This window comes from Pinus tabuliformis, chromosome 9 (assembly GCF_031772625.1).
Source record: "Pinus tabuliformis cultivar Carrire ecotype Pingquan chromosome 9, CPIR1, whole genome shotgun sequence".
NCBI lineage: Eukaryota > Viridiplantae > Streptophyta > Pinopsida > Pinales > Pinaceae > Pinus > Pinus tabuliformis.
Genome location: NC_142307.1, coordinates 267,680,358 through 267,752,446, shown reverse-complemented (window position 1 = coordinate 267,752,446; position 72,089 = coordinate 267,680,358).

Genomic DNA, 72,089 nt, shown 5'->3' with positions numbered 1-72,089 from the left:
TCCAAAGAAACATTTGGAGCTTTTTGCATATAATTGTTTCTCCTCCAATAGTTGTAGCACCCTGTCAACATGTTCAACATGATCCTTCCAAGACTTGCTGTAGATTAGTATATCATCAAAAATACTAGCACAAATTTTCTAAGGAAGGGTTTGAAAATGGAATTCATCAAACCTTGAAATGTAGAAGGTGCATTGGTAAGGCCAAAAGGCATGACCAAAAATTCATAATGACCCTCATCAGTTCTAAATGTTGTTTTTGGAATGTCTTCAGTCTTCATTCTAATTTGATGATATCCTAAACAAAGATCCAACTTGGTGAAGTAAATTGATCCATGTGATTCATCCAATAATTCATCAATGACAGGAATGGGAAATTTATCTTTAATAGTGAGCTTGTTGAGCTCCCAATAATCCGGACACATGCGCCATGATCCATCCTTCTTGTGCACCAATACTACTAAAGCAGAGAAAGAACTTTGACTAGGTTGAATTATACCAGCCTCTAGCATTTCTACAACCATACGTTCAATTTCACTCTTTTGCGCATAGGGATATCTGTACAGCCTGATGCTTGGAGGAACACTTCCTGGAATCAAATGAATAGCATGATCTTGATCACAAATAGGTGGGAGACCTTTGGAAGTCTCAAATACCTTGGAATTATTGTTCAAGACTTTTTGGAGATCTTGAAAAATAGGTGATTTCGATATGGAAACATCTAGCGAACATAATTGTGCAATTACACCTCGTTGTTCCTTTTTTAGAAGCTTTTTCATACCGTTAGAGCTGATTATCCTTCCTGGTTTCCCTGCAATACCCCTTAATTCAACTTTCTTTCCTTCCATAGAAAATTTCATGAAAAGTTCTTGAAAATTAAAAGCTATTATACCCAAGGATTGTAGCCATTGGACTCCTAGTACAACATCAACACCTCCCATTGGAATGGAAAGCATTGGGCTATTCAGTACATATTCTCCCATGGATAGCTTGATATTTTGGCACTTTCCAGGGAAATTTATGGTTCCTCCACTTGCAACCATCACTTGACACTCTGGTGCTGGATATAGGAAGAAATTAAATTCTTTTTGCTATCTTACAATGAATAAAATTGTGGGTACTTCCTGAATCAATCAACACTATTACCTTTTTCTTCTTGATATGTCCTTCTATCTTGATAGTTTGAGGAGTAGTAATTCCAGCCAATGCATTACAAGATATGGTTGAATTCATTTCTTCTTTATCTATGGTTTGTTTCTAGAGTATATCCTTTTATTTTGACATTTCTTGTTCCTTTTCTTCCTTCTCTTCACAATCTATGTAGAATAATTTCTTCTCAGCACACTTATGAACTTTAGTGTATTTGTTATCACAATTGTAACAAATACCTTTTACTCTTTTTTCTTCCAATTGTTGTTGTGTCAACCTTATAGGTTGTGGAAGGCTAGGGGCAACAACACTTCCATCTTTATAGTTGTGAATGGTAGGCTTCCTGGTTGCCATAATTTTTCTTTCCATTTTTCTTGATAACCTGAATCCCTTCTCCAATGAATCAGTTTCCCAAAGGTGAACCTCATGTTCAATATTATCCTTTAAAGTCCCTATGAACACATCAATCCTATGCTCCTCTGGAATATCTTTTACCCTTATGTTCAATTTTTGGAAGTCCTCAATGTGCTCCATCATTGAACCCTTTTGTTTGAGGCTTATCAATTGGCTAAAAAAAGTGTTTCTTTTTGTATCCTCATAATGTGCTATCATTTATTTCGTAAAAATTTCCCAAGTTACAATTTGTTTATGAGAGCAAAGCCATTGATACCATACAAACTGATTTGGTTGCAAATATAAAGTTGCAATACGTACATTTTATGTGTTTTTCACATTATGTAGATCGAAAAATTGCTCTATTTGTAGTATCCAAGTTGCAGGATCCTTGCCATCAAACTTCCTCATATCGATTTTTGGAATATGGTGGGTCTTCAATCCAAAATTAGAGTCTATGAAATCATTATTAACATTTATTTTGTTCTCATCATGTGTTTCCTTTACTACCCTTTCACCATTACTGACCATTTCTTGTAGCAACTTATTCAAATTTATCTTCAATTCTTCCATCTTATCGTACATGTCATTCATCTTAGCTTCCATCTTAGCATCCATGCCATTCATCTTAGCTTCCATGTCATTCATCTTAGCTTCCACGCCATTCATCTTGGCTTCATTTACTTTTAGTGAGAGTGAAATTTGTTGTACTTGATCTTGTAATTTTGATATATCATTTTGCATTTCTTCCTCTTCTTCACGAGTCATGCTAGAGCTTTCAGGTTGCTTGCTAGGTGTTTCCATTTTCTTTCTTCGCAGAATTAAATAATGCTAATAATTCTTCACTATTACCTTTGAATTCCTTCAAACTAATTTTCAAACCAATCTTATGCAAAATTTAAAAAATTACACACCATTTTTTTACTTTGTAGGAGCTCGATATTGAATCTGATGTATCTCTGTAATTTCAGATCATCCAATTCTGAAATTGCGACTTGCAGTAGCCCTCTGTGTCCTCTTTCCAATGCCACTAGTCTGATCAAATTTAGATTCTCCAAGAAATCGCTATGCACAATCTCCCAAGATGACCTGATTATATACCTTTTCAGAAGAGCAAACTTGTATGAAGTGCCTCGTGTCACTGTTTTAAATTTCGGGTCTAAAAACTATAGAAAAAAAACTACGGTCCGTCCTCGTTCTGTACTTCTTACGAAATTTCAATATGATTTTCAAAACAAAATTTATGACTATTTTCCCCAAGTCACCTGTTTGGAATGTAATTTGGGAGTCTGTAAAAATGCCAACTTACTTAGATCATATCTTCGCACATATAGCATTAAAAGCTCTGAATTTTGGATCCGAGTTTCAAAATGATTTCAACCCAAATGGGCTTTTGTTTTAGCATCTAAAACATCGCAGAAAAAAAGTTATAGCACAAATTCCACGATGACCTATTTGGAGCAGCGAAACCATAGAATCCAAAGCTTTGATACCAAATGTTATGAAACCAGCTCACAAAAAGATAGAAAAGATATATCAACATCTTAAAATTCAGCCTCTTTGAGGGGGAAACCTCCTTTACATTACACAAATGAACAATTCTTGGATGATTCAAATGACAAAACCTCCTTTCTATATATATGAGTCTAAGGGGTCACAACATAACCAAGCCGACCAAACAATAATAATATAAAGGCACCAAAATAACAATAGAGGGATTCTATGGGGCACAATAATAACAATATGGGGACAAAAGGGGCACAAAAATATTAATAAGGGATACAACTACAATAGTAATGGGGGAATCACTAGTATTATAGGGACCCAACAGTCAACTGCTTTTCGTTATATGTCTCAACAAGTTTTCACTTCACCTGCTATGCAAAGAAGACATATCAAAATTCTGTAAATGAGTGAGAGATGATGCATTTGTAATTTTCGGAGAGTTCCCATTGAAGTGGCATGAAGTGGCAGGGGTCTATTGGCTAACGATTTAATGAATTGAATGTGCAATGGGTATAGCGCAGGAATGGAGGTGATAGGTGGATGGGACAGAGTGGTGTCGTGCAGCAGCGGGAGTGGTGAACGGTCATGAAAAATGGTTGGTTTTTTTGAGAGGGTGCATTTAGACTTGCAGGCCCTTTTTCATTTTTTTTTTCTATTTCTAACCTAATATATCACTTATCTCTCCTATTGGTTCATATTGAACAGTTGAACCAATTTCATTTTTACTGAGCTACTGATTTTCCAAGCTTAAACTATTTGGAAGATCTTTATTTTCTACCCTATCAATAGAAAATGAAATTTGTTCAATCATGCTTAGACTCTATGAATTGAACAATATTTGGTTTTTTTTCTTTTCGTTTTCTTTTCTCCTTTGTTCTTTTCATTTCTTTCTTTTTTTTAAATACCCTCTTTTCTTTTCATTTTTTGGAAATCAATTGAATATTGAAATCTATGAACAATATGAAATCTGAAAAATGTGAGATACTCAATCACCTTGAGATCCTATAAATTATAGGACCCTAACAGTGGCTCTATCCGGGGATGGCACTTCTCAGTGTGAAGTGTCAAGAACATAAGATCATTAGCCTTGAGTTCTCCATATCTGCATTGTCTTCAATCTGATTTCCTTTTGTAGTAACTTCATCAAAGCAGGCTTATGGCCTTCTCTGAGGGCTTCAACCTTTTGTCAAATGAGTTACCCAATCGAAAATATAAAATAATATGATATTTACAATGGAGTGAGGGAAATATGTGTGCTTATGAGAAGTAATGCTTCATCATCCTCCCATTGACAGGACCTCCTCGCATCTCTGTTCCATCAAACTCTTTGAGAAAAAATGCATTTTTTCCTCTAGAAGCAGAAATGATATATGGACCTTTCCAAAGATTTTCAAAGTTACCATGCTTCCCTTTATCTTCTCTTCTTGAGTCCCATTTTAGCACTTTTTCTCCTAGGCTGAAATCATCAGCTTCGGTTCTTTTGTCAAAAAAAATTCTTTATGTTTTCCTGGACAACCTGAGTTCTATTGTATATCTCTTCTCTGGACTGCTGCAATTGAATTGTTTGATTTATCCTTCTTTGTATATCATTTGGTTCAGTTTTTATTTCTTGAATAATTTTCATGATTGGCACTCCCATGGAAGAAGGAAAAACTGCATCCATTCCATAAACCAGTTGGTACGAGGACATGCCAATTGATTTCTTTGTAGTTAATATATCAGCCCATAATGCATTGATTAATTTGTTGTGCCATGAATTCTTATTGTCCTCCAGTATCTTCTTAATGATGTTTACCAAAATTTTGTTTGAGGATTCAGCCAACCCATTACCTTGAGGGTAATAAGTTGTTGAATGACCCAAAGAGATATGGTACTTGTGACAAAAATCCACCATCTTCTTTGATTTGAAAGTTGTAGCATTGTCAGTGATAAGTTTCCTAGGACAGGCAAATATGGAAAGGATATTGGTTTCAAGGAATTTTATAATAATAGAATCAGTAGCAGCTCTAGAGGCATGGCTTCTATCCATTTGGTAAAGTAGTCTATAGTAGTCAGGATCCATTTGTGTTGGGCAAAGGATGGAGGATGAATTTCACCAATGAAATCCAATCCCCACTATTGGAAAGGACTTTCAACAAAGATAGGTTTCAGGGGAAAGGGTTATCATTTTCTCTTTCCTTCAAATATTTTGCATTTATGGTAATCATTTAACATCTTATGGATGTATGGAAAAAGTGTAGGCCAATAGAAACCAACTCTAAGGATTTTATTAGCAGTTTCTTTCCAATAAATATGGCCTCCACAATCACCTTCATGGAATTCCTGCATAACTCTATCAGAATCATCTTTTAACAAACATTTGAGTAAGATACGTCCAACATATTTCCAATATAATGTATTTTCAATAACGAAAAACTTGACTGCTTTTAGTTTTAGAAATATAGCTTTTGTTTTTTATAATCTAGGAGGAGCATTCAAATTGAATAGAACATACAAAATTTTTGCATACCAAGGGGAATTTAGGAATGCCTCATCTATTGGTTGAGTTGCCAGTTCCTCTCGATCATCTAAGGAAAATACCATGTTGATATCTAGTGCATTAAAATTTGATTCAGCCACCAATTTGGCTAATCCTTGTCCTGTGATCAACTTGGTGGGCTTGATTTCTATATCATATTCCAGAATAACAACTATCCATTTTCCTCTCTTCCCATCGGGTCCATTTTGCATTAGAATATATATCACAACCACATTAGGCACATAAGCAATGATATGCAAATGTGAAATATAAACCCTAAAATCTGCTTTGACTAAAGAAAATGCTTGTTTTTCCACATCTCTCAGAGCTTTGCTAAAGAATGCTATTGTCTATTCATATCCTTCATTGTTTTTGTGTAATAGTACAACAACAATAGTATGTTCAGATGCAAAATAAAAGATAATAAAATATTTGGTGAAATCTGGGCTGATTAAAACTGGAGCTTTTGTTAATGCATGTTTGACCAGATCAAAATATTGTTTAGCTTCAACATTCCATTTAATTTTTGTATCTTTCTTGAGTATGTTTGTTATATTTCTAAGCAGTTCAACAAGATTCGGTATGAATCTTCTTAAAAAAAATATTTTTTTCCAATAAAATATTGAAGTTCCTTTTTGTTCCTTGGATGATTGATTTTAAGGATACCTTCAATCCTACTGGGGTCAATTCTGATTCCATCTTTGGAAATGATATGGCCTATAAGTTTTCCTTCTTCAAGCCCAAACAATGTTTTCTTTGGATTCAACGAGATACCAAATTTTCTCCATTTTTCGAATGCTCTTCTCAAATGTGCTAGGTGTTCTTCATCATTCTTTGAGAAAAGTGTGATGTCATCAAGACAAATCACAATAAAATGTCCAATTTCATCTGCAAAAGCAATGTCCATTCCTGTTTGGAAAGTGGAACCAACATTCATTAATCCAAAGGGCATTTTCACATACATGAAAGTTCCCCATGGAGTAGAAAAAATTGTTTTATCTTGATCATCAGGATACACTAAAACTTGATTATACCTTGAGAAACCATCTAGCAAGGAGATCCTACTAGAACCCACTACCCTTTGTAATATGTGATCCATTTTTGGTAAGGGGTAGTTGTCCTTAAGGGACACCTTGTTTAGATTTCTAAATTCAATGCACAATCTTATTTCACCTATCTTCTTTCTTGTAGGGACAATATTGGATACCCATTTGGAATATCTGATTGGGACTATGATTTTAGACTCATACATTTTCTTGAATTCTTTTTCAACCAAGGGCATTAGGACAAGATTTATCCTACACAACTTCTCCTTAAACGATTTCTGGTCTTCCTTGATTGGAAGTTTGTGTTGTATAATGCTAGTATCATAATCTTTCAAATCCTCATAGCTCCCAGCAAATACATCTATGAATTCTTTAAACAGAGCTATATACCTTCGATTTTCCATGATAGGCAGTGATTTTGATAGTTTTATGATTTTGTGGTTTTTCTCACTGCCTATGTTGCATTCCTCAATGTTTGTTCCTGTTGGTTCCACTTTTGGCTTTTTGGCAACGTCATTGAAGTCAAGCAGTTCTTCTAAAGGAGAAATCCCTCTAGGAAAAGCATTATCCTTGAGTTGAAGTACTCTGAATTCCTCTTTTCCTGGGTCTTTATGTATTTCAGTTTTATATACAATTTTATTTGCTGAAATATTTACAGAAGAAATAACAAGTTGCTCTATACTAATATTTACATCAGTTTGACTGTCTAGTCAATCCTCCATATCTATGCTTCTATTCTCAAATTCATCTTTTGATTGTAAAAAACTCTCAATTTGTTTATCACTTCTGAACACTTTCCAGTATCTCATGTTATCAGGCACTGCAGGATAATGTTTTACCTCAATTGTGTATTGTTTGTTTGGGTGGGGTAATTGGCAGGTGCTGGCTGAAAATGCTAAACAATTTTCCATGACATTCTAGATCCTTGGGATGACAACAAGGTCATACTCTTCAAATGTTTTTAGGAAATCAATCACAACATTTCTCTACTCTCTCAATCTAGGATGCTTTGCAAAATATTGTCCTTTAATTTGTTTTATGATCAATTCAAAATCTCCTTGGACTGAAATTCTTTTAGCACCTAATTTTTTAAGAAATTTCAAGCCTAATAGTAATGCCTCATATTCTACTATATTGTTTGTACATAGAAAATTCAATTTGTAAGAATGACCTTCACCCTGATTAGTCTTTGAATTGTACAGCCAGACTCCAGCCCCTGAACCTGTTTTACCACATGAGCCATCAAAAGTCATATTCCAAATAGGCTCTGTTTCAGGGATTTGTTGTAAAATTGGTATTTGTGGGTCATGTTTTTCATTAAAATCATTTTTTGAACGAGTGCCTTGTGTATCTATAGTCCCATCATTGTACAAAATGAAGGAATCAAGATCAGTATGGACAGAATAGAGGGGATAATTGTCTTGCTTTCCTTGGCTACTCACCATATATTTCATTAAGGTTTCTCTATGCAATCTTCTTGATTGACCAAATACTGGTATTATGGCATATGTAATATCCATTTGAAGTACTCCTTGTAACTTAGCTGCCCAAAAGCGTGACAATAACATGCCATACTTAGGTCGTATGTCTGCTACCACTTTGTCCATCACTAAAAATTTTGCTGGTATCTAGGCTAATGTGACATAGAGGTCCTTGATAAGACCTAGACACCTAACCTTGCTAGAGTCAAATGAGTATAAATCTTTGTATGGTCTAGTGATTTCAAGTCCAAGTTTTTGCATAGCAGTCTTTAGCATAAGATTATGCAATGCACCTGAATCCAACATGACATTATGAAGAATTTTGTCATGAATATTAAGGATGACATAAAATGGGGGAAAACCTACTTCCTTAATCTTGCCATCAACTTCTAGTCCAAACAGAAGCTCACGCTATTCATCATTCAAGTTCACTATATTATTGATTTATCCTATGTTGAGTACCTTTAGGACCTGAGATCTATACACATTTTTGTTTATCAATTTAGTGAGAGGAATAGAAATTTTGAATTTAGCAAGTTCATTCTTGATATTGAATGGTACTTGAATTTTAAGCAGATTTGAGAAATCATCTCTTTCAACCACTGCTTTTGTGACAAGTTCAGTTTGTTGACTTGTGCTAGGAATATCAGTTTGGACAATATTAGTAGAAACATCAATTGTTTTCCTAGTAACATTTTTTGTGTTCTTCTTTTCTGAACTGTTTACATTTTTCTTAGAGATTTTAGTCGTTTTCTTGAGATCAGGCTCAACAGTATTCTTGGCATGGTGATCAAAATTCTTTTTTTTTGAGTTGTCACTGTTTTATTACTCCTAGGATTATACTATTTGTTGACTTCTAATATGGCATTCTCAAATCCATGTTTATAGTCGTCAGATTCTTTGGATTCCAACTCTGTTTGAGCTAACAAAAATAGTTCTTATTCCTCTTGTCTAAGAAAAGAAAAACTATCGTCATTCATTCCCATTAAATTAATTTCATTTTCCTCAACTTCTTCAACCACACCTACATCTTCATGAGCATAATTTTCTTGAAATGGGGGCCTAATTTGTTGATCTGGGCCTCTTTGTTCTCTTTGTTTGATTTTTGGAGTGTTTCTTCCGAGATTTGGATTTCGGTTCTGGGGAATAGGTTGGCTTTCCCTAGGGAAACTTCTCTCATTCAAACTTATTATCTCCATCATTCTTTCCATGGTCCTCACTAAGGAATCAATCTTAGCATCTATTGCAAAAGTTGAAGTTTCTTCTCTTATCATCACTCTTCTTTTAGTTTTCATCCTCCTAGCTCTTTTTGCTTGTAAATTAGCCTCTACACTCACAACATCTCCTTGCATCCATTCTAATGTTCGAGAATTACTTTCCCTAAGTTGGTAGGACATACCTTTGATGAGCCTAGGTATTGAAAAAAGAATGTTGCAACTCCCAGGGCTACCAGCTTTACTTATCAACTTGGGGTTTGTACAAACTTAGAGGTAACAGTGCTATATGCACAAGTAAAAGTGAAGGTTCTACCTATTGTCACTACTCATCTGGCAAGAGACTCTAGGGGTTCCAAACTAGAATTCTATAGGGTCAGAAGAAGCTTAATTCTTTGATAGAAGAAGAGAAAATCTATTCTAAGAGAGAGCTACTCTACTGCAGTAATGAAGAAAACAACATGTAATGCTAAACCACACCATAACCTAACTAACCCTCTAAACAACTATGCTAAAAAGAATTTCTAAATCAACACTAACATACTACTACTATCTAAGTTGTAGAGGTACAAAGCATTAAACTATACTAAGGTGTAAGCAAGGGAACTAAACCAAATCTGTTTTCAAGTAGAAGAGCAGTTGGAGATCGAAATTGGTGAAAGGAGGACGTAAGGATGCAATAGTGCATAGGGATCGTTGGATCGATCAACAAACAAAAGATGGACGGTGGAGATCTTATTGCAAGGGCTTAAGTGAATAGATGGATGAACATGGTAACAAATCAGATGAACGACAGAGATCTTATCGCGAGGAATTAAGTGAATGGATGGATGAACAGGGTAACGAAGCAGATGAAAGGCATAGATCTTATCGCGAAGAAGTAAGTGAATGGATGGACGAATAGGGTAATGAAGCAGATGAATGGCGAAGATCTTATTATGAGTAATTAAATGAATGGATGGATGAACAGGATTAATTAGTAGATGAACAACGGAGATCATATCGTGGGAGGAAAGCATGCAGAAATGATGGAACAGGTTTCGAAGGTGGTAAGAAGTTTCTCGCATGCCCTCAAAGCTGTAAGTTGTATTTCTAAATTTCACGCGATTAGCCTAACTGAGCGACATGTAGCACGACAAAACCACTTTTCTCACATGCTCTCCGGTGGATAACGGTCATGCAAGAATCTACGCGAGATTTTGCAATAACCGTTGGATCAGGCTAGATAGATCGACGATGGAAATTGGGGTGCATAAAGTATTGAGGTCATGCGATAGTCATTGGATCAAGAGATAGATTGATGGTGGAGATTAGAGCATATAAAGTAGGTGGAAGACTTCACGCGCGATGGCTGTTGGATCAGCTAATGAATCAGACAGTGATTGGTCAGGTTCGTTGTGGATCAGATGGTGAGGAAACAATGCATGAAGAACATGTTGAAGGAGGTTTCAAATGAAAACGATAGAAAAACTAGCGAGGTTGCAGGTGGAACGAGATTGAGGGAAAATGATGATAACGAAATGAAATGAGTAACTGCATCAAAAAACAAAATCCAAAGCTCATGCGAGAACTAGAAACCTATGTTTTTGGGTTTGTTGAAGGGTCTCTTCCTCAAGTCATGGCCCTAGAGGGAGGAGGTGAGGCCGAGATACCTGTGGACAACCTTATGGCAATATTTTTCTCCTAGCTAACCTACAAGTTGAAAGAAGGCACAAATGGAAGTGAACTAAAGCACAATCGATCTACTCTACGCTATTGTAATGGGAATGCAACTACTTAATCAAATGAATAGAAAACCAGGAAGCTATGCTATACTGTTGTAATGGAAATGAAGATACTTAAGAAAATGAGCAGGATGATAAATCTATGCTAGCATACATGTACAATAAAGAGGAGTTTTGGCTGCTCAAGTTGGTCCCTAACCGAAGAGCTTCAGCCCTTTGAGTTAACTTAGTGATGGCTCAAAACAAAACTCATCAATATTATAAAAACCATGGATTACATAACAAACTGTCACAAGTCTTGCAGTTCAGAAATAAAGTAGAGTTTTACAATAAGAATATGAATCCTACTGAGGTCCTAAGCCTCTCCACTTATACAACTGAAGGCTCCAACGACTTCCTTCCCATTAGGGAGGCTTGGCTCCCCACTCAAGATAAACTGGTTTCTGTCACTTTCACTTGCTCGGCTCTCTTTTAGTCCTCATGATTTGGTTGTTTGCACTCTGAGCTGATGGAGGAATATTTGAATGGAGGGGTACTAAATGAGGAGGATTCACCTCCTATAATTCCTCTCCCTATCCCATTCAAGTTTTGACCAAGGTCTTTGCCACAGTTCCTTTCTTTTATCCTTTATTTCTACATTACATGCACAATAGACCATAAAGAAAAATATCCAACTCTAAGTCATCTCATAAACAAAATATAATCAAAAGTATGCAATAAGTTGTGAGAATAGTTGGTTTGACTAAGCTAGGAGGTGAATTAAGGCCAATTAAGGCCCATATAATTACCCAATGATGAGGCTCATCATCACCCCATACTAAAAGTGTTTCTCATCCTCTCAGCAACTTAGTCAATGTACATGTCGTTCATGGCTCTAGTAGCCTCTCTGACATCCCATGCTTCTGTTATGGTCTCTTCTTCTTGTTTATAGAAGCCTACTTTCCATTCTACTTCTTCCCATTAAATATTTTTCTCTTCTTATTTTCTCCCTTCTAGCATCTCTAGGAGTAGCTGTGTACTTTGTTTTAGGCCTATCCAATTGAACTTCAACCTTTGCATTGATTGCTTATACATAGCTGTCCTATTGAGTGCCCCTCTCTACCTTTGAGGGGAGTGATATTCTCTGATCTTCAATCTGTGTGGCAGTTTTTTCCATCTCCTTTAGCAGGCATGTATATTATCATCTCTTAGCAACCTAAACATATCCTCAAAATGTGAAATTGCTTGCTCTTGGGAGGCAAGATATCTAGGTGCCAGCTGAGGATCATTTGAAATTAGATTATGGGTGCTGATTAGGGCCATGGGATTTGATTGTTCAGCTCTGATGAAAAGAGGTTCATTTTTCTCTCTGGCCAATATTCTTTTCATCTCTATAGCCCTTGACTTCTCATGGTTCATCTATGATGCCAAATCCATTAATTATAGATCTCCTAGCTGTGCATTAGGATCCCAAATATTCATGTATGTGAGGGCCATGTTGTGCAAGTAAAACTCAGCCATTTTGGCCCTATCCTCTAGTGCACTTTGATCACAAAGATCAATAAACTGCCTGTAGTCCTGAAATGGCATGGTGCCCCTTTGTGCTAGTGTTTTAATATGAAATTATGGCCATTGTTCTCTAAGGTAAAGAGCATAGGATTTAGCTGGCATCCTACACTGGATGGCCTCCAAGGAGAGGTTGGCCATATATGCTAGTTGATTTTCCTTTTCCTACACATGTCCTCTCAGCCATGTATTTCCCCCTCAAGTTGATCTCTCATTATTTCTACTTTGTCCCTTGGTGTAGGGGAATCTTCCATCTCAATAGGGATTTTTGTTGATATTTGTGGCTTCCCTTATTTAATTCTTGTGCTCTTTCTTATTCTGAAATATAGAGGGGTTTTCCTCCTTCTTTCCCTTTTTCTTGACTGGTGTGCTGAGAGCAATGATGGTAGCTGCTGCCTCCTCCTGAGGGACCTCTAGAGACACCCTAGGTGACTCCTCCATTTGTTCTTCCCATTTTGTTTCAATGTCTTTTTCCTCTGTGTTTTTCTTATATTCTTCATTTTGTTGTTGTTTCTCATCTCCATCAGTTTCTTCCTTCATTTTCTCCTCTGTTTCAGCATCATCCTCCTTGTGTTCTCTTTCATCATGTTCCTCTATATTAGTTTCTTCTTCATCCATCTCATCCCCATCTAGCTCTGTATCTTCTTTTTCTTGTTTTGCCTCCTCCTCACTGACAGAAGGACTAACATCATGGGTGAGGGTTTTGATGTCATCCTTTGCTGGTAAGTTTCTGAAGACTGACCATGTTATAGGGATCCTGAGGGTTTGGAGGGCATCCTTAATGAGGATCCTGATCAACCCATGGTGAGCCAAATTTTGGGAATTCCCTTCCTTTACTTTGTTGTTGGAGTCTATGGGTGATTGCATTAAGAAATAGGGTATGTTGAGTCTTTGGTGATGTTGGCTTATATGGGCCTGACCCAAGTTTGGAAGAATTATTTAGCGAATAAAATCCCACAGCTACCGACCCTTTCGGCAACATCCCGTGAAGCACAGACTGAGGTCTCACCCGAGGTAGCAAGAGAGGGTGCTAGAACCAGGTTTCCGCACCCTTGGGATGTCTAGATGTGGTCTGAGAGGTTCACACGTTGTCCTGCAGCCTCGCACTATGCTAGATCTACATAGATCCAGATAACCTTAGCTTTCTCTTACCATGCTGATTACAGATCTAATTTATTTGATTAAGTATTATAACCCAGATCTACTTAGAGAGGTCTTTAAGCAAACATTTATCATAGTTATCTAGTTCGCAGGTTAAGATCAAACCTAGATTCACAAGTATTCAATAATGCGCATAAATCAAAATAGTTATATTAACATACAAAAGAAGATTCGCGATACTTCAGATTTGCCACAGAAATTCAGATGAAAATTATCTTTATTTCCAATTTACCACCACTACATCTAGATCTGCCCTGCGCACTCAGCTGTAGGGGTCTGTAGACATAGCTGCCGACTCTTTCAAGAATCTGCACACGTAGCTTTAGAGCCTCTTTCCTCTACCCAAACCCTTGACTCAGACTTATAGACACTTTCAGACTGCTTCCCTTAATCACCCATTACATCTTAGATTCCAAAATCATACTCAAAATTGAACTGCCTTTCCCCCCATAGATCCGCGCTCTATTTATACCTATCTATGGTCCGCGGACTGACTTACCTAAAATTATTTTACATTATTTCTTGGGCGGACAACCCTTTGACTTGACCTTTTACATTTCGCGCTCCGCATACTTCAGAGTTTTTACAATAATATAATCCTAATTTCTAGGCTTTCTGTCCCAAAACCGTTACGCGGGACCTCCGCTACCCAATAGTCCCCCAACACAATCATCGTGACTCATCCAGAGTCACTCGTGGCTCAACGAGACGATCTGCCTTAGCTTCGTAGTTCGCTTCCCTTTGAGTGATGCTCATCGTCCTGCTGCTCCTTTGTTGTCTCCTGCAACGCTTCATCTGGCTCCGGCTTTATTGTTCCTCCCATTTCCTGCAACCAATAATGCTCATTCTGATCTACTCGTTTAACACAGAAGATGCCCTTATAGGATTTTAGCGTGAGCAGGGAAGCCACATATAGGACCCCTTGGTACCACCGCAGTTACTGCCAACCTTTGTATCTTCTCTTCGCACTATCTACTGCAGCCTGTGTTGCAATTTTGCATGACCCTTGCTATTTTCTATAAGATCCCAATTTTGAAGAGACAGTAGACCTGAATTATTATCTTCATATATACTTGTGGTCTCCATCTATCGATCCTTTTGCTTTTCTATTGTAGTTCGTCAGCCAACCCTCGGGTAGGGCAACAGCATCTGGACCAATTTTGCTTCGTGTCTCCCCTTTTCTAGTACATCCCCTACCATTGATGCTGCCATTTACGGGATGCCCGTAGCTATCAACACCATACTCCTTAGAGAGTCTTGCTTCTTCAGCAGCCATATCACCACCCTCGGGCGTACTCCTTGTGCAGAGAGAATGAACAACCCCATATTGATATCCAATATATGTTTTCCAGGAGTGCATGTCACCCATGGATGCCCCTTGGTGATTTATAAGCCATGTGAATTTCAAATTCACTGATTCTCGCCTATTCTAGCATCTTCGTGTAAAATCTATGGTGGCTCATGCCATATCTGACTCATACTTTTGTTCTTAATTGCCCGCCGCCCACTCCCTTTTGCCATAATGCAAACATCGTGTCATGAATAGTGACAGAAACAGTCACCTTTCTTCGTAGCCATGCAGCGGTGCACTTCTAATCATGCGACCACAAACTTATCGCTGATCTCGCTTGACGTGTAGCCTGATACTCACGCCTTCCTCCAGACTACTTTACCATCCCAGCTCTCTTTCAACTGGTTGGAGTGGTGGGACTGTTCCTCGAACGGTTAGTCAGGTGGCCAACTCACCCGTGTAGTGCTTCAGGCAACTACCATTCACTCGGCCTGGGAAGGGGTCTCCATTAAGTTTAGCCAGCTGAATCACACCCCCATCGATAACTTTCTTGACCACATAGGGTCCCAACCAATGCATTCAGAATTTGCCGGGGAATTTTCCAAATTTACTATCATATAGCAGCACTAAATCATTCTCCTTGAACGTGCGCACTTTGATATGGCGATCATGCCATGCTTTCTCGCACTGTTTCTATACTTGCTGATGGAACCCAGCCAAAAACTATTCCTATTCCAGTTCCTCTAGCTGCGCGAGTTGTTCCTCCAAAGCCCTACTGTCTGCCATACCTGTGATTGTCGCGATCTGCAGACTAGGCACAATATATTCCATAGGCATAATGGCCTCTTTGTCATAGACTAACCAAAATGGTGTCTGGCCCGTCAATTTCTTGCACATAGTTCGGTATGCCCATAGCACAGTAGGGATGCGCAAGTCCCAGTCATTGTGATGCGCATTATAGACCTTAGTCAATGCAGTCTTTGAGATTTTATTGAATGCTTCCATGGTCCCATTTGCTTGCAGGTGGTATGGCATACTCTATTGGTGATAAATCTGGAATTCCTCTGTGAGCACGCCAATTGTTTCATTCAGGAAATGTGTTCCCTGGTCACTCACGAGAATTTTGGGACATCCAAACCTTGTGAGTACATTTTCAAACAAAAACTTTGCAGCTGTCACAGTTGTCTAGTCCTTAACCAGTTGTGCCTCCGCCCATCGGGTCAAATATTCGGTCACAGTGATGATATACTACGCACCTATCTTCCCTCATGGTTCGATGGGTCCCACGAATTCGATTGCTCACTTCTCAAATGGATGTAGCATCATCTGTGGCTGGAGCAGCATTTCATCCCTCCCTGATGGTTTCCCCATCCGTTGACATACGTTGCAGTCCTGACAATGAGCTTTCAAATCCTAATGCAAAGTCGGCCACCACAATCCTGCACAAAGAACCTTCTGGGTTGTGGTGCAACCCGCATAATGTCTGCTAGTAACCCCTGCATGTGCTTCTGCCAGGATCTGTCCTCGCTCGAACTCTGGGACATACCAACGCAATATCTCATCATTTCCCATTTTGTAGAGATGTCCTACAATCACAATGAAGTTTGTGGTGCATATCAATAATTCTTTCTTTTACTGAAAAAAATATCCCTATGGCATGGTTCCTTTAGTTAAGAAAGGGATGATATCCTCAAAATGGCCATCCGCAACATGTATCACATATATTTGTGCATCTGGGAGTCCGTCCTATAGATTTGTGGGTTCTTCACTGGTCTCAATTCAGGATAGGTGATATGGGCTTGCATTGAGGCATTTAGCTTTACGACAACCTCAAAGTCATATTCCTGAAATAAGAGAAACCATCGACAAATGCGCCCCCCCAAAACAGGCTTGTTCACTAGGTATTTTAATGTTGAGTGATCGGTATACTTCTTAAAGTGGCCTCCAAGCAAATAGTGGCAGAATTTTTGAAGCGCGTATACCATTGCTAATCCCTCACGCTGAGTGGTGGAGTAATGCTTTTCAGCTTTTGATAATCGACGACTTGCGAATGCAATTGGATGGTCCAGTCCCTCCACTCCTAGTTGAGTAAGTACTGCCCCTAGTGTGATACATGATGCATCAACATGCACATGAAACTCAATGTCCCATTTCGGAAAGTCCAATATAGGGGCTGAAGCCATCTTCTCCTTAAGCGTCTCTAGGCTTTTGCTGCATTCCTCATTCCAGCAATAAGTAGCATCCTTCTCCAACAAGTGCTCCATCAGAGCCATGATCTAGGCGTAACATTTGATGAACTTTTGATAGTAGCCCGTGTGACCCAGAGTGGCACGTAATTGTTTGACACTCCACGATGCTTGCAAATTTAGTATGACAGTGATCTTTGCCGAATCCACCATCAAGCCTTTCTTACAAACCACATGGCCCAGCAGGTTTCCAAACGGGACAAGGAAAGTACACTTCTTGAGATTCAGCGCAATCTGGTGTTGGCGACAAGTATCCAGCATTAACTATAAGCTCTCTACATGCTTCTTGACTAATCCAAACACGGTCCAATCATCCAGATAGACCACTAAGAAGTTATGTATAAATTCTTTGAATGCTACTACCACTATTCATGAAAATATCGTTGGCGTGTTCTTCAGACCAAAGGGCATCACCGTGTACTGAAAACAACCCCATTCGGTGGTGAATGTTGTTTTACTCCTATCTTCTGGTGCGATCTTAATCTGGTGGTATCCTGAGAACCCATCTGTGAATGAGTAGACTTCCTGCCCCCCCACATTTTCCAGTACCTCATCTGTAAACGGTGTTGGAAATGGGTCGTTAACGTAGGCATCATTGAGCTTCCTGAGATCCACGCAGATCCAAATTTCTCCCTTCTATTTCTTTTCCTGCACAACCATTGGACTTACCCAATCGGAATCCTCGACAAGTTCAATGATTCCTGCTACCAGCATCTTGTCCGGTCCTTTGCAGACATTTGCTTTATATTTTGGATTCAATCGTAGGGTCGCTGCTTAACTAGTTTTGCATCTGGCTTCAATTTTATCTTCATCACTCCCAAGTCCCCTAGGATCCCTTTTAGCTTCATGATCTTTGTTGGAGACAAGTCTCGATATTCGTGGAGCAATTCAATGACCTTTTCTATTGTAGCATCATCCCAATAGTCCTCGAGCATTACATACTTCGGCTCTTCTTCAGTTCCTATATTGACTTGTTTTGTTTTTAATGACACCATAATATCAAGATCTTCGATTTCGGGTCCACACACCTCACGGCTTCCCTCTGATTCCAAAATATTAACATTTCATGGATCATCCTCATCATCTTCTACCTGTACATTATAGCATTCAAGGGCCTAGCTCAGTTGTCGTGACTAGTCGGGCTACATAGGTTCTTCTGGTTCTATTAGCGTCTTGAAAATGGCAGCCTTTACCAGCTGGAGTGCTTCATCTACAGGGTCCATCCATTGATCTTCAAATAGGAATGTCACTAAGAACCCTTCGCACAAGATATCCCACTCACTTTTGTTGTGCTGAAGCTCTGCTTCAGTATACCAGTTTCTAGGAATGACATCCAGGGTGTGATAGAATAAGTGCACCCATTCTAGATGAGGTTCCTCTCTGTAGGATTTGGTCCATCTGGTAGGGTGCATGCATGGGTTATCACATCCATCGCATTTCTCTATTATGCGTACTTCTGGCTTCCAAAATCTAATCTTCATCATATGCCTGCAGGCACACCATTCCTCGAAAGTCCCTTCATGTGTTCCCCACCATCGCGTAGGCGTTGCACGCAATGCCCACCTCATTGTATCAAACCATTGGTGTTTTGGTACTATGATTTCAAACTTGGTCAGGAATTCATCTATCATTTTCAGCCCATCATATGTCAACAATTCTCGATCCTAGGCTTTTATGCAATACAGAGATTTCATCATCATGTTACAATGCAGTGTGGTTACTCTGCTCAACCTAGTGTGCCACTGCTCGTCTTCCTCATCTGAATCGGAAGTGTAGGATACTTCATAGCCTCATGGGGTTCTACTGTCCTCCATTGCATTGACCCATGCTCGCCTTTGTGCAGTCATTCTGTAGCTACACTCTGCGTCATCATTGCTTTTGTTCTCGCGCACAGGTTCCTAATAGCGGGGTCCTTTAGTTGAATCTAATGGAATGACTAGCGGAGCGACTTTGTTTCAAATACCATTTTCTGCTTCTTTAGGTTAATAACCCCATTCATGTCAGTATCCCAATATATTCCTAACAATGCCGAATAGGGTGTACTTTCATCCATGAGCTCAATAACTTCAAAATCCGTCTGAGTACTTGCGTCTTCAAGGTCTATTGTAACTCCTTGCAACCTTCCCATAGGTAGCACCTTTTGCTGAGTTTCCACCTGTAGTTGGATGGGGGACCATTATAGTGTAAGCTTACCCATGTGCTCCTAAGTCTGTTTAGGCAGTATGTTGGCATCTGAGCCTAGATCTAGAATGACCTGATCCATCTCATAATCACTGATCTGCACAGTTAGTTGCAATTCCCTCCCAATTCGTGACACATGTCTTCCCAGCTTTCGAACTATGCAAGGCTCACTCCATCCTGTGCATCTATTTATCAGTTCTTGTAAACCCCCTAACTGTCTTGTTATCGTGAAGCAATTTTATACATGTCTCTAAAAAGTAGTTATCATCGAGGGATCCTTGACCGGTTCAGGTTGATCCTTACTACCTGGAGTAGAGACTTCCGCGAAGCTCTCCCGAGCTTCCAAATATGTCTCCTTACCCACCCTTGTGTCGTCCGTACTCAAGCCCCTCTTATCCGTTCTTGTAGTTGTGCCACTTCTACATACCATGTTGATTTTGGGATCTCCTCATAGGTTTCAGACCTCACCATTTGCACATTCTGGGTCGTTGTTGGTTGCACTGCCCTCTTTTCCCAAATCTGTGCTATTAGTGAAGGACAGTCTAGCAGCTCATGATCGAATTGCTCACAATAGCTGCATGAAATTCTGGTTGTGTTGGTACAATCTCATGCGTAATGTCCTGGTCTCCACAGTTGTAACAGATTAGTTTCCCGCGACCCCTTCCTAGTCCTATTCCTCCCCGTCCTCGACGCACCCTTCGAACCCACTGCATGCAATTGCCACGGCTGGATCCTGACTTCACACCTCCATTTTCATTCTATAGGCAGATGACTGATCTATTAGCATTTGATGGCTATGACAATCCCTTTCTTCATGGCCCACTGATCTACAAATGTTGCAAAACCTCTGCTGGGGGGTCTGGTTGTATTTTGGTAATAGATGACAGTTATCAATGTTGTACTTTCCTCCCACCTGATAGATTTCACACCAGAGCGGGGTGGTTGTGCTCGGCCCTGCCTATGCCTCTGGTCGCAATGGTGTTGGTCCCCCTGTTACAACAAAATTCATTGAGACCAGATAGTGATCTTTATCGTGTCCCTGGCTCTTACACCTTAGACACCATACTTCCTCTCAAACGTTTGAGCACAATGTCTATTCTTGTTTTAACTTCTGCATTTCCAAGCATAAATTTTGGACTTGCGCTTGAATTTACTGAACTCCCAACCCTGGGTCTAGTATTGGGGTTTCGTGCAGCCGCATTTCTACCTCCAACACTTCATCTTGGGTTGAGGTCTTTTGTTGTAACAGAGTTGACTTCAGATATGGTGTTAATGATGCGATGAACCAAGTGCAGTGCTTCTCTTCTATCAGTTTCATGTTGGCCTCGTGGATATCACTTTTCAAACTCTGATCCAAATCCCATGGAGTTTCACTCGGCATCATTGCAATCTCTTTGAACCCTACAACCAAATGTTTTCCTAACTTCGGCCAGCTAAATTCCTTTTTTAATTCCATCTGGATTTCCGCTACCCCCACTGTTGGGTTACTGCTTGAATAATTCATGTACCATGTCAGTGCTCAGTCTTGTAGTGCGCTGACTAAGGTAGGTTTACTGATATTATCATCAGTGATTTGCTACGCGTTCCATACTGATGTTAGCACAAACCAGAATTGCTCCAGGTCTTCGCCTCCTGCTCCCTTGAATACTGGCATCTGAATCGCGCTTGCCATAGTTACCCTTGATCTATTACCATCCCTGATCCATTCGATCCTTCAATGTTTTCCTCTTCGCATTCCACACCAGACACCCCTTAGGCAGATCCCAGTCCTGGCAATGAAACCATTTGTTGGCTTATATGGGCCTCACCCAGGTTCGGAAGAATTATTTAGCCAAGCAAATCCTGTAGCTACCGACCCTTTCAGCAATAGCCTACGAAGTGCGGACTGAGGTCTCACCCAATGTAGTAGGGGAGGGTGTTGGAACCAGGTTTCTGCACCCTTGGGATGTCTAGATGTGGTCTGAGAGGTTCGCGTACCGTCCTGCAGCCTCACATTGCGCTAGATCTGCGCAGATCCAGATAACATTAGCTTTCTCTTACCACGATGATTAAAGCTCTAATTTATTTGATTAAGTATTATAAACCAGATCTACTTAGAGAGGTCTTTAAGAAAACATTTATCACAGTTATCTAGTTCACAGGTTAAGATCAAACCTAGATTCACAAGTATTCGGTAATGCACATAAATAAAAATAGTTGTATTAACCATACAAAAGTACATTCGCGATAATTCATATTTGCCACAGAAATTCAGAAGAAACTTATCTTTATTTCCAATTTACCACCACTACATCCAGATCTACCCTGTGCACTCAGCTGCAGGGGTCTACGCACATAGCTGCAGACTCTTTCAGGCCTCTGTGCACATAGCTGCAGAGCCTCTTTCCTCTACCCAAACCCTCGACTCGGACTTACAGACGCTTTTAGACTGCTTCCCTCAATCACCCATTACATCTCAGATTCCAAAATCATACTCAAAACTAAACTACCTTTCCCCCCATAGAGCCACGCTCTATTTATACCTATCTATGGTCCGCGGAATGACTTACCTCCTATTATTTTACATTATTTCTTGGGTAGACAACCCTTTGACTCGACCTTTTACATTTTGTGCTTCGCATACTTCTGAGTTTTTACAATAACTTAATCCTAATTTCTAGGCTTTCTGTCCCAAAACTGTTACACGGGACCTTCGCTACCTAAGATGTGAATTGGTGTTTCTACCCCAAAGCTTACTTATTCAAGCATCCTAAAATGGTATCCATAAACAATTTTGTATCTATGGAATGGTAGATGAGGTGGCAGGGTATGGTGAATGAGGTGGATGGTAATGAATGAGGGTGGTGGATGACGTGGAGGAGATGATATGGAGTGGAGAGATGGTGGTGGCCCACTGCGGTGGTAGGGAGTGTACAGGATGGTCATCAGGATTGAACCCCTGCAGCAATATCAGGCCGTAGATCTCGGTCAAACACTACGATGTCATGGTTAACTATAGGGGGGGTTGAGCCTGAGTTATAACCTGTGCTCATCGCTCCCCCGCAGAGCAATTTATCTGCCTCTTGAACCCACATTTACTTAAATATTGTTCTATCGCTCGAACTTTAATATGGGTCAGGGCCCCACCTTACATCATTGTTTTCAGACTCTTGCATTCTCTTTTGAATTATTAAATAATTTCCTTTTTACCACCTTTTCACTTATAAACCAACTACCTTGTAACCTTTACAACTTTTGATCAAATGATGTATATGAGTGAGTGAGCAGGATACTTACCTATGGTCCCGATGTGACACTACAGTTGTCAAAGATCAGAGGTGCTGTTGATGGTCATTCTTATTCCTCCTCTGCTGTCTGTTGATGGTTTATTGACTTTTGCAAGTGTTTGTGACTAAAGATCTGATGCTACTGCTACTATTGTGGAGCTCTCGGATCATCCTAGTGAAGACTTGTAGCTGATGATTGATATTTTGTGGGATAAGATGCCACAAGATTTCCTATAGGATGTCCTGTAGCTGATGTCCTGTTGTTGGCTAGGGTTGTGAGGATGCTAAAATGAATGGACAAAGGGAGTAGGAGTGTGTGTGGATGCAGGGATGATGGTAATGGATGAGGTGAGGGGTTAGATCATGTCTAGAATGAATTTTTGGGACCTAACCAATCTACCATTCAGGGGATCTTGTAGGAATATAGGGGATCCTGTAGAAAACACAATCTTCACCTTAAATTGAAGTAATGAAGTTAAAAAACAATGGAATGGATGGAGCGATGCATGGTAAGGAGTGGAGGAGATGAATATATGTAAGGAAGGGTTCCCTTTGGATCTTCTCTTTGCTCCTTGATTGTCTTTCTCACCCACCTGCAAATAACAATTATGTCTTTTTTCTATTTTTTCTTTTATTATTATTATTATTATTTTGAAAAACACCTAGGCTGCCTCAGAGAGGTTTTCACCCTAGATGTTTTCCCTGGTCACCTAAAGGAAGGTTTTAACCCAGGGGTCTTCTTCTTCTTTTCATGTTTCTCATCCTTGGCTTGCCTCAAGAGGTTTTCAACCCAAAGATGGGACTCAGGAACCTCATGGAGGTTTTCACCTGAGTCCTTATTTTTTTTCTCTTTTTTAGTGGCCTAATGAGAGAGGAGCTGGAACTTGCTCCACCACCATCACAATCTTATTGATATTTTCAATGAACTCTTGTTTTGATAAAGGACTCTTGTACATTTTCAATCGGTGTTCATTAACTAGCAATGGAATGGCTTCTTCATCTATAATTTTGATTTGCATTGAACCATTGTCATGGCATCTTTCCACCACATAAGGTTCGAGCCATCTTGTCATTAGCTTGCCCTTGAAGTCTTTATACCTAGAATCATATTAGAGTGCCCAGTCTCCCTCTTGAAATTGCTTCTGCTTAATATGTTTGTCATGCCAGATATTCCTCTAAATATGAACTATCTCTATATGTAGGGGGGCCTACATTTTGAATTCATCCAAGCCATTCAAATGGAACAATATTTCTTTCTGTGCACGACTGAGATCCAAATCTAGTTGGGCTGCCATCCTCAATGTGTTATATTCAAACTCAATGGAAAACAAAGCCTTCTTCCCATAGACCATCTCATAGGGTGTAAATCCAGTGGTGGTCTTCCATGTTGTGTTATAGGCTCAGGTGACCTCAACTAGTCTCTCTGCCCAATCCTTCCTGTTGTTGCTCACTAGCTTGGTTAAGATGTTCTCCAGTGCCCTGTTGGTCACCCCCACTTGCCCATTAGCTTGTGGATGATAAAGAGTGGAGGTCCTATGGTTGATTTTGTGATGGCTGAGTAGTTATTCAATCATGCTAGAGGTAAATTGGATACCTTGGTTTGTGACTAGCTCTCTAGGGTACCCAAATTTGTAGAATACATTCTCCCTTAGGAACTCAGCGACCTTCTCTTGTATTGCTATCTTAATCACCTTGGTTTCAGCCCACTTAATCAAATAATCAGTGCACACAATAATACATTTCTTTTACTTTGAAGGAGGGTTGATAGGCCCAATGAAGTCCATGTCCCACTTGTCAAATGGCTCGAAAGTCACTTGAGGTTGTAGGGGCATTTCATCTCTTGGAGTAGGCTTTCCCATCCTCTGGCACCGATCACACTGACTAATGTACTTTTTCACATCCTGATGAAGAGTAGGCCAATAATAGCCTGCTTGCAATACTTTGAATGTTTTCCTCTTTGCTACAAAGTGACCTCTATAAGGCCCATCATGACAAGTCAGAAGGATGTCAAAACCTTCCTCTTCCCTTACACACCTTCTCAAGATTTGATTTGGGCCAAGTTGGAATAGATTTCCCCCAATCCAAGTGAAGTGGTGCTTTTCCTAACTATGATGCTCTTTTATTTGGAGGGAAAGTTTGGTGGGAACTGTGTTGATACCAAATAGTTTCCTATATAAACAAACTATGGGGAGAGAACTAAAATAGCAAACAAATGCTCATCTAGTAATTTTTCATCTACCATTCCTTCTTCACTTGTAGGAATATTCATCCTAGATAGAAAGTCTGCAACAACATTTTCCTTATCAGGCTTATCAACAATAGTTAAATCAAATTGCTGTAATAAGAGCAACCATCTTATAATTCTAGCATTCACATCTGGTTTGTTCATTAAATATTTGATTGCAGCATGATTAGTATGCATAAATGTTTGACAGCCTGTAATGTAGTGCCTAAATTTGTTTAATGAATGCAAAACAGTCAAGAGTTCCTTTTCGATCACTATATAGTTTAGCTCAACCTTTGACAGGTTCTTACTAATAAAATGGATGGCATAGGGCAATTTCTCCTCTTCTTGACCTAAAATTGCTCCTATGGCTTTGTGTGAGGCATTAGCATGAATATGAAAAGGGAGGGCCCAATTTGGGCCTCTAAGGATTGGTGCAGTGGTTAAATTACCCTTTAGAATTTCTAAGGCCTCTTCACAACTCTTTTACCATATACTTAGAATCTTTGGCCAACAACCCAAATAAAGGAGAGGCCAACTTGTTGAAGTCCTTTATGAACCTCCGGTAGTATCCAACTAACCCTAAGAAACTCCTAACATCTCTTTGCTTTTGTGGAGGTGGGACCATTTGGATGATTGTTATTTTGTTTGGGTCCACCTGCAGTCCTTGCTAAGATATTGAATGACCTAGCACAATCCCTTTAGTCATTAAGAATTAACATTTTTCTGGACTGAGAGATAGGTTCATTTCAATGCATTTGTGCAATACTTTGCCTAGGTTAGTCATGGCTTCTTGAAAATCACAACCATAAGGTGTAAAGTCAACCATATAGATTCCACAACATCATGTACTAATTCAGTGAAAATACTCAAGGCTGCTCTCTGGAAAGTGGCAGGATCATTGCATAGGCCAAAAGGAAGGACCCTATAGGCAAAAGTACCCCAAGGATAGGTGAATGTGGTCTTATCCTGGTCTTCTGGGCAGATTTTGATTTGGTTGTACCCACTAAATCCATATAGCAAGGAAAAAAACTTATTCCCTGCCAGGGCATCTAGCACTTGGTCAATGAAGGGTAGGGGAAAATGATCCTTCTTTGTGGATTTGTTCAACTCCCTATAATCAACACAAATCCCCTACTTACCATTTTTCTTGGGAGCTAACACTAAAGGAGAGACCCACTCACTATCTAAGATAGGGTAAATGAATCCTGCATCTAGCGGTTTTTGTAGTTCTTCTTTGACTATGTCTTTAAGAGCTAGATTCATCCTCCTTCGTGGTTGCCTAACTAGCTTGCAACCTTCTTTGATGTATATATGTTGAGTACACACTGAGGGGCGTACTCCCTTCATTACCTTATAACTCCAAGTGAAGGCTTCTAGGTTTTATCTCAACATGTTGCATAGATTTTCCTCTTCTAAAGAAAAAAGATATGGATTAATTTTCAAAGTTTTCTCTGGGCCAAATTCTATGGCTTTGACATGGAGTGGGTTGGAAATGGCCAAGCATAAGTCAATTGGATGGTTTTTCTGGGTTTCCATTACTTCTTCTTCTAATGGTAGTGAACTAGGAGTTGGACTTTGGAGCAGGTGTTCAATTAATTCATCCTCATCTTGTTGTCCTCCTCCTATGGTTGTTTCCAAAGCATAAATTTGGGCAGAATAAACCTCATCTTCTTCCTCCTCCTCCAACCATAAAGGTAGATCATGCTCTAGGGTAGGTTGAGCAGGAGGGTATAGGACTAATTGTTTGGAAATATACCCATTCTTGATGGTCATATTTCTAGCTCTACAGCTAATCTAAGCATCAGCTGTGGCAAACCATAGCCTCCAAAGGATGATAAGGTAACTATTAAGCTTAGCCTTAGGCTGGAGAACTAGGAAATCTACGGGGTACTCCTAGGAGTCAATGGAGACCATCACATCCTCCATAGTTCCCTCAGGGGTGACTGTGGATCGGTCTACAAGTTACATAACTGTTGTGGTCTTCCTCAATGACCCTTGGAGGTTGAGCTTGAGCATGGTGTCCTTGGTCATCACATTAATGGAAGCCCCAATATCAATCAAATTGTGTGGGACAATGGTGACATTGATGTGCACATCTACTACAAGGGTTCTAGGGTCCAAATATTTTGGACATATTACCTACCCTAGCATTAAGTCAGACAACTGCCTAATGAAATTAATGGTAGGGGCATCCCTTTTTCTTCTTCCTGGATGCTTGAAGCATTTCTCCTTAATCAAATTATTGTAAATGGGAACATCTTTTATTGCCTGGAGAAGGGGGTTCTTTACAAACATATTTTTCAATTCTCCTAGAGGTTCAGCTTCTTCTGGGGTAGGTTGGAGTGGTTGGGCTAATCTCTCAAGAAAGGGTGGATTTACTTTAAGGTTGCTTTCGTCTCTTTCTCCCTCAACCTCCCTATGTGGAGAGGGAGGCTAGTTATCAGGGAGAATTCTCCCAAATCTTAGGTTGAACTCCTAGATTTCTACAGAATAAGCTGGGTATGATGTCTCTCCCCTATATACTTGTTGAGCCTGCCTATTGTTTGGGTTTGGATTTGGCTGGGCAGGCATTTGGGGTTGCTTGGGTGGAGCAGAGTGTAAGAGTTGTGGTTGGGTAGGTGATGGAGGAAATAGGGCTGGAACATTGTTGAATTGGGGCCTCCACCCCTAGAGTGGGGTATTCCACTGATGTTGTGGCTGAACATAAGTTTGAAATGATTGGCTGGCTAGCTGGTAATGATACTGAGATGTATAGGACCAAAGAGGGGGTGTAGACCAGGAAAGATGAGAAGGGGGTCTACAAGAAGGTATAGTTGTGGTTTGGTTGGAGTTGTAATATGCATGGGATGACCCTTTCATACCCTATTGGTATGGTCTAGACCCATGAGGTCTCCTTTGGTTGATGTAGCACAACTGCTCATTGACCCCTTCAGCTCCTTGATATACAACTTTGTGTCCAGGTAAAGAAGGGAACTTGTATGTGGAGTGGTTTTCTTCACAGATTGAGCAAATATTAATACAGTTCAATGGAAATTCATTCCTAGGATGCCTCCTAGTGCATATAGGACAAAATATGGCCAAGTCTCTCTCTACTTCCTCTTGATTCCTTTTGATGTTCATGGTGTCCAATTGCAAGGCAAGGGTTTGCAGCATATCACTTTTGAAATCTTCCAACATATTTCCAATTTCACCCTTGATGGATGAGTTGGAGGATGATGTACTGGCCATAGGTTGACTACCCCTACCCTTTTTCCTGGTTTCCCTAGAATGGTTTCTAAAGACAGTCTTAATATCCTCATAGGGTAATTGGTAGATATCTCCTCCTGTTATCATATGTAAGGTATCCAGAAGATCCTCCCTTACTCCTCTAAGCAGGACCAACTTCAATGACTCAGGTTCAAGTGTGCACCTGGCCCTTTTGTAACTGAGCTAGAATCTTTCTTCATAGTATTTTAAGGATTCATCCTGGTTTATGGTCATCCTGAAAATATCTTCTTTAGTGTCCTTTGACCTACAGTAGTCCCTATATTTGTTGTTAAAAGCCTATTGCATTTGAGCCCAATTTGTGATGCTATCTCTAGGTAAACCCATGAACCAGCGTAATGTTGCATCCTTGAGGGTAGGTGGAAATAGTTTTAGCTTTTTCTCATCATCTATATAGTCATAGGTTCGGCATATAACAACAAACTCAAATAGGAAAGTGTCAGGGTCCTCTGTGGTCAGGCCATGGAAATGAGGTAGAGAAGAGGAGCTTATATTCTTCATCTTAGTGTCCCCATTAGCTTCCCTGGTGGGGAAGGCACCCATAATTGTCTCTCTATTCCCTCTGTCATTTCGGTCTTCAACCACTGGTTCATTAGGAATGGGTTATTCCTCTTCTTCTTCCCTTGTAGGTTCTTCAAATATGTAAGGTTTCTCGCTTAAAGGGTCTTCCAATTCACTGTCACCGAAGAAGAGAGAAGGTTGACTGTTGGATGAAGTGGGGGTATTTGACAAGAATTTCCCTAAATTGTCCCTATTCCTACAAGGCATGAAAGAAAATGTTTTTGGGTTGGTTTTTGTGAGATTTTGTTAAATCTAGAAAGTACTATGCAGAAATGAAATTGTTGATTGAATGAAAACTAGTAACAAAAAAACCCACTTGCTGAATTGAAATTCTACTTGCAGAATGAAATTGCTGATTGATGGAAGACTACTGACATGAAAAGACCACTTGCTGAATTGAAATTCTACTTACAGAATGAAAAGGAAAGCAGATAATGATAGATGAAAGAAAGGAAGCCACTACAAAATAAATTACTTGCTGAATTGAAATTATACTTGCAAAATGGAAAGGAAAGCAGATAATGACAACTAAAAGAAAGGAAGCAACTAGATTACTTTTGCATAAATAAACTAATGGAAGAAAAATGGAGACTAGAAATAGAAGAAAGAAGTAATCACATTCTACTTCGACACCTTGATGAGCCTAGGTATTGCAACAAGAATGTTGCAACTCCCAGAGCTACCAACTTTACTTATCAACCTGGGGTTCGTACAAACTTGGAGGTGACAATGCTATATGCACAAGTAAAAGTGAAGGTCATGCCTGTTGTCATTGCTCATCTGGAAAGAGACCCCAGGGGTTCCAAGCCAGACTTCTATAGGGTTAGAAGAAGCTTAATTCTTTGATGGAAGAAGAGAAAATCTATTCTAAGAGAGAGCTACTCTACTGCAGTAATGAAGAAAACAACATGCAATGCTAAACCACACCATAACCTAACTAACCCTCTAAATAGCTATGCTAAACAGAATTACTAAATCAACACTAACCTACTGCTGCTATCTAAGTTGCAAAGGTATAGAACATTAAACTATACTAAGGTGTAAGCAAAGGAACTAAACTAAATCTGTTTTCAAGCGGAAGAGCAGTCAGAGATCGAAATTGGTCAAAGGAAGATGTAAGGATGCAGTAGTTCATACGGACCATTAGATCGATGAACGAATAGAAGATGGACAGTGAAGATATTATCCCAGAGGCTTAAGTGAATAGATGGATGAATAAGGTAATGAAGCAGATGAACGACAAAAATCTTATCGCGAGGGCTTAAGTGAATTGATGGATGAAAAGGGTAACGAAGCAGATGAACGACAAAGATCTTATTGTGGGGGCTTAAGTAAATTGATGGATGAAAAGGGTAATGAAGCAGATGAACGAAAAAGATCTTATCGTGAGGAATTAAGTAAATGGATGGACTAACAAGATAACGAAGCAGATGAATGGTGGAGATCTTATCGTGAAGAATTAAGTGAATGGATGGACGAACAGGGTAACGAAAAAGATGAACGACAGAGATCTTATCACGAGGAATTAAGTCAATGGATGGATGAACAAGATTAATTGGTAGATAGCCATCGGATTAGGCTAGACAGATCGACGATGGATATTGGGGTGCATAAAGTATTGAGGTGATGCGATAGCCATTGGGTCAAGAGATAGATCGATGGTGGAGATTAGAGCATATAAAGTAGGTGGAATACTTCGCGCACGATGGTTGTTGGGTCAACTAATGAATCAGATGGTGATTGGTTAGGTTTCTTGTGGATCAGACGGTGAGGAAATGATGCATGAAGAAAATGTTGAAGGAGGTTTCTAATGAAAAAGACAAAAAAACCAATGAGGGTGCAAGTGGAACGAGAGTGAAGGAAAACGATGATAATGAAATGAAACGAGTAACTACATCAAACAAGAAACTCCAAAGCTCATGCGAGAACTAGAAACCTATGTTTTTAGGGTTGCTGAAAGGTCTCTTCCTCAAGTCATGGCCCGAGAGGGAGGAGGTAAGGCCGAGACACCTGCAGACAACTTTATGGTGATCTTTTTCTCGTAGCTAACCTACGAGTTGAAAGAAGGCACAAATGGAAGTAAAATAAAGCACAACCGATCTACTCTACACTACTATCATGGGAATGCAACTACTTAAGCAAATGAACAAAAAACCAAGAAGCTATGTTATGTTGTTGTAATGGAAATGCAGCTACTTAAGAAAATGAACAGGATGAGAAATCTATGCTAGCATACATGTACAATAAATGGGAGTTTTGGCTGCTTGGGTTGGGCCCCAACCCAAGAGCTTCAACCCTCTAAGTTAATTCAGTGCTGGATCAAAACAAGAACTCATATTTATTATAAAAAACATGGGTTACATAACAAACTGTCACAAGTCTTGCAACTCAAAAATAAAGTAGATTTTTACAATAAGAAACCAAATCCTACTGAGGTCCTAAGCCTCTCTCCTTATACATCTGAAGTCTCCAGTGACTTCCTTCCCATTAGGAAGGCTTCACTCCCCACTCAAGATAAACTGGTTTCTGTCACTTTCACTTGCTTGGCTGTCTTTTAGTCCTCATTATTTGATTGTTTGCACTTTGAGCTGATGGAGAAATATTTGAATGGAGGGGTAGTAAATGAGGAGGATTTGCCTCCTATAATTCTTCTCCCTTGTCCCATTCGAGTTTTGAACAAGGTATTTTCCATAGTTCGTTGCTTTTATCATTTATTCCTACATTTTTCCTTTCTTTTATCTTTTATTCCTGCATTACATGCACATTAGACGAAAAAAAAAATATCCAACTCTAACTCATCTCATAAACAAAATATAATCAAAAGTATGAAATAAGTTGTGAGAATAGTTGGTTTGACTAAGCTAGGAGGTGAATTAAGGCCAATTAAGGCCCGTATAATTACCCAATGATGAGGCTCATCAATCTTCATCAAAGCCATCTGGGAATTTTATCAAGGCTAAATCCTATGGTGGTTTAAGATTTATAGGAATTGTGTTATAGGTATTATTGAATCTATCACAATAGTCCTAAAAAATTTCACCTACTTCCTCCTAATATTTTCATATTCTGATAAAATCTACAGAGGGTTCTTTTTGACTTCTCATCTATTAAGAAAGGTTTGGTGGAACGCAGGGAGATCATTTAGACTATTTGCAGGCAAAGATTTAAACCATTTTTGAACTTCTCCTCCTAAACTTTGAGCAAACATTCTGAGCTTAAAACTTTATTCATCTACCTCTTGTAAGTCAAAAAAATCATTCATTTTACCCACATGTTGTTGGGCTGTTAAAGGACCATTCCTGTCAAATAGTGTGATTTTGGACTGATAGTCTTGTGGCATATTGGCCAATGGTTCTGGCAACACCAAGGGAGAATACATGGCTACCATGATTGGTGGTGGTGGAAGAATACTTGAAGGAAGTTGAATAGTGGATGAGGTTGGATTAGCACTAGGTGGAGATGAGAGTAAAGGAACTTGATTTAGACTATGTGGAAGGTTAAAAGAAGCTGTGGTAATTATGGAGGCAGTATGAATTGATGACTGAATATGTGTAGATTGAGATGTGATGGAACAAGATGCTATGTTTAAGGCAGTTAATTCTACTGAGTGTTGAAGGTAAGCATCATTCATTTTTGAGGTGAGATCTATTACCAAATCTTGAAGAGTGTCAAAATGTTGTAAGAGCTGAAGATCTCATTCAGTTTGTGAAGAAAGTTTTCTCACTGGGTTCTTTGGTAAAACTGATGGATCAAAGATAATATGATCTTTCTAATTCTCTAATTTGGTCTTGAATAAGCCTTGTTCAAATAATAAATCAAACTGGATATCCTGAAAGGTAACAAAGTTTTCAGGGAGAGAGTTGGCTCTGTGAAGAAATCTGTTACTTGTATGACTCTTAGTTCTAGGAGTTTTTCTTAAGATATTTTCAGGATTATCTACTATGGTAGGATGATATGGATCTGGGTGGGATCTAGTAGAGATTATTTTGGGAGCCCATGTTTAGATTTAAAACATAGACAAACTGAATATATACAGGAGTAGAAAGGAAACCAAGCTTAGGAACTATCTTATCATACAAATATTTTGACTGGGTACTCTGAATTTGAATGAAATGACAAATTTTCAATAGTTCCCCAGTATGGTCACCACTATGTTATCACTCTATGATGTTTAAGATTGGCAAGAAAAATGATCATAAAGGATACATCAAACCACTTTTGGTTCTAGGATCTAGCCATCCTAGGCTCAGAGAGGGCTCTCTCTGTATATTTTGAGATTTTATTTTTCTTTCGAGGGGTTTAATATTTTATTATAGTTATATAGATAAAAGATTGATTAATTGATTGGTTTTTTGGTTGGTTGGGATAGATCTTGTTTAGAGCTTTTCCACTGGGATATGGAGTCAAAGGCTAGATTGTAACACTAAAGTTTTCAGAGCATTCAAAAGGCTAGCTAACTATGTTTACTGGATCTTAAAGTGAAATCAAGAATGAGATAGTAGTCTAGTGAAATCAGTAGTGGTTAAAAAGCAATTAAGTATTTATTAACCAGACCTCAGAGGAAAACACTTATCTAGTAAACATAGACAGAAATAAGGTGCTCCAACAACATATCTTACTCTAAAATTTTTGTTTTACAAAAAAATTTGAATGATGCACAATGAAGGAAACAATGAAACATTTAGCATAGAAAGAAAAACATCACCATACAAAAATAGCTTAAGTATCTTTCAAATGGTCTTTATTATCAATGATCCAGCTCCAAAAATTATAGTGCTCCAAAAGAAAAGTTTTTCAATTACTCGGGTCCAACCCCTAATACTTCCAATGCATGAAGTATTTAACTAAAATCTACAACAACTGTCATATACACTTGGCAATTTGTTATTAATTACAAAGAAACTAAAATTTGACTAGTGTGACCATAATGAGATAACTTCGACATCTGGCCCCTTTTTTTCTGAATGTCGTTGCTATGTAATCAATTCTGTTGTAGTGGCTGATTTCGTTGTTCTATAACAAATTGTGTTGGCTTTTCTAACTCAATTGGGTTTTGACTCGGTTTATGTGTTGACTCTTCAATCTTGCTTGTCTTGTTCCTCTTGGTAATTGCATAGTTCACTCCACTGTAGGTTTTAAACCCATACAGAAATTACCTGCATATGGATTCTAAAACACAGAAAATAAACAATGTGAGAGCATAACACATAAAACACATATACACAGATATTTTCCCCTGGATCCCAAAATCGGGACTACTAGCTTGATTTTTCATTATGTTCCTTTCAATGTTATAATACATATTTATACATGCCAAAGCATCCAATACCATGGACCGAAAACCATTACGTCCAATACCATGGACCGAAAACCATCGCGTCCAAAAACATGTGTGAAAATCATGCAAAAAGCCATAGGTGGTTCTGCCCATCCTAACATAGGGTCCAAAACTAAAATTTTCTGGGGCACTTCCCTGGACCCCATAAAGTGGGGTTACGGGTATGCCTCAAACCCCCTGTGACCCCCTCCGCTGCACAATTGGTGCAAAAAAGGGGGGCTCCGCCCCCCCTCTAACCCTCCAGTTAACTACATGATCAATTTGTGGAAAGAATATAACACAACCCAACATCCACTCTTCTTCATCTGGGATTTTAACCTTAATAGGCCTATGATATGTCTCATCTATTTCTATGTACCAGGCAAAAGTGGGCTTCACTGTGAAAACTTTTTTCAATTCATGTTCAATGAAACTTGGATAGTTGATAGAATCCATCATTGATTTTCCTGTCATGCTGCCTCTAATATTGGAGAGATTGACAACATACTTTGCGATGTCTTTTAGCCTCTTGACATAATCTTCTCTAGTCATGAGTTTATCATTAATGGAAAACAGATAAGGGAGACCTTTTGGTGTCAAAGGTTCAATTCTATTGAAAAAATTGTTTATTGTCAGCGCCAAATTCTAGCATTTCTCCTCAAGCTGTACAGTCAAGTTCCTTTTTGTCAATACCTTCTTCACCTGTAGGATAATTTATGTTCTGTCTCCTACTCCCAAATATTCTAGCTCACACCTGTTTTTTGAATTTAGAAATTTGATGATTCTGTTGGCTATTGTTGGCATGTCTCACAACTCTAGTTTAGTGGTCGAAACAACTTCTTTAGCCTTTTCAACTAGATCCTTTTTCTCAAATATGGTTTGGATGCTAGGCCAAAACTCATTCAAACCCCCAATGATATTGTTCTAGATGATTTCCTTTACCCTTCCCAGAGTGTTACCAATTGATGACTCCTTTTCATATTTCTGCAATTTTTCAATTAATGTTCATGCCCTCTACATTTCTACTGAATGTGCACTCTCAGCTCTTTTAATCTGTTCCTGCAAAATGTTGACTTGAGTTTCCAATATCTTGATTTCTTCTGTCTGAAGGTTCATTCTCTCAATGGATTTGGTTAGTTGTTCTGCACTGTTTCCTGTCCCAGTATTGGTAGTTGTTGGAGTAGCTATGGGAATAGTTGTAAGAGGGAAAACCTCCATAGTGGTGGTGGTCAATTATGTTGCTCTCTCCTTTTCTTGTACCATCTTCTCCATCTCTATTTCCATTTTTTTTATTTGGAGTGACTGGTCCATTATCAATTTCACCATTTCTGCTTTCTGACTCCACATTTCCTCTATTTCTTTAGTCAATGGATCCTATGTTGCAGGAATTTTGAGCTTTTTCTCAAGGTTACTATATCAGCCTCCTTTTTAATAATCTCTTCTACTGCTTTCACATGTGATAGATCATACCCAATTTTCGCCACTAAATCTTCCAAGGACTTAATTCTATTATCTTTTGATTGAGATGAAATTTTTTCCATCTTCAACTAAGATTGGGCATTTGATAAAGTCACCTGCATTTTAAACAAGCTCATAGAGGTACTTGTTAGAGTGGAGGAGATCATCCCATCGGTTTGCTTATGCATTTCCATCTAATCAATAGGATGAACATTTCTAGCATCAAACTCAAAGGAATTATGTTTATAATCAACTTAAGTTTTAGGTTCTGATGTCTGTGCCTCAAGGAATTCCATATGCATTTTCCCTTTCTCTGAATCGAAAGCTGATAGAAGTCTACCTTGAGAAGTAGAACTTTGCTTCTAGAACTAATCATAAGTACTCTTTTTCAACATTTCATTTCTGATCTTTATCTCTCTGAAACTATAAAAAATGGTCTCCTCCTTTTCTCCTATTACATTGGTAGATGTGGGAATTTTAAGAGTTTGTTTCCTTTCTAAGATTGGAGTCATAGGGAAAGATTGACCTCCTGCTAGAGATGAACCAGGAATATCACTGAGGTTGATAACCTTTTTTTTTGGTGATTCTTTACCTAACTCCATGTCCATATGAATCCTTGCCCTTTTCCTAAATTTCAGCTTGAACTCCTTTATAGAAGTATCAGTCCCTGATGACTCATCTTCTCTCTATCTTTTCCAAGTTGTTTCTTTTTCCTGTTCCTTGCCCTTATCTGGTTTGTCCTATGTACTCTGCTTTTCTTACTACCTAGGAGTCTGTGCACTTGAAGAGGAAAGTATCTCCTCCTCGGCCTCTTGCAAGGTTTTAGGCATCCACTCTGTCTGGCTCATGATTTTTTCTATTTTAGGCCTGTGAGTGTGGATATAAGGTGTTGATTTGTTTTCCACCCTTTTCTTGGAGATGATACTCCATGGGTCATAGGACCATGTGAAGCTATGGGTGAACTTCATTTCTTTCAACTTCTTATCAGCCTCCTCACCTACTTCCCTTCTATTGCAAATAAAAGGGCCAATCTGGGATTTGATCCTAAATTGAGACTTCTTCTTTGCTACCACAAAGTGAACTTCATCTGCATTGATCATTTGTATGATATACTCTAGTGCAAAGATCCTCATGGGAGGAACTTTTACAACTTTTAAGGGGCCAATTCACATCCATATATCCTTAATTCTGTTTAATTTTGGTACAAATACCAATCTCTTGTTCTAGCTTGGTCGGTCGGCTACATAATTATTTTGATTTCTTCGCTAATTCTGGCTTTTGTTGTACCACTAAGGAGGCTCATAGCTAGATGGAAAAACAACTCTATGAATGTTTTGTATGTGAATTCCCTTTGATCCTTCATCACCAAGGTTGTCTAGAAGATGACAGACTAAGGTTCACCTTCTTCATTTAGCTTTCTCATCACAAACTGAAACCTATCTCCCTAAAAATAAATAAACATATAAACTAGTAATGAAGAATACTGAAACACTTCTTCTGTAGTAAAATTTATTAATTTTTCATGGATGGCATATACTAGGAATTGACTAAAATTAAACAAGATAGAGGGTTTTGACTCTGAAGAAAATATGGATAGAAAACATATTATGGCCTCATCAAACCACTAATCTAAATAATACCCTAGCAGATATGAAAGCACAGTGACTATATGATTGGTTCTATTAGGGAAAGCAAAGGATGGATATGGAGGATTTTTGCTAGGCAGTGGGGTCCCTTCGGTCATGAATAGTTCCAAGGTTTTAGCTCTTTTAGTAAAGTCGAACTTATGGTACATTTCATTGAGGATTTCATGGGAAAAAGGAGTGGTTGCTTTAATGATAGGAGCTTGCATCATCTGCATTATGGATTTAGCATCAATTTCTCCTGCATGGGCTACTACCACTCTTTTCTGTGGGCTATAGCAAGACTGGCATTTTCCGATCAATTCTGGGCAGCTATGGGTTCTGGGAAAAATGTAGAAATGCAAATTTGTATCTCAAAGTCCTATATCATCCATTTCATCGACAATTTTTTCCTCCCACCAATAGTAGATGTCGAAGAGACCAAATTCTGACATTGTCTCATGTATCTGGAAGTCTCTATTGCCAAGTGGAATATGGTCCAAGTCCACTAGTGGGTGCACCATTGGATTGACCAACTCCTGTTCTTTCTTCTTTAGTGGCATGGCTATCTTGTAGAGATTTTAAACCCAAACTGTCTTTGGATTTGCAAGTGAACTACAATTATGAAAAGGAATGAGAAGAAGAGGGAACTCAAAGAGGGAAAATAGAAAGGGAATGAGCATAAAACGTGATTCAAGAAGGGGAACGCCTGCTAAATGCAAAAAATTGTAAATTTCTCCTGCTGTGTTGATAATTCACTATGTCAACTGCTTCTCGGTATATGTCTCAAAAAGCTTTCACTTCACCTGCTATGAAAAGAAGACATATGAAAACTTTGTAAATGGGTGAGGGATGATGCATTTATAATTTTCGGAGAGTTCCCATTGAAGCGGCATGAAGTAGTGCAGATCCGTGGGCTAACGTTTTAACAAATTGAATGTGTAATGGGTATAGCGTGGGAATGGAGGTGATATATGGATGGGACGGAGTGGTGTTGTGGAGCAGTTGGATTGATGAACGGTCATGATAGATGGGTGGTTTTTTTGAGATTGGAAACCACTTTTCAGAGGGCCCCTGAGTGGTAAGACGAATCGGTAAGAGGGGGTGTGAAATTATGTGAGCACGACATGTAGCCGGAGACAAACCACTGATTTCGGACCCACCTGGCATTAACGTTTGGAGGGTGAGGGAGGGCTAAAAACCTTGATGAGACATGAGATCAAACCTTCAGTGCAGGTATTTGATGGAAGGTGAGGGGTCTATAATCGCTGATGTGACAGGCGAGTGGGTGGTGGGTTTGGGAAAAGAAATGAAATGGGGGCAAAGTATTAAATAAAATTAGGAGTATATTATTAGACCCCTATCCTTTATTAATTTGCTTTTTCCACATTAGGAAAAACACATGAAATATGGAACAAAACATTTAGAAGGAATTTTTTCATGTCCTTTTCCTCTTTATTATTCTTTCAATCTACCTACCCTTCGGTTCTAATCTAACATTTTTTCCTTTTGTATGGTGCATTTAGACTTGCAGACCCTTTTTCACTTTCACTTTTTTTTTTTCTAACCTACTCTATCACTAATCTCTCCTATTGGTTCAGATTGAACAATTGAACCAATTTCATTTTTACCTTGCTACTGATTTGACAAGCTTAAACTATTTGGCAGATATTTATTTTCTACCCTATCAATAGAAATTGAAATTTGTTCAATCATGCTTAGACTTTATGAATTGAAAAATATTTGGGGTTTTGTTTTCTTTTCATTTTTTTCTCTTTTGTTCTTTTCCTTTTCCTTTTTTTAAACACCCTCTTTTATTTTCTTTTCTTTTTCTAGAATTCAATTGAATATTGAAATCTATGAACAATATGAAATCTACAAAATGTGAGATACTCAATCACCTTGAGATCCTATAAATTATAGGACCCTAACACATCTGATCACCCACCCATGATTCTCTAACTCTTTAGGAAGAGAGGCCAATGGTGTTCTTTAGACCACATGTGCAAGAACTTGATCCTTCTACTGCACCTTTTTATGTGACTCTGGGAATCCATGACCTTCTCTTGGATAATTACATGTTGGATTCCGGAGCCTCCCACAACCTCATTCCATTGGAGGTAATGGAACATCTTGGCTTACATATCACCAAGCCCTACAAGGACCTATACTCCTTGACTCCAAGAGGGTCAAATGTTTGGGAATGATAAAGGATTTGGTGGTGAACCTAGCTCAGATCCCAGTGAAGAGCGTGGTAATGGACATAGTAGTGGAAGATATACCCCCTTGTTTTCGCATGCTACTATCTAGATCTTGGGGTTCCAAGGTGGGGGGCTCTATCAAGTTGGATCTGACTTATGCTACCATTCCCACCTTTGGAGGAGAACAAAGGAGGGTATATAGGGAATCTAGGTTTGTAAAAACCATGAATTCAGCTAAAGGCGTAGAAAACTCCCCAATATATGGAAAATAAATGGACCTCTCCTGTCTACTCCTAGAAGAAGATGAGTCTATCTTACAAGAAACATCAGTCCACCTAACATGGAAACTAGAGCATCAACATGCAGTGAAAGAAAAATATGGAAATTATATTTTGATGGAGAAAAATCAAAAGAGGGAAATGGGGCAGAAGTATTGTTGGTATCTCCTGAGGGCTGCCTGATACCCCTCTCATTCAAGTTGGAGTTCGAAGAAACTAATAATATGGTGGAGTATGAATCGTTGCTCCTTGGGTTACGGACTGCAAAAAATATGAATATTGAATGAATAATAGTTTATGGAGACTTTGAGATGGTCATAAGACAAATAAGAAATTAATGCCAGGACAAACACCCGAGAGTGAGGACCTACCACAATCAAGTGTGGATTTAATTGAAAACTTGTTCCTAGATTTTAATATCCAATTTCTGCCGAGAGAAGGAAACAAAATGGATGACTCCCTAGCTATAGTTGCAAGCACTTTCAGACCCCCTCAAAATCTTCTCCTCATATATGAGGTGGAAGTCAGTTCTAGACCCTCCATACCTAATAACATCAAGCACTGGAAGGTGTTCGAAGATGATTAGCAAGTGAAATGATTCATCAAAGTCATTGGGGAGTTTTCTAACTCCATCATTGATCAGGAGGAAGAAGAAGAATAATAAGAAGAAGTAGATCGAGAAGCCACTTCGTGGAAAGAAGCAGTGTCTGGACACAAAATTTTGCAACTGAAAGGGAACACTATCCTTGGCGGACTAGTCCCACTAGAAATGATTTTTAATAAATACAACATAGCTTCCAAACAAATGGTTCTTGGGACGGATGATCAAGTACAAGATTGAAACATTTTATCAAAGGAGGAGCCACAGATGATCAAGATGTCAAAAGGAATTCCCTTGCATTACAAACAAATGTATTTAGATATTTTCAAAATCTATAAAGATGTTTTTTCTTGGTCTTATGCTGATTTGAAAATGCTTGATACTAACATCATACAACATAAGATTCCCTCGAAAAGTGGATTGAAACCCTACAAGTATAAACTCAGACAGATAAATCCACTCCTACTCCCCTCCATTGAAAGGGAGGTAAGGAAGTTGCTCCAGGCAAAGATCATAGTACCTTTAAGATATTTTGAGTGGGTAGCGAATTTGGTCCCAGTCTGGAAAAAGAACGGAGAGATAAGGCTATGTGTAGACTTCCAGAATCTAAACAGGGTGTCTTTGAAATACAACTACTTGCTGCACAACATGGATAATATATTGTAGAAGGTGGTTGGTTTGACCAAAATTTCCATGATGGATGGGCTCTCTCGATAGAATAAAGTGTCACTTCATCCCGAGGATTAGGAAAAGGCCTCTTTCACCACCTCGTGGGGAAAATTCATGTATGCTCGCATGCCTTTTGGGATGATAAATGAAGGGGCCACATTTTAGAGAGCCATAGACAAAGCTTTCATGGGGGAGCTATAAAAATTCGTGGTGGTCTACTTGGATGACATCACAGTCTTTTCCAAGACCGAGGACGAACACATCCTCCACTTAAAAATCACCTTTGAGAAGTGCAGGAGATATGGTCTCTCCTTAAATCCTATGAAACATTAGTAGCACAAGAGGGTGTGAAGATCAATCCTAAATGAGTTGAAGCTATTAGCAAGATTCCTCTACCCAGGAATAAGAAAGAATTCCAAGACTTCTTGGGAAGAATAAATTTCTTAAGGTAGTTTATACCCAACTATGCAGAGATAGTCAAGGGTATTACAGACATGCTCAAGAAGGGAAATGAAGTCAAATGGAGCCCTGTCCCCCGTGATTCTTTTAGTAGAATCAAATAAGCTTTGGCTGAAGCCCTAGTGTAAATCTAGCCCTGACTATTCAGTGCCTTTCTACATCTTTTATTTTGCCTCTCCACATACCATCATTGTCATGCTGCTACAAAAAAATAAAGCGATTTATGTGCAGCCCATTGCCTTCTTCAGCCAAGTCCTAAGAGACGCTGAGCTAAAATATAATATATTGGAGAAATAAGCCTAAGCATTGGTAAAGTATTTGAAGGCGTTTCACACGTATGTGCTACAATTGAAAATCACAGCATTTGCCCCAACAATGGAAGTCAAGGACATCCTAGGGCAAGGAGACAGTGAAGGAAAGAGGGATAGGTGGATAGATAAAATAAACAAATATGATTTGGAAATAAATCCTAACAAGCTCATTAAAGGCCAGGGGTTGGCCAAGATCTTATCTGAATCCAACTGTCAAGAACTAGGGATAAACTTGGTCACAGAGGAAGGGAGACTGTAAGATCACCAGAGAAGTATTAAAACATCTAAGTAGAAAATATATGCCAAATTCGAGGAATCACCTTGGTATAAGAACAACGTTCATTACCTTTTATTCCTAGGGTGCCAGTTGGGGTTGGATACATCCAAATACCGAAGCCTAAGATTGCAAGTGCAGAAATATATCATATCCAAAGGTTTACTCTATTGGAAGGACCCTATGGGGGTATTGTGCTATGTTTGGTGGAAGGAGAGACCCATAAATTGATTGGGGAGTTTCATGAAGGAGTATATGGAGGGAATTATAGCTGGAATACCACAGCACACAAAATCCTCAAGGTTGGATTCTACTAGCCTACGTTGTTTGGGGATGTTCATTCCAGAGTCAGGATGTGCCAGAAATGCCAAGTTTTTGTTGAAAGATAGAAGTTTGATCCTCTCCCCCTGATTTTTGCGCATGTAAAGGAGCCTTTTAGAAAGTGGGGATTGGACTTCATATGGGATATCAACCCACCATCTAGTGGTGAACACAAATGGATATTAATAGCCACTGACTATTTTAGAAAGTGGGTAAAGGCCATCCCAGCTAGAAATGCTACATACTCAGTGGTGATAAAATTCATGGAGGAGAACATACTATCCTACTTTGGTTGTCCTTTTAAAATCATCACTGAAAATGCTTAGGTCATGAAATCTGCCAAGTTCACCAGCTTCTACCATAAATACAATATCACCATTGGGCACTCCATTACATACTACCCTCAAGGAAATGGCTTGGATAAGTCCTCAAACAAAGTGGTGGTGAGGGTGTTGAAGAAGAAAACCACTGGAAATCAAAGGAACTGGGAATCCCAACTGAAGTTTTCTCTATGGGCCAACTCAGTAACGCCTAAAAGATCCACTGGAAAATCACTTTTTGAGCTAGTCTATGGTAAGGTTGTTGTCTTCCTAATCCAACTAGAAATGCCAGTAGCAAGGTTTCTACAAGAAGCTGAGGAAGATCTAAGTTCCTTGATAATAAGGATAAATCAGTTGGTTGAGCTCCAGGAAAATAGAGAACGGGTGGACACAAAATCAACCAATTACCAATAGAAGATGAAGTCTCTATTTGACAAGAAGGCCAAGGATAGACCTCTTCAACTAGGAGATTTAGTTCTTAGGTGGGATGTCCAACGGGAGGACAAACGGAAACATGGAAAAGTTGATCCACTATGGTTTGGCACCTTTAGGATTGCATAAGAGAGAGGTAACAACACATAATTGCTTGAAAACATGCATGGTGAATTGTTGGAACTACTAGCAAATGGTCAATTCCTCAAAGTTTATTTTCAAAATTAGAAGTACCTATCTTACACTTATTGTAAATATTTGGTGCATGTATTGTAATTTCTATTTGAATTTTCATTTTATGTAAAAAATTTTTACTTTCATGAAAGTTATCTTTTGATTAGAAGTGACTCCATGTTGAAAGGAGTAGTTAGCAGTATGTAGGTTCTCAACACCTTTCCAGCAAGGAATTGTCCCCAGGTGGAGCCAATGTTGTCACACACTACTCACTCACTGCTTTGCAAATGATCAGTTGTCGAGAATGCATAAGAACATGTTGTAGTGGCTACAACCACCCTCCAAAATTTTTCCTTAGGCTATTTTGGAGCCTCCCTACCAACCATCACATCAGCTTGCCTTGCTTTGTCAATTCCTCAAGCTTCAGTGTCTTTCTTGCTTAAAGGAAGCCTGTCAATCATAGCTTGATCTTTCCCTTCACCAATTGCTCATCTGGACTTGGTCTAGCTGTAGGCTAAGCAACTTCCCAGTGAAATTTGTGCATTTCTGGAGGGCAACCAACATTTCCCTCTAAGAATTACACAATTCCCTCTAATAGCCTACTAGGCTGCAGGATTGCACAATCCTGCCAGCCAACCCTCCCAGCTAGAATTGCGCAAATTTTCCCATCAACAGGAAGTTCAGCCCAAGATTTTCACAAATTTGGGCAACAATCAGTTGTTGGGCCCAGAAATTGCACAATCCCCTTGGGTAGTCAGCCCAGCTTACAGTTAGAAATGCATATTTTTTCTCAAGTAGTCAAGAAACCTCTTGCATGAGCAACTAAGTTGACTGGTTCCCTCCAAGACTGAGCAAAATAGACTTGCACGCATGAGTTGCTTCTCCCAAGGCAACGTTCAAATGCATCCTTTGTTTCAGGGATCTATGTTTAGCAGTTGTAGGTTACATGCAAGGAATAATTTAGAAACCTTCCTCCAAGTGTCGCTTCTCCTAAATTTGTGGCATGCATGTCACAATATCGATGCTATCAAAACTCATCAACCGGATGTTGCAGAGCTCATTCTTCACATCAACCTTGTAGCTCTAGCATCCCACATCACATCTAGGAGAACTTGGCACATTTAGCTCAGTTGTTTTGGGGCAATCTCGCTTCCCATGCCTTATGCTACATTTCTATCGCTTTTTGTGTGTTTGCTTGCGTGAGTGTTGTTTGATTGATTTCTTTGAATGCTTGTTGTCGTTTACATATATTCTAGCCTTTTCTAGCTCTGTTTCAATTTTCATTGCTATGTCACTATTGTCGCATGCATGAAACTGTTTTACGCAGGCATTTGCCCAACCGGCAAACTGCGTCACCCACATGCATGTTGATCAATTTTTTCAATATTCCATTCAATTTTTTGCATGCACTATTTATCACTTCTGCTATCACTTAGTGTTTCCATGTAGTTCATCGACTTACTTTCTTTCAATTTCTCATCGGCAAGTCGGGCCATCCTTGGCCCAGTCTCTGCCTTCACCAAGGTTGCATTGCGCAATATGGAGAAGGAAGGATCACCTTCCTCTCCATATTTGTGCATTCTATGCACTAGCCTCCTGGATTGAATTGTGCATTTTTGGAGGTCAGTGGTTGCTTGGCCCAAACATTTTCACAAATATGCCCCTGGGCCAGTAGTCCTTCCTAGCTGGGATTGCTCATTGCGCAATCTTAGCATCCAACTACCCAACTGGACTATGCATTGCATAGTTCTAGTAGTCAGTCAATCTGTCAGCATCTCGGATTGTGCCTTGTGCAGTCTTGGTAGTCAGTCTCCTGACCTCCTGGCTGAAATTGCACAACCTTCATGATCATTCACCCAGGTATGTTGCAACTCAGTTCTCATGTTCATTTTGGTTTTTGACTGACACATTTCTTGCTATGATTGTTTCCATGTCTCTAGGTATCATAGGTGTTCATCTACCTCTCAGGAGTACAGGTACAATGGTTTCCAAGAGAGTAGATACGAAGAAATCATTCAGAGCACGCTTGGGGATGTAATCGATTAAGTGTACATGGGCATACCTACTCACGAAGATATCAAGTTGTTCATGGACAAGGGCATCAAACAGCAACATCAAAGTGAGCAGCATCATGAATAGTAGCTGAAGTCAACATACTGAATGTAGCGAATGCAACAAATGAAGAAAACACAAGAGGAAGGTTGTTGATAGCATAGAGGCAGAGCAAAGTCGTAGGATCAAGCAGATCCACTGATAATGAAAGAAACTTTGGAGACTTAGGCTATGAAGTGATGACGTGACATGAATATCACGTGAAGGTAGAAGATGGAACAAATAAGGAGTTGCATGTGCTAAAGAAGCAACTCGGGAAGAACATGAAGTTTCACAGACAATCTAATGAGTTGTGGAAGAAATAGGAAAAACAGTGAGTGTAGCATGCACTCACAGATGAAACTGCACCAGTACAAGTTAAGGATCCATCCCAGTAGTTGACATAGAGCAAACATGGTGAGCAGTGTTGTTGATTTCATGCAAAGGATCCAACAACACGCATGTCATTGAGTGCATGCATGCAATCCAACCCATTCAACACACTCACCAAGGCGAAGGCAAGAAGCAAGTCCAACTAGGGTTGAACATGCACTTCAGCAAGCTGATGCGCATGACCACAAACACAAACTTGAAGATCATCACGGAGACTATGCATTAGTGTGTTGTCAGTTCATCCATACCTAAGAAGACCATGTGCATGTTAGCAGATGAGCTAGATTAAGGGGATGAACCAATGCATCAGTTGCAATGGAGGCAAGAGTTCACTTCCACAAGATGTCACCATGAGGTGCATGCACACCATCACGAACAACCAAGCTTGGAATCATCTCACCAGTTTCACCATCACAAGCATGTCAAAGATTTGGTCCGACCACAGTAGACCAAGTGTCAGTGATCTCTTGCAAGGCTTTCTCAAGCCATGTTGTCTCACATGAGTACATGTGCATTATAATGTTAAGTCATGTCAAGTGCAATTCAAGTGTCAATAGTTGGATGTAATATTCATAGAGTAGGTGAAGAGTCATGAGGATAGTTGAACTATCACAAAGGGGAATGTCAAGGGTTACCCAACCCTTTGCTATAAATAGTCCCTTATAACTCATTGTAAGGGATTTTGGTCAGCCAACCTTGTACTAAGACTATATTGAAGAAGGCTTGGATTGTATTGTAGTGCGCCTTGGCTTCTCCTCTGCATGTAGCTAGTACATCTCTTTGGAGGAGCAGGTGGATGTGGGTGTAACGTTCCACTCATGGGGCTACTAGGTTTACATGGTGTATTGTATGATTGTGACTTACACTTCTCTATATAATAAAAGACAACACATTTTCATACATATGTTATTATTGTAATTGGACTACTCCAGTTCCCTTAATGATATATGTTTTTTAACTTACGTACTTGTGTATGAACTGATTCACATGTAATTATATGAATCTTGTTGTTAATGTTGTCACTGTCTGTGTTGACTGTTCTGTCGAACACCAGGCAGACCTTTCTCTGAACCTTGTTATATCAAGTGTCACACTTGTCTTGAAATGATCCATAAGTGTTGTTCGTGTTATCTTACCTTGTATTTTGGGACTGCTACATCCATGTTGACTACTCTACTAGAATTTGTGCATGTCCTTTGTGTTGTGTGTTCCTAGCCAAGTTGGGACTAATCCCTTTCAACCTGGAACTCACATTCACATTCCTCTTCCTTTGAAGTGTTGGAAGCTCTCATACTCATTCCTTGACTCACTACATCAGTCACACCCTTGATACTGACAAAGTTATCTTACTTGCCTCTATGTGACATCACGGTCAAGGCATTACCTTACGACCCACTACTAGGACTCCTACACCAAATGGTTTGAGGTCTAATTGGGACTTCTTACTAGGGAGATCCCCTTGACGTGTCGGTGGGTCCAGCACCATCAACATTTATGGTGCTAGAAGGAGGGCCTAATGATAAGCAGTGTCATTTCATCCATTTTTGAACCTTTGCATATCTTTCATGGAATCTTGAAGTTTTCTTCCCCTGAGGTGTTTTTCAAATTGTGAAGATGTCTCCATATTGGGGAAGCTTTTCAATCTCTTGTCCACTCACATGTATGATGGTGAAGGTGAAGTGGCCTGGCCTGAGCACTTACATAACTTCCTTTCCATGATTTAGGTGGAATATGAGTTTACTGACGAACAGGCTGATCTGATGCTTGCATTCACACTTCACGAATCCCATTTTCTTTGGGTGCTCAACCTACTGGCTAACATCGTGCACTCATGTGAGCACTTATGTGATCTTATTGAAGACACATTCCATCATTTTGATCTAGACCATCTTGATCAGAAACTGTTACAGAACTGGAGGGTTCTGCATGAATCCGTTATTGATTTTTGGCAACACTTCTAGGACTTAGAGTTTCTAGCTCCAAAGAGCCAGATGAAGTTCTCTTATCTTTGGGGCCAGTTCAAGTATTGCCTTAAGAAATTTGTCTATCCCAAGAGAAATCTTGATGTGAAGCCTCGCTCAACCTTCTTCGTTTATGGAGCTGTGCAATCCCATCTGGGAGCAGGCAATGTCTCCATGGACTATCTGCCTCCCTCTCATTCAACAGTCCCACCATCGCCTAGTGGTGTTGAGGATCATGTTCACACATTTGTTCATCCTGCACACCCTCACAACATCACACCACTTAATTTTTACACAGATTTAGTTGTTAGTACTTTGATTTACCATATGCATTCTTTTCTTCGACATCTGTCTTCGCACCCAAGTGTTCCTCCGGCTGATGTTGTCTTATGTTCATCCATTCTAGACTCTTCACTTGTTGTGAATGAGGAACAACCCAGTGATGGAGTTGGTGTTGCAAAACCAACATGCGTTGTCACTCTTGAAGAGTATGAGTGGGAGCTTGAAAATCAACACTCAATGAAGGATGACTCCCTTCCATTTGAGCCCCCTCCATTCCTTCCTAGCTTCTTTGGTAAACCTACCATCCATGATTTTGTATGTGTGTCTTCATCTATAGATGGACCCATTATTTATCACTCGAAGGAATCACCGAACGCTATTCCATCATTTGACAATGAAGAGATTAAGTTATTCATTGAAGATCCACTTGATCCTTCATCTGTCTTTTCCGGAAACACAGAGGATGAGTTCATTCGCTTTTCATCTACCCCTCTATTTGATTCATTTGATCATGAGGATGCTAAAGAATTCATTGATTTTTCTGATAATGGTGGTCGCGATTCATTTTCTTCCATTTTTTATCACGATCATGAATCTATCACAGTTGATCTTTGGAAGCCACCGATTATGATCATCTACTTGATGATGAATTTAACATACCCAAGACTATCGAGGCACTTCAGCCTGAGATGATGGTTATGTCAAGTCCTCACTCTCTTGGGGTTAGTCTCACTTTCGATCATGAAATTGTTCAATCACCCAAGGCTCCTCATCACTCATATGTATGCATTGAAGATCCATCTCACACACAAATCACACTTCCTCCACTCGAACGACACGATCCTATTGCTCATGCATTTGAGGAGTCTTACATTGCAAGCACTCATGTGCAATGCAAGTTATCTTTGTTTCTTTCATTTGCTTGCATGTCTCAGTCAAGAGTGTTCTTTTGCTTCAAATTTGCACGTATCATCACACAACACCATGATAAGTCCACGAACTATCCGTCATGCACATGCACTCACTTATGTCCCATGGGCACTTTGAAACATGAAGTGTGGCTGTCTTCAATGTCATATATTTCTTGTATGTTGGTCCACACAAATGGGTTACTTTCGGACCAAGATTTCACCCACATGGGTCTACCAATATGTCGATGGCTGCATTGGAAGTATCAATTCACGTGATCAAGCCCATGCACTTTTAGTATATGAGTAGGAGTAGTGTTTTCTTTCAGTTGTTTACTTACACGCTTGTTTGCTTACATGCTTTGCTTGCTTGTTTGTGTGCTTGCTTGTTTTCTTACTTGTTTTGCTTTCAGTTTTACTTCTGCTCTTGCTTTGCTTTGTTGTTTGTTTCATTCGTTCATAGGTTAGTTTGCATGAAACCATGTGTGACTCATGAAACAAGCTGGGTAAAGTACAAGAGGGTTTGTACAGCTATCGCTACTTGGTTATCTGTCATCTTGCCTTTGTATGATGAACTTGTTACTCTTATTCCATGATACGTTGAAGGAAAATACATACTCTTCAAAGTGAACCTTGGTCTAAGCACAATGCTTGCGTGCTAAATAGTGTCACCTTCTCTAGTCGATTGTTTTTGGGTTAACCCTTCTCAACTCAGTTAAGTAGAGTAAGGTGAGGGGGAAAACCTAATAGGCATGTCAGAGATATAATAAACTACTTCTCTGTTGGAACAACCTCTTCTACTCTCAATAAGAAAGGATCCCTCTTCCACCTCTAAAATGAATAAGTTTTATGCATAGTGAAAATAAAAAAATGAATGAAAAAAATCAAAAGTCAAAAAAATGAAAAATGAAAAATGAATAAAGAGAAAAAAGAGAAAGGTTTCCTGCATAAGGATGTGATGCAAGTAACTCCATAGGGGTACTGACTAGGCTTTTTAGTAGCAAAGCCATGCTTGTGTTCCTATGTGACTCCACAGGGGTACTCTCCAGGCCTGCTGGCAATGAAGCAACACCAGAGATGAAACTTAGACTCTGACGACTATACTACTTGTGCACTTATGTACCTCTCAACCCCAATCGAAACAAATGTGTTTCCTTGGCTTGGAATGCGTGTCAATAAACCAAGAGTCTAGTAGATGCTACATCTTACATCAAGCTAGTGTGAAGCCAATACTTCTGGAGGTGTTAGACTCGTTTTCATGAACAAGGTCCATTCAGAGAGCTGGAGTTCTACCAGTGTGTCACCAAGTGCTGTAGCACCTACAAATGCCCTCCAAAATTTTTCCTTAGCCTATTTTGGAGCCTCCCTACCAACCTTCATAGTAGCTTGCCTTGCTTCGTCAAGTCCTCAAGCTTTAATTTCTTTCTTGCTCAAAGGCAGCCTGTCGATCACAGTTTGATATTTTCCCTTCATAGGTTTCTCATCCAAAATTGGTCCAGTTGTAGGCTAAGTAGCTTCCCCATGAAATTTGCACATTTATGGAGGGAAACCAACCTTTCCCTCCAGGAATTGCGCAATCCCCTCTGGAAGCTTGTTGGGCTCCAAGATTGCGCAATCCTGGCAGCCAACCCTTCCAACAGAAACTGTGCAATTTTTCCCATCAACAGGCACTTCAAACCATGATTTGCACAAATATAGGAAACAATCAGCTGTTGGGCCCATAAATTGTGAGATCCCCTTGGGCAGTTAGCCCAACTTACAATCAGGAATGCACATTTTTTCTCCAGCATTCAAGGAGTCTCTTGCATGAGCAGTTGAGTTGATCGGTTCCCTCTGGGACTGAGAAAAACAGACTTGCATGTATGGCTTTCTTCTCCCAAGGAAGCATGTAAAGGCATCCCTTGTTTCAGGAATATATCTTTAGCAGTTGGAGGTTACATGCAAGGAATAATTCAAAAACCTTCCTCCAAGTGTCGCTTCTCCTAGATTTGTGGCATGCGTGTCAAAACCTCAATGTTATCAAAACTCATCAACTGGACATTGCAAAGCTCATTCTTCACATCAACCTTGTAGCTCTGGCATCCCACATCACATCCAGGAGCATTCGGCACATTCAGCTCAGTTGTTTTGGGGCAAGCTCGCTTCCCATGCCTTATGCTGCATTTCTATCACTTTTTGTGTATTTTCTTGTGTGAGTGTTGTTTGCTTGATTTATTTGAATTCCCATCGTTGTTTACATATATTCTAGCTTGCCTAGCTCTATTTAAATTTTTGTTGCTATCGCATGCATGAAATTGTTTTTCACGGATGTTCGCCCAATCAGCAAACTGCCTCACCCACATGCATGTTTATCTATTTTCGCAATCTTCCATTCATGTTTTGCATGAATTGTTTATCACTTCTGGTATCACTTAGTGTCATCATGCATTTCATCGACTTACTTTCTTTCACCTGCCTATCAGTGAGTCGGGCCAACCTTGGCCCTATCTTTGCCTTCACCAAGGTTGCATTGCACAATCTGGAGAAGGAAGGCTCACCTTCCTCTCCAGATTTGTGCATCCTGGCCTAGCATTGGCCTCCTAGACTGAATTGTGCATTTTTGGAGGTTAGTGGCTGCTTGGCCCAAAATTTTGCGCAAATTTGCCCATGGGCCAATAGTCCTTCCCAGCTGGGATTTCTCATTGCATAATCCCAACAGCCATCTCCCCGACTGGGCTATGAATTGTGTAGTTCCAACAGTCAGTCAGTCTCTCAATAGCCCAGACTGTAACTTGTGCAGTCTTGGTAATCAGTCTCCTGACCTCCCGGCCGAAATTACGCAGCCTTCATGATCATTCACCCACGTATGTTGCAAGTCAGTTCTTGTGTTCATTTTGGTTTTCTACTGATAGATTGCTTGATATGATTGTTTCCATGTCTCTAGGTATCACAGGTGCTCATCTACCTCTCAGCAGTATAGGTACAATGGTTTACAAGAGAGCAGATACGAAGAAACCGTTCAGAGCATGCTTGGGGATGCAGTTGATCAAGTTTCCATGGGCTTACCTACTCATGAAGACATCAAGTTGTTCATGGACAAGGACATCAAAGAGCAACATCATAGTAAGAAGGATCATGAACAACAGCTGAAGGTAGCCTACCAAATGTAGCAAATGCAGAAAATGAAGTGAATGCAAGAGGAAGGTTGTTGACAAGATAGAGGTGGAGCAAAGTTGTAGGATCAAGCAGATCCACTAATAATGAAAGAAAATTTGGAGACTCAGGCTATGAAGTGATGGTGCAACATGAAGATCAGGCTAAGGAAGAAGTTGGAACAAGGAAGGAGTTGCGTGTGATGAAGTAGCAACTCAGGAAGAACATGAAGCTGCACAGATAGTCCAATAAGTTGCAACAGGAATAGGAACAACAGTGGGTGCAACATGCACTCACGGATGAAACTCCACCAGTACAAGTTAAGGATCCATCCCAGCAGCTAACACATAGCAAACATGGTGAGCAGTGTTGTTGATCACATGCAAAGGATCTAGCAACATGCATGTCATTGAGTGCATGCATGAAATCCAACCCATTCAACACACTCACCAAGGTGAAGACAAGAAGAAAGTCCAACTGGGGCTGAACATGTAGATGCACATGACCACCAACACACACTTGAAGATTAGAACATACATTATGCATCAGTGTGTTTTTGGTTCAGCCGTACCCAAGAAGACCATGCATATGTTAGAAAATGAGTTGGATGAAGGGGCCGAACTAATGCACTGGTTGCAACAGAGGCAAGAGTTTGCTTCAGCAAGATGTCAACATGAGGTCCATGCACACCATCACAGATGATGAAGCTTGGCATCAGCTCACCAACTTCACTTTCACAAGCATGTCAAAGAGTTGGTCCCACCACAGGGGACCGAGTGTCAATGATGTCTTCCAAGGCTTGCTCAAGCCATGTTGTCTCACATGAGTACATGTGCATTGTAATGTTTAGTCATGTCAAGTGTAGGTCAAGTGTTAACAGTTGGATGTAATAGTCATAGAGTAGGTGAAGAGTCATGAGGATATTTAAACTATCACAAAGGGGAATGTCAAGTGTCACCCCACCCTTTGCTATACATAGTCCCTCATAACTCATTATAAGGGCTTTTGGTTAGCCAACCTTCTATGAAGACTATCTTGAAGAAGGCTTCGACAATATTTTAACGTGCCTTGGATTCTCCACTGCACGAAGCTATTACATCTCTTTGGAGGAGCAGGTGGATATGGCTGTAACATTCCACTCATGGAGCTCGTAGGTTTACATGGTGTATTGTATGATTCTGACTTACACTTCTCTATATAATAAAAGCCAACACATTTTCATGCATATGTTTTTATTGTAGTTGGAATTCTCTGGTTTCCTTAATGATATATGTTGTTTAACTTATGTACTTGTGTATGAACTGATTCACATGCAATTATAAGAATCTTGTTGTTAATGTGTTGCATATGTTCTTAATTTTGTCACCGTCCATGTCAACGGCTTTACCGGACAATAGACAAACCTTTCTCTGAACCTTGTTATATCAACTGCCACACTCATCTCACACTAATCCATGAGTTTTGTTTTTGTTATCTTACCTTGTATGTTGGGACTGTCGCATCCGTGTCGACTGCTCTGCCGGAAGCTGTGCATGTCCTTTGTGTTGTGTGTTCCTTACTGATTTGGGATTGATCCCTTTCAACCTAGAACTCACCTTCACCTTCCTCCTCATTTGAAGTTTTGGAATATTTCATACTCATTTCTTGACTCATTGCATTATTATCACCCTTGCTACTGACAGAGTTATCTTACTTGCCTCTGTGCGACATCACGATCAAGGCATTACCTTACGACCCACTGTTGGGAATCCTACGCTAAATAGTTTGAGGACTAATTGGGACTTCTTACCAGGGATATCCCCTTGACATGTTGGTGGGTCTAGCACCATCAACAAAACACTAAAGTGGAAGCCATTTCCTAAGCCACAAAAGCTACCAGAGCTTGACTAGACACTCTCCATTGCATGGTGCCAGAAATGAGCTTTCCAATGGTATATAGAAGTCCAAAAATGGACTCTTAGATCAGAACTTAGAGCCTCTTGAAGATTTCATTTGGAAAGCTCAGAAAACCAAAACGATGGATAAGTATGAGGGCATCCTGTAATCCTGCATCCCACAAATCAGTTATCACAGCAGTCCTGCAGTCACAACAAACTCCAAAACTTGTGGGGGGCGATCTTGCGATATAGTGTGAAATTGTCAAGGAGGGATGAAAACTAAATACAAAGGAAATGCATGAAAATAGGGGTGAGACACCCCCCTTCTCTCTCCTCCATGTGTTTTTATCTCACATCCTGACGATCCCATAGTCCCGCAGATTGGCAGGTTCTAAAATTAAAAGACAGTGTGGGGGCCAATCTTACGATACATTGTGACATCACCAAGGAGGGTCAAAAAATAATTAGAAAGAAAATGTATGACAAAACAAAGGTCGGGTCGCCCCCTTCTCTCTCCTGCATGGGGTGAAATATAGCACTCCTACAATCCCACATCCTGTACCCCGCAATCTTGCAACATCACATGATATCACCGCTTTGCGATCCAATGCAAAATCGTTGGGGAGGGTCAAAATTCTTTAATGAAGGAAATGCGTGTAAAAACAAGGTTGTGCTAGGCCTTTTTCTCTCACCTCCATGGGGCCATGTGGTAGCATATGATTGGTCCTCGGAGCTAACATGGCAGTTGACATTATCATTGACATGAAAGTATAGAGGTTGATGTGGCAGTACAGAAGACAAGTGGTAGTACGGATGTTAACATGGTAGGGGACACATGTCACTCAATTTCGACATTTCAGGGGTCCTAACGTGTCACCACTCATATGGTGAGACGTGGCAATGATGGCGTCACCCCGTAGATTGACAATCACAACTGTTAAGGAGAGAAAATTAAGGAAAAGGGGATTCAGTGTTGAGATGCAGGACTTTAATTGCGATAAAGAAAAGGATCCCAGACGTGATATTTTATAGGCCATATCTGATAAAGGTTTCGTGTCCGGATTTCAACCGATGTGGTAAAAGGGTATCACTAAGGGAAATTAAAGTTATATAATGAAAAGACCCATGTATAGCCATTGATAGCCTCAATTCCCTAAGGGCTAGGCCCCCGGTTCCAGCCCCCGACCATATGAAAAAATCCACACAAGGGGATGTAATAAAGCGGGCTAAGGGGAAAATTGAAAAGGTGCCCTTTCACTTGTTTTAGAGGTAAAAGTCATGTGCCCAAGAATTATATGATACACTGTAATATGTAACCCCAGGCCAAATCAGGGCATCGATTATGTTCCACAGGAATTTAATGGAAGAAATGATAGGGTCGATGCCAAAAGCATCTGTAGCAGTAAATCCAGAAGAGGGAGCATTCAAAAGCAAGTTTGGGCAGACTTAGAAATGGCTCTTCGAGACCCACTTCCAAGGTCAATGTTGAAGGCCCTAAAGGCAGAAATGAAAAGAGTTAGCTGAGCAGCACCAGAAACCATACCATGTACTAGATGCAGCCTAAAGTTGAAGTAATTACAGGAATGGGCAAGAAGATATTGCATTAATGTTTCATCTATTTTGTGATCTTGTGATTTGCTTTATTTTATGAGGAAATTACTATTTTTGTGATGTTTTTTGGACACAGAGCCTTCCCAGGATGAGAAAGAAAGCTAATCTGATCACTGAGACTCATCCCAGGGATATTTGTACTATATCATGATTGATAATGCACCCTCTCTTCTTACAAATAGGGGTAGCAATAATGAATAAAGGTTCTAAAATATGCAAAGAAAGTCTGATATTTTTGTGAACACTGTATCACTTAGTCACATGGATCTTGCAGAATATCATAGGTGTAGTGGTGATTCCTCCTTTTAGGTATTACAATGTGTTATTTCCTATTTTCATCCATTTTGCCTATTTTCTTCTCTGAATTCATGTAACAATAGATGCTAGAATATTTCATACTTTCCTATAGATTCATTTGTATTGAGTTGTTAATGCACATGCCTATTTGATAGGTTTAAATTATATCTTTAAACCACACTACATGAATCATAGCATCTAGTTTCTTTTATGTTCATTATATCTACCTGTAACTCAGATAATTGCAGCAAATCTCATGGTTTCAGGCTCTATGATTTTAATATAGAATTATTGGTACTTTGAGCTCTACAATTTGGGTTACTCCTTCTCCTTGTCTTCCCTCATTTATTCCACAAGGTTGATTAAACTGTAAGCCTTTGAAGTGACTGACCTCCACTATTTTATGTTATATTTCTAGGAACTATGTATGTGTATAAATAATAAAATACTTGACATGCATCTTTGGATGAAAGAACCAACTCATGCATCTTATATATGTGTATAGAACATGGGTGATGTCTCGTCCTTCATGAGAATCATTTGAGACACACCGATTTAGATGTACCCAGGAACTGGCCTTGTAAGCAATCTAAGGTTGTCTCTAGAGAGAAAATAGTTGGTTTAACTCATCACTTTGGATTATCGACTATTCTACTTTCTAGTTTGTGATTTCATTCAGCTCGTGTGTTCCTTTCAGTTTGCATACTATTACAGGCTTTTAAGGGGCACACTTCCTTTTCCATCCATGTGTTATAACCTCCCCATGCATATCTCTTGACTCGCTTCAAGGTCACAAACTTTCTTCCAACAATGATATCTTACTTAACTTTGTGCATTGTCACAGTCAAGGCATAGCTTTACTACACACTGCTAGGAATCCTACTCCAAACATTTGAGATCTAGGTGGGAATTATTACCAGGGAGATCCTCTAACATATTGACGGGTCCAACACTATCAACAAGTCAATATTTGAGAACACTACTTCTCCCTTCAACTAATCAAACAAATCATCAACCCTTAGTAAAAGATACATGTTCTTGATGGTCACCTTGTTCAGCTCCCTATAATCGATGGAAAACCTAAAATTACCATGCTTCTTCTTTACAAACAATACTGGTGCACCCAAAGGCAACACACTTCACATAATGTATCCCTTGTTTAGCATTTATTTCAACTACAACTTCAATTCCACTAACTCTAGTGTACTCATCCTAAAAGGTTCCTTTGATGTTGGCACTACCCTTGGTACCAACTCAATAGAAAATTCGACTTCCCTGTGAGGTGGAAAATATGAAATTTGTAACGGGAACACATCCTGAAACTGTTGTAAAACTGAATACCTCCTCAAGACATCCATATCCTCAACTTCCTTACCTTTCTCACTAGAAATATGCATTACAAATAACACACATCCTTTCCCGCGACTATGCTTTGCCTGCATAACTATCACCATTATAACTGATGTTGCCTTCTTGTTACCCTGCAAGACTCTTTGTTCCCCATTGTCATCCATGAATTCATGTTGGGTTAGGGTACCCAGGGTCAGTTTTGAGGTTATTTAACCAAATTTTGTAAATTTTTTTGTAAAGAATGTAAAGTCTCCACGAAATGTGGATGTGGAGCATGTAGCTACATAGGAGTCAAAGGGGTTTTAGCCCCTTGTTTTAGGTCAATTTTAAGATTCGCCCATGGTCCAAGGACCATGGTATTATATGGAAGAAAGCTAGAAATAGTTGAGTCATAGGGAGTCTTAGGGATAACTTAAAATGAAGAATTGTGAACTTGAATGAGTTTCGTTGTTTTGGGCAAGTGCTAAGGTAGGAAGGCTCAACTTCCTACACTTAGGAGAGAAACGGAAGGCTCCTGTAGCTGAGTGCATAGGAGGCATTTGTAAGTCCACAGTTGAGTGCGCAGGCCAAAGAAGTTTGTAATTTGAATGTTGGAATTGAATAAAGACTGATTTTGAAGAATTATCGTGCATTTGAGTATCATTGTCAATTTTGTTTATGTTATATTTCGTCACTCAATAATATATTTTCATGGAATAATGTATGAATGTTGCACAAAACTACTGAATCTATCATATTTATGCATATTTTAATTAATTTTTTGTGTTCATGAAGTTAAAGATCACTTCTATTATGATTTCTGATGAGTTGAATAGATCTTTGTGAAGGTAGATCTAGGGTTATTTATTGATGCACGAAAGTGAATAACCTGCTTGTTTAAGGTATGTAGAGACTGATCGTATACCTTCATGAAGGTCTAGAAGCCACTTTGCCTGATTACAGTAACGAGCCCTAGAAGTATACTGCTCTGAGTGAAGGAAGATCTGAACTATCAGAGATTAAGAACCACTTATCACATGTCCTTGGATGCAGAAACCTGGTCCTAGCATCCCCCAATACTACTACGGGTGAGGCTGCAGCCTACGCTATGCAAGTTGTTGTTGGCTTGTTGGGGCCTGACCCAGGTTCGGAAGAGTTATTAGCCAAACAAATCCCGCACTACCGGCCCTTTTGGCAACAGTCCGCGGAGCGCAGACTAAAGTCTCACTTGAGGTAGTAGGGGAGGGTGCTGGAACTAGGTTTCCACACCCTTGGGATGTCTTGATGTAGTCTAGAGGAGTCGTGAACCGTTTTGTGACCTTATGCCACTCTGTACTGCTATCGAGCTCCCGCGTAGATCCACATAGATGTGCCTTCTTATTAATGAATTTATTACATATCTAATCTTCTTCTTATAGTCTTTAAGCAAACATTTAACAATAAAACCGAGAGAGCACAATCATAATTCTTAAAGACAGTGCATAAATTTAGAACATCAGAAATAGATATATTCGCGATAAAGCACACAATGATTTAGAAATTCTTATCTTTATTTATCTTCTATTAATACAACCAGATCCTCCCTGCGCACTCAGCTGTAAGGGTCCACGCATATAGTTGCAGACTCTACTAGGCCTCTGCGCACACAGCTGCAGAGCCTCTATCTATCTACCAACACCCTTGACTCAGAATTACAGACGTAGAGAGGATATTGCCTTCATAAACCCATAACATTCAAGATCAAAACCAAAAAACTGACTTCTAACCATAGAGCCTTGCTCTATTTATACATTTCCATGGTCTACGGACCATGGGCAGGCTGACTCACTTTCTATTTTCCTACATTATTTTTGGGCTGACAACCCTTCGACTTGACTCATTACAATTCGCGCTCCACACACCTTAGGGATTCTTTACCATACTTCTACCCAAAATTGTGGGATTTGAGCCCCAAAACCATTACACGGGGCCTCCACTACCCAACAGGCCCCCAACAGAATCATCGTGACTCGTCCCGAGTCACTCGGCTAGTGTGGCAATCTTCATGCGAAGGTCATTCAACAACTTCTGCGATTCACTTACACTCACAACAAAGCCTTCTTCCATCTTCTGTACCTGTTGTACGTGAGCCACCAATGCATCCGTGTCCATTTCAGTTGCTTTTCTAGGTTCATAGACTGCCTACATGTGTGCTAAATTTCCCTTGATGGTGGTGGAGACCGCGAATGCCTCATCAAGCCAAGGTTGGATGCATTCTTTATGCACTGCTTCCTTTTGCCGAGCGGCATCAACTTGTGCCTTAAGAACTTGGGCTTGCCTCATTTTGGCAAACTACTACATGATGGCAACCATCTGCGCAGTCCCCCGGACTTTGTCATAAGCCTGCTGTAACTACCGCACTTCTGTCTCTACTCATTGTAGTGTTGGGTCTTCCTGGATGGATGTGAGCGTAAGGAGGGACTGATCCAACAATCCTGAGCAATCTTGGATAGTGCACTTTATCCCTTTCCATTCTAATTGAATTATGTCACTACATTGCTCTCGAAATTTCGGTGGTGTGCGTGGCTGTGCCTTCAGTCTTAGCTTTGCAATTTGTACATTTAATTGCCACTGAGCTTTCACAGCCACCTCTTGGACCATACGAAATCCTGTGGCCATGTGATGAATCTTGTTAGTTGTTGGAAGTTCTGCTGAGATAGCCAACTTTGGTACCTTACTATAGGCCAACGCCACAGCCTGTTCCACTTCCTAGTTGTGTGCAACCAAGTCATCATGGTGTAGATTTACCTGCTCTAGATTTGCCTTGTGCTCCATTAAGATTTGGAGGGTGCAGCCTTCCCTGGAACTGTTACGCAGTATTTTGTCACTGTCTCCCTGTCAGTCTCCCTACTGTCCCATGAAATCAAATGCACCATGCTCATGCTCTCTAAACTGGCCAAAAGACCCACTTTGCCTAAGTTTATTGCATCAGCGCGTCTGTTATTAAAATAACCGCGCTGACAGGCGGCTGATAGTGTAACTGATGCGCTGCCAGCGCGGAAGCACACGGGTTTCCCGCGCTGGTCGAATTTTATGTGCCAGCGCATCCTATGAAAGTATTAAGCCACGCTGACACAGCCTTCACTGTTATTGTGATGCGCTGTCAGCGCGTCAGTTCAGTGTTACACCCGCGCTGATCCAGTTTGGGCGAATTTGTTCCAACAGCCAGCCTTCCAGATGGTTCCAGACTTGGTTGTTGGCCTTGTGAGTATCGCCCTCCCTTCTATGGCATGTATGTTCGTCATTTGGAACCACCTTCCTTGAAGATAAGCTTGTCCTCCCACCATTCATGGAGACTCCTTCTCTATTTAAACCTCCACCATTACCATGAGCAGCTAGTTTTCGATAGTGTGGAATTCATAGTGCTTGGATTGCTGCTGTTAGTAGGTAGTTGGTGTGACAAGTGTGGTTTTGCTAGAGGAAGCTTAAGGAAGGTTATGAGTATTGCTTGTGTGAGAGAGAGCTTTTGTGTTGGGAGAATCTACCTCCAAGGGTGAATGCTTAAGAGACTTGCTGGCTGGACCCTCAAGAGAAGGACTCAGCGTCAGAACATTGGTTGTACCTTTCTCTGTTATTGATTTGATAATAGATGATTACTGTTATGGTTCCATTCTCATTTGTCTTTGTAATGGTTAATGTGAATTACATCCTTTCTGACTGATGTATAATTGCTTTTATTAGATTTCACGCTTGTGTTTGTATTTCTCTTCATGTGTGCAGGTATCTATTCGCGGAGATCGCGGAGGATCGTGACCGGCCAGAGCGAAGGAGCGAGAGCGGCATCTCTTCATCAAACAATAGTGTTGGAATCCAAGTAGGTGTTCTTTGCCTCTCTTTTAATTGCAATTAGGAACTTGCACAGTAGCATTGATTGATTGTTGCTAGACCCATTCTGGGCTAGTAGGGATCGCCTCTATCCGTAGAGGGGATTTACCTCTCCAACAATTTGGCGACTCCGCTGGGGAGCTGGCCTTTTGTCTCTTTTGTCCATCTTTGTGTTTGAGTTTGATTGTTCTCTCTTTTCGAAATTGGGGATTAGTTCTCTGCTTTTAGGCTTCCTGGTTCAGTCTGGGAGGTGTATAAATTGTTTAAAGAGTTTTGGCCTTGGTTTGGGAGTTTTTGGCTTGATTTTGCCTTCTTTTTAGCCTCAGTGCGGTTTATATCAAAACAGTTGCGCTGACAACGCTTAGCTGTTTCTTTAAACCTGTTGTCATTGCACTTGGATGTAAAATAGTCGCGACGGTTCTGAAATCGAACCAGCGCGCTTAAGCCGTGTCCTTCCGCGCTGACAGTGCCAAGTTGCTACACGTGAACTCTTGTCAGCGCACAGTTGCTGAGCGCTACCCGCGCTGATCTTGTAAAATTGAATTTGTTTCAATTTTGCCTCCTCAGCCTGTTGGTTTGACCATCTCCAACTTTTTCTACCTGGTTTATGACTTGATATTTATTGTTTGAACTATTACACACTTGCTTGCAAAGTCTTGTCGAACGAATTTCGTTTTTGTGTCCCGTGACCTAGTGCCATCATCCAGTTTCCACTGGACTGACCTTGTTTTGCTCGCTTGTTCACTTGTTCGCAAAAGTTCGTTGCTGCTTGCCTTTGCTACTGTGGAAACCTTCCTCTTTTTGATTTCTTTGCTTGTTTGGTTGAGGTGATTGTTGTCGAACCGATCCTTCAATTGTTTCACTACCCAGGCACAGATCATGGTTGCTAGGGTTCAATCATCTCCTCTTCACGCTTGTTGTGTTTGTCATTGAGTGATTTCACTTCTTTTTGCTCAGTGTTGCTGTCTCTCAAAATTCGTTTTAAAGTGCATAGTGCCATTGACAAAGAGATCAAACTAATGTCTTTTGCATTTAATAGTTAATGAAAAGAAGAGCATTTCATTGATTTGTGTTCTCAAAAGAAAATTTCATTTCTTTGTCATTAGTTGCATTAGATTGTTTGATTGTTTGAGTTCGTTTTGTTTGATTGAAAACTCTTAAACCTCTCATAATTAGAATTCATTGAACGAAATGGTATTCTTTGGCATGTAGTTCGCATCTAGGAAATTGTGAGAGATCATACGATAAGGCTTGAAACCAAAACTTAATTCAAGATCAACCATAAAATAAACTGAATAAACCTAAAAACGCATTGGAACTTAACGAAAACATCTAGAGGTCTAGGTTAGAGACGTGTTCCGGCGTCTTTAAACATAGTCACTATTGTTTCACATTATGGTTGGGTGATTCCTCCTTCTGTGACTCGATAGTGGTCTAACACGGACTGTGCTCCCACGTACCATCGCGTATATAGGGAGACCCCACTAGGCTTTTATCCTTGATCCATAGGAAGCCGAGTCTGCCGCCCTGCGAACCGTAAAGCACCGAACACAGCATTCGGGAAGATTGACTGCAGTACAGAAAGTCCTTGGTTCTCATACGATTGCCAAGGTGTATAAGCAGTTTTACGGATTGCTTGGTAAACCCTTTGCCTAGAATCTCCAGAGCAGTCACTTTTGATCCTTTTCGGACTCCCTAAATGAAAAGGTGCCAGTGAGCTTCTTCTCACTTCGTGCTCATTAAATATTCGAAGGAGACTAGAGTCATCTTTTCGTCCTTTTCTCGACTCTTGAAACATGAAAAGGTCAAGTTCAGTTCCTGTGTCTTAAAAATTTATTCGGCCACGATAACATCACCTGGTTAGATTTTGTATGCGTTAGTTTGAGTAGGGTCTTTGTCGTTAGTTTCCTTTAGGGTTTTGTGTGGGGTTTGTCATCCTGGCTGACCCGTCAACTCCCGGTCCAAGTGATCAAGGTTCTCCATCTTCTGTTGCTCCTGAGGTACCAGTTGTAAGCGGTACTCTTCCGATTGTCCCGAGTATCCAGCCTATCAACGTACATGCCCCGGGCGACGAGGATTACGAAGAAGATTGGAACCCTATCTGGGAGCCTGACGAAGACGATATTCCTGTTACCCCTCCCGGTATGTCGTCTCCGATGTCAACTTCCCAAATGGATGAGACATCACCCAGCGCAGGTGAGACACCCGTGGTGTCAAATGTTGAATCTCCCATTCCAGCTACTTCTCCACTCCCTCCACAGTATCAATCAATGAGGGATAGAATAGCTACCAGAATGCCTTCTACAGCTATATGGGATCCTAGTCTCATTGCCACCACGGAACCCTTTCTTTCGCAACCCCCTAATATGCCTGTTACCTCAGTTCCCACAAATCCAACTGTTTGTGTAGCGTACTCAACTCCAGTCGTCAGTGCTGTGACAACATCTTCATCTACAAACCCTGGGGCTGGTCCCTCTCACAGTCAAGTGAGCAGTGGCCAACCAGGGGTTTCATCTGGAGTCATCGATCCTGCACAAAGTGCTCAACCCTCTTCTGGTCCTGTTCCAGGAGGGGGGCCGTATGATGCCCATGGGCAACCCATTGTGGACCCGAATTACCAAGGTCCACTCTTTTATTATGATTCTAACGGTCAGTACCTCGAGCACGTTCAATCCGCGCCTCTTCAACATTTCGTTGAAGTCTCGACACCATTAAACATTACTTATGATCCCGTTACTCATACTTTTCGTGGGGCCCAGGCAATTCCTGGACAGCCTCAAGGACCACCTAATCTAGGCCAGCCACCTTATGTGCAAGCCCCCCAAGGGCAACCACTTTATGGCCAGTCTTACCCAGGACAATCTGGGGGCCCACAAGGACAACCCTACCCGGGACAACCTTCGGCCATGGGCGGTCCATCTTTTTCCTATCAGAGTCAACCTTCTGGTTACCCAGGGCAACCTGGTACCCAGCAAGGTTATCCGTCTGGTCAGCCAGGGCAGCCTTACATCCAACAAGGCCAACCTGGTTTCCAGCAGGGTTATCCCGCTGGACAAGCTGGGCAAAATTATGCTCCTCAAGGTCAACCAGTAGTCCAGCAGGGGTATCCTTCTGGGCAGGGGGGGCAACCCTACGTACAGCAGGGCCAACCCACTGCTCAGCCTGTGAATCCTCCTGGGCAAGGGGGGCAACCCTACGTACAGCAGGGCCAACCCACTGCTCAGTCCATGCAACCTTCTGGGCAAGGGGGGCAACCCTACGTACAGCAGGGCCAACCCATTGCTCAGCCAGTACAACCCTCCGGACAAACGGGCCAGCCCTCTGTGCAACAAGGCCAACCCACTGTCCGCCCTACTCATCCAGCTGGACAGGCTAGCCAACCGCAAGGTCAACCAGCCATCCAGCCAGCTCGGCCATCTGTTCCGCAAGGACAACCCTTGGTTGCTCAAGGACAACCTGGCACCCAGCAAGTACGTCCTTCTGGGCAAGCAGGTCCATCCCAAATTCAACCAGGCCAACCATCTGGTCAGATGATCCAAGCCCAGCTGGTTCAAGGACATTATTCTGGGCCTAAAACTCAAGTGGGTTATCAAATGCAAGGCGGGCCTCAGCCCCAGCCTTCCTACCAAGCGCAGCCTGCTTATCAGGCTCAGTATGGAGCCCAGAAAATGCATGGCTACCAGCAACCCCAGGGGCAAACTCAGTTTACCCCTTACCAAAATTATCAACAGATGCAGGTCACTCCTTACCAAAATTATCAGTATGCTGCACCTGCGGGTCAAGTTGCTAATACATGGGGTGCTGGGGGGCAGACCCAGGGTCAACTGTCTGCATATGGACAAAATACATATGGGCAGAACCCCTATAGACAAGGTCCCTATGCACCAGGCCCTTTTGGGCCAGGTCCATCTGGACAAGGTCCTTATGCGCCAGGCCCTTTTGGGCCAGGTCCATCTGGACAGAGTTCGTGGGGGCAACCACCACCTGGTTGGAACCCTAATACTGCCTCGAATCCACAGCCACAAATGTCCTTTAACCCTCAGTTGCCATTCTTAGCGACGTTGGAACTTCCGGATGTGTCCAAGTTAACGAATGATCCCATTCTGCATAATCCGTATTGGCCACCAGCTCCAACTAAAATACCCGGTGATTGTCCAAAATTTGATGGAAAAGCTGGTGAATATCCTCAAGATCATGTTATGACCTATCACCTTTGGTGTTCATCGAACTCATGGCTTGATGACTCTATCCGGCTCCGCCTCTTTTAGAGAACTCTCACCGGCTCAGCCGCTAAGTGGTATATTGAGCTGAATCGCAGCATGTTTCAAGATTTCAACTCGTTGGCTATGGCGTTCTTAACTCATTTCCAGTTACCCATTCGGTACGAGACGGGGACAAATCTCCTCACGTCTCTCAAACAGGACATGGCTACGCACATATCTTATCATATACATGAATGGAGAAGGCGTCGTCGCTTGATCAAATTCTGGATTCCTGATCAACTCCTGACCGATTGGTTCACGACTTCCTTTGTCCCTAAAATTGCAAAAGACATCACCATGGGAGCTTGTGTAACTGAAGAGCAAGTGATCGCGCGAGCTCAGTACCTAGACTTAGTATACTCTCAGTCGGGTACTCTATATGATTATTTGCCAGACGCCCTGAGGCCTGGACAGACCAAGGCTCTGCCTAAACCATCTATTGATGGAGTCATTGGCTCTGTGAACTCATCATCGAAAAAATCGGTCACGAACCCTGGGAAGCAAAAACAAAATGCTTCTAATGAAAATGCTCCTCAGGGCCAACCTAATCCTGGAAGTACCTCTGAGGTAAATGCCGTCCAGTCCACCGCGGCGGATAAATCCTCAAAAGGGAAAAGGAAAGGGAAAGCTAAAGATAAATCTGGTCAGCCCAAGCAGGATGCCCCTAAACCTCCACCCGAGGAAGGAGCTAAACGAAAACCTAAGTATCCTTGTCTCATATGTGATGAGGATCACTACACTAAGGACTGCCCAAGACGGTCCGAAGTTAGTCGGTTATTGAAAGGTGCTCCTGGGACCCCTTCCGTGCTTAAAGAGCCTTTCCCTTCCCAGCAGACTCAAATGGTGGGGAACCCGTGTTATAGACAATTTTGTGCCTTGCAGCATCAAGCATGAATTGTCAATAATCCAAGGGATCCAAAGTCCCTAAACATGATGTTCCTACCCCTAGAGGAACAAGGTCAGCAAACCAACAGCTCTCAGATCAGTTCTCCACCTGAAAACACTCAAAAACAAGCAATCCTGAAATCAAAGCAGGTGCTCCACTAGGCTTCTGCGCTGAAACTCAACTCCTCCATGGTGTACCTGCGTTGCAAAGCAGGTAGAACAAAGGCCACCTGCGCTGAGCGAGATGGGACAAGTGGCACACTGAGTCATTGCTCTGGAATCTTCCAAAAATGACACTTGGATCAGGGATTTCGCCTTGTGATGAGTCAGAGGCTCTGTTTCTCCAAGTGGAAGCAAGGTTCTCCAAGTGGACTCAAGAACTGAAGATCAACTGAAGAGAGAGAGGACACAAGGCAGCTACACATCAGTTGCAAGCTGACTCATCTTTTCTCAATTCATCTATATATTGAGCTCTCTCCTATGGGCTCTGGAGGCTGGAATTTTGTGCAAAGTAATGATATGCTGTTGGTTTCACTATAGAACTATTGGGTGATTGCTTGAAGGAGGTGAAGAGGAGAAATTCTTTCTGCTAGGAGGTGTTGCTGGATTGGGGCCTTCAATGGTTGTAACCTTCTCAGAACTTTACTTCTTCCATTAATAAAAGCTATTGAGGTTCTTCTATATGCATTTGTTTCAATGATTTATTGTAATGATTGTATATTTGATTTATGCTAATCCTTGAATCAGTTATGAATGCATGCTTCTTGTAGTTTCCTTCTTTGTTATTTTGCAGGATCTCATTGTAGCTGGGCCAGCAAAAGAGCAAAGAGCTAGGAGCAAGCAGCAAAGAGAAGAGATTGGAGCAAATATTAAGCGCAAGGCAACAGTTAGTGCATTTCTTCATTCTCTCTTGCTTTCATAAAGAAGTAAACCTTAAGTAGTTTTGTTTACAGTTGTTGCTGAGGTACTATCACCCTTAGAGTGGGATAGGGTCATCTGAATCGAATACTTTTCCCTACAACAAACTGGTGACTCCGCTGGGGATCGTATCTGTTTGATTGTTTATAGTATTTTGCTATTCATTTCCTGAACAAAAGAGTACCGAATCAAAAAGCTTTTGACTATATCAAAAGCGAAGTAGAGGGCAGCTACTCTAGCTCATTTCTGAGCATGTTCATGATTTGAAGAGCTGATCTACAAGGATCCTTGTAAGCTCTTAGTGATAGCTTTTCATCTTCCTTGTCATCCCTTAGTGTGTACTTGACTGATAGCTTCTGATTTGAGCAAAAACTGTGAATTTTTGAGAAAATTGTGACTTTCGTTTTCCAAAGCAGGTAGTACACAGGCTACCTGCTTTGCAACGCAGGTCCCGAAGGGGTTACCTGTGCTGAGAGCCAGATTGGTTGTGCAGCACCTGCGTTGGCCCAATTTTGCCTTGTGCATTTGGGGTTTCCTCCCTTTTTCTTGCCTGTTTTCACTATAGTTTTTGCAGACAGTTACCAGTCTTGTACCTGTTCTGAAACCAACCTTACTTGCCATCATTCCGCCTCTGTTATATAACGAAATTGTACTTGTTCTTTTGTATTTCTTACATCATTTACAATTTCCCATAACGAAAGTGAACTAGTCTTGCTTTGGCCTCTTAGATCTGAACCTGTGTTAGGCATTTTGTTGGTCTAAAGAGTTAGCTTGTTTGCTGTCCATAGCTGATTAGTCTTTTTACTCTCGTCATTATGGTTTGATTTCATGTATTTCCAGTGATTAAACAAGTAAATCTTAAGGTGTCTTTTGATTTTGGACAAGCTTGTTTGTTTTCGCTTTAAATCGAAATCAAAGTTAAATAACAACTTTCTTTTTGTAATACATCAACATTAAGAAAGGGAAAAGAAAATACATGCATTGTGCATTTTGCATTTGACTGTTTGCATGCTGATTTAGGAAATTTTGCATTAGTGTGTGCTCTATGATCTGTGTGAAAAGATTTGCCTTTCTTCTCCTCAGTAGTTAAGATTTTCAAAGTTGAAAGATTGAAAAGTTTGCTTCTCATCTTAGACTGCATTCAGGAATTTGTTACATACATCTCGTGGTGATCCTTAAAGGCAAACTGCTAAGCAAGATCAACATTAAAATAAATCCAATTTACTTAACAACGCTTTGAAACATAACGCAAACACATAGAGGTCTAAGCTAGAGACGTGTTCCGGCGTCGTTAAACGTAGTGACTGTCGATCTCGAAGAAGGTGGGTGATTCCTCCTGAGTCGGTGGCACTAATACGGACTTGTGCTCCCACGTACCGTCGAGTATATATTGGGAGACCCCTATAGGCATATATCCTTTATCCTTAGGAAGCCGTGTCGGTCGCCCTACTGATCGCAATGCAGTGAACACAGCATTCACGAAGATTGACCACACGTACCGTAAAACGTATTCCGTGGTTTTGCGAAAGGTTTGGCACACCCTCTGCCTAGATCTCCAGAGCAGTTTCTTTTGGCCTTTTTCAAACTCTATAACTAAAAAAGTCCAACCGAGCATTTGTCACTTCGAGCTCGTTAAAACATCGAAGGAGACTAGAGTCATCTTTAGCTTTTTCTCGACTCTTAAAACATGAAAAAGAAAAGTTGTGTCTAAAGCGTCGTTAATAAAATTTATTTTAAACGGAACATAATCACCTGTTATTCCCACGTTGATCTTTCAGTTGAAAAATATGGAGCCCACCAACCAAGGAAGTCACCTTGGTGGAAGTCCCAGTCCCTTCTCCTCTTGGGGAGATGTTGGTGCGCCCCATATGGCCACATTGTCACTTCCAGGATTGACAATTGGCCTGCCTGTATGGCTCTTTTCAACTAATGTAGTTCAGACCACCACAAATCCTGAGCAGTCAAATCAACAGTCAGACCAGTCTAGAGCTACCCACCAGCCTTCCACTTCTTACAATTCTTCCTCTGATCCTTCATCTTCACAAGGTATAGCCGGCAGAAGTCAGCCTCCCATGGAGAAGAAGGAGAAGAAGAAGAAAGAAAAGAAGCAGAAGGAGCCTAAGGCGAAGGCGACTGGGGGCAAGAAAAAGACATCTGACAAAAATCCACACACTGCACCGACCGGGCCTAAATCGCCATGTGTCATTTGCAAAGGGACCCACTTCCACCGTGATTGTCCTTGTATTCCCCGGATACTAAGGGACTGGTCCCCCAGGATGCACAATCCGGTAGCATCAACCTCTGGTAGTCATGTTGATTGCAGTCCGTCAACTGGCGAGAGTGAAGGACGAAAAGGGAGACCAAGATCACCCTGCATGCTGTGTGAAGGCGATCATGCCATCCACCGTTGTCCATTCTTAGATGAGGCGAAGAGAGTTTTGGAAGATCGTCCGGTTTCACCGTTACGACTTCCTCCTGGATACCAAAAACTCGTGCCAAGTCCCTCGATAGTTGAAAATCCAGCTGGCCCGATCAAGTGGTCAGCTGAAGTGTCGGTCATTGAGAATGAACCTACTGAATCCAGACCAGACGAAAGTCTAAAGGTCGAAACGGCAGTTGACCCGGTTCTTCCTTCAGAGGTTTCATCCTCAAATGGCACCGTCGTTGAAGATTCATCTTCAAATGACACCCTCACTGAAGAGAATAAGGATGACACCATCCAGATTCTTTTCATCAACACAGACTCTGATGAGCATCAGGGCAATGCGCCCATTCCTTTATCGCAGGAAGGAACATCGTCAGGGTCGTATCCGGCCGTGTATTCGGTCCCACCACCAAGCAACCTGGTTGTGTCCTTTGATTGGAACCAACTAGGCAGACCCCGGTTACCAGCCAATATACCATTCAGAATCATTGTCCAAATCTATAGAATGGTAATGGCTGGAACTATCATTGATGAAGGGGCATCTGTGAGTATCCTTTCCTCTATTGCTTGGAAAGCACTGGGTTCCCCGGCGCTTTTACCTGAGATGAGAAATCTATCAGGTTTTGATAAAGGAACCAGTCGCCCTTTAGGGATCCTCCCCAATGTTCCCATTACATTGAGGAAGAAGAAAGTTCATATGAACGTCATGGTCGTCCAAGGACCCTTGGATTATAACCTACTCCTTGGACGGGACTATATATATTGCATGGGAGCTATAGTCTCCTCACTCTTTAGAGTAATGTGTTTTCCACACGAAGGAAAGATGGTGAAGCTCGTAGACCAACTTTCATTTCCGGGATCTCGCATCGCAAATAGTCAAATACCATCCCTGAATGGCTTATTCACTCAAGAAATGCCTCCACCCCCGGTTCTACTTCCCGATGAGTGCGAGTGATTCAGAAAGATATAACTGGGACCCAGGGGGCATGCACCCTGGCCTGCCTTGGGCAGAGGAAACCTTGGGTATAAAGTCAATTTCCGCGGAGGAAGATGACTAGTCCGTACCCCGTCCGACATGGAAGAGGGGTTGTTCTAGAATAAGATTCTTTTGTCAAGGTTACTTGTTTGACAAAGGTCATTCATCTTTATCTAAATAAGTAGGCTCTGCCAAGGAAGGGGATCCATTTGTGGCAGTAAGTAGTAACCGTCTTTGGATAAAAGGCAAGCCTCACCCATTAAAACAAATGTTTTAAAGGATAAGTAGGGGCAGCCTCCAAAGAATGAGTTTCTATTGCTGCAACAAATTGTAACCATCCTTGTGTAACCTAATGATAGATATCGCCGAAGAAAGAGTTTCATTTGCGGCAGCGAATAAAACCATTCTTCGGGTAACCAGAAAGAGGCAAGCCTCCCTCAATAACATTGATGTTTTGTCTTTGAGTAGTGTTCTTCTCTTGTCACAAATAGCTGTTCGTTAAAAGTTGGGCCGACGGGAAGACAAGTACCGCGTAAGATCCCTTAGAATAACGAGAAGACAAGTATCGTTAACATTAGATTGGCAAGATGATAAGTAGCTGGGAACACCCAAAGAAAAGCAGAGGTGAGGGAGAGGAGGGGCAGCTTTGAAATTCTATTTTATACCTGGGGGCATGCAAACCTTTTGGAGTGCAAGCAAAGAGCGGTTATTTATCTGTTTTTTAGATTAGTCGTTTCCGAACTTGCATGAAGAAAGGATGTGGGGCAAAGGTCAAAATTTGCCAAATCAGGAGCATAGCTTCGTGAGATAAAGCTCCATAAAAAATAGCTATCTCACAGGAGACATTTCTTATCTTATGACTGGTATAATCGAGTAGTTTTAGCACACAGTTCATGCTCGTTAAAAAATAAACGCAAGATCCGAGCAGTTTTAGCACATAGTTCATGCTCGTTAAAAAATAAACATAAGTTGTGAGCAATCTTCCCCTAGAGTTCAAGCTCACCCAGAAAAAATGAACCGGTAAATAACCTTGGTAAATGTAACCTTTGACAGCCATATTAAAGCCCTTGGTCGTGTTCTTGCAGTCTCACCTCCATCCGTTCATTTGGCCAATCGTTCATCTCCATATGATTGTTTACCCATTTTGAGGAACAGCTACGAAGAGTGATTTCACTTAGCCATCCTTGTGACACTGCCGTGATTGGAAAATTCCAACCTGTACCTGGAATCTGCTGCTATCCCTGTTTATCACTCGTTCCTCAAAAGACGAGTCTTCTTTGAGCTCTTTTCTCCTGACTCGTAAAAAATGAAAAGTTTGCCGAGTTTTGGCCTTCCAGCTCGTTAAACAACAGGAAGAGTTATCCCTCCTTTAGATTTTAATCTTTTTGGACCTGAGGGATTATTGCACAAAAAGATCGAGCGCTTGTTTTGTTCGGCTCGTTAAAAGTACCGAAAACTCATCCCTTCTGCATTGTTTTATACTTTTTCGGACTTAAGGGATTAGATGACGAAAAAGGAATTCTGGAGTTGACTTTATGTACCTTTTCAGACTCTCTAAAAATGAAAAGGACCGAGTTATCCTTGTCGTTAGACTCGTTAAATTCATTAAATAGCGACAAACTTGTCTTTAGACGAGAACGAGTTTCCCTATCGCTAGGCTCGTTAAAACAT